The 66,959-nt window shown below is 44.6% G+C and overlaps 1 protein-coding gene, 2 long non-coding RNA genes and 1 pseudogene across 4 annotated transcripts; 2 read left to right on the forward strand and 2 right to left on the reverse strand.

The window, feature by feature from the left end:
- Positions 1–31,338: 31,338 nt before the first annotated feature.
- LOC125555466 (thaumatin-like protein) lies at positions 31,339–32,079 on the forward strand. Its single transcript, XM_048718413.1, has one exon. The coding sequence runs from the start codon at positions 31,378–31,380 to the stop codon at positions 31,906–31,908; it is 531 nt and encodes a 176-aa protein (XP_048574370.1). The 5' UTR covers positions 31,339–31,377; the 3' UTR covers positions 31,909–32,079.
- A 19,535-nt stretch (positions 32,080–51,614) lies between these two features.
- LOC125555467 lies at positions 51,615–56,663 on the reverse strand. The gene is made up of 4 exons (XR_007304717.1): positions 56,391–56,663; positions 55,325–55,476; positions 53,985–54,104; positions 51,615–51,890 (listed from the first exon to the last, which is right to left on the reverse strand). It is a non-coding gene; the product is annotated as an uncharacterized LOC125555467 (long non-coding RNA).
- Positions 56,664–57,124: 461 nt separating this feature from the next.
- Positions 57,125–57,661, forward strand: LOC125555468 (annotated as a pseudogene).
- A 771-nt stretch (positions 57,662–58,432) lies between these two features.
- LOC125555469 lies at positions 58,433–60,704 on the reverse strand. 2 transcript variants are annotated; one of them, XR_007304719.1, is made up of 3 exons: positions 60,017–60,704; positions 58,829–58,951; positions 58,433–58,735 (listed from the first exon to the last, which is right to left on the reverse strand). It is a non-coding gene; the product is annotated as an uncharacterized LOC125555469 (long non-coding RNA). The 2 variants fall into 2 exon arrangements; XR_007304718.1 differs by having other exon boundaries at positions 58,841–58,951; positions 60,017–60,703.
- Between the last annotated feature and the right edge of the window lie 6,255 nt (positions 60,705–66,959).

Consider the following 66,959-nt stretch of genomic DNA (forward strand, 5'->3'; position numbering starts at 1 on the left):
TGAGTTTCGTAACTTGCGCCAAGGAGGACGGACAGTTGGCCAATATATGGAGGAATTTAGTAAGTTAGCACGTTATGCCCCAGATGACGTCGCTACGGATGCAGCTAAGCAGGAGAAGTTTCTAGAAGGACTGAATGATGAGTGTGTTGGGGAACGTAGCATAAATTCAAAATTTTCCTACGTGTCACCAAGATCTATCTATGGAGTCATGTAGCAACGAGGGAGGAGTGGATCTACATACCCTTGTAGATCGCACGCGGAAGCGTTCAAGAGAACGGGGTTGATGGAGTCGTACTCGTCGTGATCCAAATCACCGATGATCCTAGCGCCGAACGGACGGCACCTCCGCGTTCAACACACGTACGGAGCAGCGACGTCTCCTCCTTCTTGATCCAGCAAGGGGGGAGGAGAGGTTAATGGAGATCCAGCAGCACAACGGCGTGGTGGTGGAAGTAGCGGGATTCCAACAGGGCTTCGCTAAGCGCTGCGGGAGGAGGGAGATGTGTCACGGGAGGGAGAGGGAGGCGCTAGGCCTTAGGTATTTTTGCCCTCCCTTCCCCCCACTATATATAGGGCCAAGGGAGAGGGGGAGGGCGCAGCCTTGCCCCTTCCTCCAAGGAAGGGTGCGACCAAGGGGGGGAGGAGTCCATCCTCCCCAAGGCACCTCGGAGGTGCCTTCCCCCTTTAGGACTCTCCCCTCCTCTTGTCCCTTTGGCGCATGGGCCTCTAGGGGCTGGTGCCCTTGGCCCATGTAGGCCAAGGCGCACCCCCTACAGCCCATGTGGCCCCCCGGGGCAGGTGGCCCCACCCGGTGGACCCCCGGGACCCTTCCGGTGGTCCCGGTACAATACCGGTGACCCCGAAACTTGTCCCGATGGCCGAAATAGCACTTCCTATATATAATTCTTTACCTCCGGACCATTCCGGAACTCCTCGTGACGTCCGGGATCTCATCCGGGACTCCGAACAAACTTTCGGGTTACCGCATACTAATATCTCTATAACCCTAGCGTCACCGAACCTTAAGTGTGTAGACCCTACGGGTTCGGGAGACATGCAGACATGACCGAGACGTTCTCCGGTCAATAACCAACAGCGGGATCTGGATACCCATGTTGGCTCCCACATGTTCCACGATGATCTCATCGGATGAACCACGATGTCAAGGACTTAATCAATCCCGTATACAATTCCCTTTGTCTATCGGTACGATACTTGCCCGAGATTCGATCGTCGGTATCCCGATACCTTGTTCAATCTCGTTACCGGCAAGTCTCCTTACTCGTTTCGTAACACATCATCCCGTGATCAACTCCTTGATCACATTGTGCACATTATGATGATGTCCTATCGAGTGGGCCCAGAGACACTTCTCCGTCACACGGAGTGACAAATCCCAGTCTCAATTCGTGCCAACCCAACAGACACTTTCGGAGATACCTGTAGTGTACCTTTATAGCCACCCAGTTACGTTGTGACGTTTGGCACACCCAAAGCACTCCTACGGTATCCGGGAGTTGCACAATCTCATGGTCTAAGGAAATGATACTTGACATTAGAAAAGCTTTAGCATACGAACTACACGATCTTTGTGCTATGCTTAGGATTGGGTCTTGTCCATCACATCATTCTCCTAATGATGTGATCCCGTTATCAATGACATCCAATGTCCATGGTCAGGAAACCGTAACCATCTATTGATCAACGAGCTAGTCAACTAGAGGCTTACTAGGGACATGGTGTTGTCTATGTATCCACACATGTATCTCAGTTTCCTATCAATACAATTCTAGCATGGATAATAAACGATTATCATGAACAAGGAAATATAATAATAATCAATTTATTATTGCCTCTAGGGCATATTTCCAACAGTCTCCCACTTGCACTAGAGTCAATAATCTAGTTCACATCGCCATGTGATTAACACTCACAGGTCAGATCGCCATGTGACTAACATCCAAAGAGTTTACTAGAGTTCATAATCTAGTTCACATCACTATGTGATTAACGCTCAATGAGTTCTGGGTTTGATCATGTTGCTTGTGAGAGAGGTTTTAGTCAACGGGTCTGAATCTTTCAGATCCGTATGTACTTCACAAATCTCTGTGTCATCTCCTAGATGCAGCTACCAGGTTCTATTTGGAGCTATTCCAAATAACTGTTCTACTTGGAGCTATTCTAAATTGTTGCTCTATTATACGTATCCGGTATCTCTACTCAGAGCTATCCGGATAGGTGTTAAGCTTGCATCTACGTAACCCTTTACAACGAACTCTTTTACCACCTCCATAATCGAGAAAAATTCCTTAGTCCACTAGTTACTAAGGATAACTTTGACCATTGTCCTGTGATCCACTCTTGGATCACTCTTGTACCCCTTGACTGACTCATGGCAAGGCACACTTCAGGTGCGGTACACAACATAGCATACTGTAGAGCCTACGTCTTAAGCATAGGGGACGACCTTCGTCCTTTCTCTCTATTCTGCCATGGTCGAGCTTTAAGTCTTAACTTCATACCTTACAACTCAGGCAAGAACTCCTTCTTTGACTGATCCATCTTGAACACCTTCAAGATCATGTCAAGGTATGTGCTCATTTGAAAGTTCCATTAAGCGTTTTGATCTATCCTTATAGATCTTGATGCTCAATGCTCAAGCAGCTTAATCCAGGCTTTCCATTGAAAACACTTTCCAAATAACCCTATATGCTTTCCAGAAATTCTACGTCATTTCTGATCAACAATATGTCAACAACATATATTTATCAGAAATTCTATAGTGCTCCCACTCACTTCTTTGGAAATACAAATTTCTCATAAACTTTGTATACACCCAAAATCTTTGATCATCTCATCAAAGCATACATTCCAACTCCGAGATGCTTACTCCAGTCCTCAGAAGGATTGCTGGAGCTTTGCATACTTATTAGCATCTTTCAGGATTGACAAAACCTTCCGGTTGTATCACATACTACCTTCCCTCAAAATCGTCGAGGAAACAATGTTTTGACATCCTATCTGCAAGATTTCATAAATAATGCAGTAATCGCTAATATAATTCCAACAGACTCTTAGCATCGCTACGAGTGACAAAGTCTCATCATAGTCAACTCCTTGAACTTGTCGGAAAACATCTTAATGACAAGTCGAGCTTTTTAATGGTGACATTTACCATCATTGTCCGTCTTCCTTTTAAAATCCATCTGTACTCAATAGCCTCACGACCATCGAGCTGTTCTGTCAAAGTCTACACTTTGTTTTCATACATGGATCCTCTCTCGGATTTTATGGCCTCGAGCCATTTATCGGAATCCGGGCCCACCATCGCTTCTCCATAGCTCGTAGGTTCATTGTTGTCTAGCAACATGACTTCCAAGACAGGATTACGTACCACTCTGAAGTAGTACGCATCCTTGTCATCCCACGAGGTTTGGTAGTGACTTGATCTGAAGTTTCATGATCACTATCATAAGCTTCCACTTCAATTGGTGTAGGTGCCACAGGAACAACTCCTTGTGCCCTGTCACACACTAGTTGAAGAGACGGTTCAATAACCTCATCAAGTCTCCACCATCCTCCCACTCAGTTCTTTCGAGAGAAACTTTTCCTCGGGAAAGGACCCGATTCTAGAAACAATCCCTTATTGCTTTCGGATCTGAGACAGGAGGTATACCCAACTGTTTTGGGTGTCCTATGAAGATGCATTTATCCGCTTTGGGTTCGAGCTTATCAGCCTAAAAATTTTCCACATAAGCGTCGCAGCCCCAAACTTTAAAGAAATGACAGCTTAGGTTTCTCTAAACCATAGTTCATACGGTGTCATCTCATCGGAATTACGTGGTGCCCTATTTAAAGTGAATGTGGTTGTCTTTAATGCCTAACCCATAAACTATCGTGGTAATTCGGTGAGAGACATCATGGTATGCATCATATCCAATAGGGTGCAGTTATCATGTTCGGACACACCATCACACTATGGTGTTCCAGGCTGTATTAGTTGTGAAACAATTTCCACAATATCTTAATTCTGTGCCAAACTCGTAATTCAGATATTCATCTCTATGATCATATCATAGATCTTTTATCCTCTTGTCACGATGATCTTTCAACTTCACCTTGAAATTACTTGAACCTTTCAATAATTCAGACTCGTGATTCATCAAGTAAATATACTCAACATCTACTCAAATCATCTGTGAAGTAAGACCATAACGATATCCACTACATGACTCAGCACTCATTGGACTGTACACATCAAAATGTATTACTTCCAACAAGTTGCTTTCTAGTTCCATTTTACTGAAAACGAGGATTTCAGTCATCTTGCCCATGTGGTATGATTTGCATGTCTCAAGTGATTCAAAATCAAGTGAGTCCAAACGGTCCATCTGTATAGAGTTTCTTCATGCATATCTACCAACAAACATGGTTCGCATGTCTCAATCCTTTCAAAAATGAGTGAGTCCAAAGATCCATCAACATGGAGCTTCTTCATGCGTTTTATACCGATATGACTTAAGTGGCAGTGCCACAAGTAGGTGGTACTATCATTACTATATTATATCTTTTGGCATGAACATGTGTATCACTACGATCGAGATTCAATAAACCATTCATTTTAGGTGCAAGACCATTGAAGGTATTATTCAAATAAACAGAGTAACCGTTATTCTCCTTAAATGAATAACCGTATTGCGATAGACATAATCCAATCGTGTCTATGCTCAACGCAAACACCAATCTCGATGGTAGAGGGAGCGTGCGATGCTTGATCATATCAACATTGGAAACACTTCCAACACATATCGTCAGCTCACCTTTAGCTAGTCTCCGTTTATTCCATAGCCTTTATTTCGAGTTACTAACACTTAGCAACCGAACCGGTATCTAATACCCTGGTGCTACTAGGAGTACTAGTAAAGTACACATTAACACAATGTATATCCAATATACTTCTATCGACTTTGCCAGCCTTCTCATCTACCAAGTATCTAGGGTAATTCTTCTCCAGTGGCTGTTCCCCTTATTACAGAAGCACTTAGTCTCGGGTTTGGGTTCAACCTTGGGTTTCTTCACTAGAGCAGCAGCTGATTTGCCGTTTCATGAAGTATCCCTTATTGCCCTTACCCTTCTTGAAACTAGTGGTTTCACCAACCATCAACAATTGATGCTCCTTGATTTCTACTTTTGTGGTGTCAAACATCGCGAATATCTCAAGGATCATCATATATGTCCCTGATATATTATAGTTCATCACGAAGCTCTAGCAGCTTGGTGGTAATGACTTCGGAGAAACATCACTATCTCATCTGGAAGATCAACTCCCACTCGATTCAAGCGATTGTTGTACTCAGACAATCTGATCACAAGCACAACAATTGAGCTTTTCTCCTTAGTTTGCAGGCTAAGAAAATCGTCGGAGGTCTTATACCTCTTGACGTGGGCACAAGCCTGAAATCCCAATTTCATCCCTCGAAACATCTCATATGTTCCGCGACGTTTCAAAAACATCTTTGGTGCCTCAATTCTAAACCATTTAGCATTACGCACTGAACTATCATGTAGTCATCAAGACGTGTATGTCAGATGTTCGCAACATCCACAGACAACGTTCGAGGTTCAGCACACTGAGCGGTGCATTAAGGACATAAGCCTTCTATGAAGCAATGAGGACAATCCTCCGTTTACGGACCTAGTCCGCATAATTTCTACTATCAACTTTCAACTAAATTTTCTCTAGGAACATATCTAAACAGTAGAACTGAAGCGCGAGCTACGACATAATTTGCGAAGACCTTTTGACTATGTTCAGGATAATTAAGTTCATCTTATGAACTCCCACTCAGATAGACATCCCTCCAGTCATCTAAGTGATTACATGATCCGAGTCGACTAGGCCGTGTCCGATCATCACGTGAGACGGACTAGTCAACATCGATGAACATCTTCATGTTGATTGTATCTACCATACGACTCATGCTCGACCTTTCGGTCTTCTGTGTTCCGAGGCCATGTCTGTACACATGCTAGGCTCGTCAAGTCAACCTAAGTGTTTCGCGTGTGTAAATCTATCTTACACCCGTTGTATGTGAACGTTAGAATCTAACACCCGATCATCATGTGGTGCTTCGAAACAACGAACTGTCGCAACGGTGCACAGTTAGGGGGAACACCTTCTTGAAATTTTAGTGAGGGATCATCTAATTTACTACCGTCGTTCTAAGTAAACAAGATGTATAAACATGATAAACATCACATGCAATCAAATAATAGTGACATGATATGGCCAATATCATATAGCTCGTTTGATCTCCATCTTGGGGCTCCATGATCATCTTGTCACCGGCATGACACCATGATCTCCATCATCATGATCTCCATCATCGTGTCTCCATGAAGTTGTCACGTCATCTATTACTTCTACTACTACAGCTAACGGTTAGCAATAAAGTAAAGTAATTACATGACGTTTATGTTGACACGCAGGTCATAAATAAATTAAGACAACTCCTATGGCTCCTGCGGTTGTCATACTCATCGACATGCAAGTCGTGATTCCTATTACAAGAACATGATCAATCTCATACATCACATATATCATTCATCACATCCTTTTGGCCATATCACATCACATAGCATACCCTGCAAAAACAAGTTAGACGTCCTCTAATTGTTGTTTGCATGTTTTACGTGGCTGCTATGGGTTTCTAGCAAGAACGTTTCTTACCTACGCAAAAACCACAACGTGATATGCCAATTGCTATTTACCCTTCATAAGGACCCTTTTCATCAAATCCGATCCGACTAAAGTGGGAGAGACAGACACCCGCTAGCCACCTTATGCAACTAGTGCATGTCAGTCGGTGGAACCAGTCTCACGTAAGAGTACGTGTAAGGTCGGTCCGGGCCGCTTCATCCCACGATGCCGCCGAATCAAGATAAGACTAGTAACGGCAAACATATTGAACAAAATCAACGCCCACAACTACTTTGTGTTCTACTCGTGCATAGAAACTACGCATAGACCTAGCTCATGATGCCACTGTTGGGGAACGTAGCATAAAATCAAAATTTTCCTACGTGTCACCAAGATCTATCTATGGAGTCATCTAGCAACGAGGGAGGAGTGGATCTACATACCCTTGTAGATCGCGCGCGGAAGCGTTCAAGAGAACGGGGTTGATGGAGTCGTACTCGTCGTGATCCAAATCACCGATGATCCTAGCGCCGAACGGACGGCAGCTCCGCATTCAACACACGTACGGAGCAGCGACGTCTCCTCCTTCTTGATCCAGCAAGGGGGGAGGAGAGGTTAATGGAGATCCAGCAGCACAACGGCGTGGTGGTGGAAGTAGCGGGATTCCAACAGGGCTTCGCTAAGCGCTGCGGGAGGAGGGAGATGTGTCACGGGAGGGAGAGGGAGGCGCCAGGCCTTAGGTATTTTTGCCCTCCCTTCCCCCCACTATATATAGGGCCAAGGGAGAGGGGGAGGGCGCAGCCTTGCCCCTTCCTCCTAGGAAGGGTGCGGCCAAGGGGGGGAGGAGTCCATCCTCCCCAAGGCACCTCGGAGGTGCCTTCCCCCTTTAGGACTCTCCCCTCCTCTTGTCCCTTTGGCGCATGGGCCTCTAGGGGCTGGTGCCCTTGGCCCATGTAGGCCAAGGCGCACCCCCTACAGCCCATGTGGCCCCCCGGGGTAGGTGGCCCCACCCGGTGGACCCCCGGGACCCTTCCGGTTGTCCCGGTACAATACCGGTGACCCCGAAACTTGTCCCGATGGCCGAAATAGCACTTCCTATATATAATTCTTTACCTCCGGACCATTCCAGAACTCCTCGTGATGTCCGGGATCTCATCCGGGACTCCGAACAACTTTCGGGTTACCGCATACTAATATCTCTATAACCCTAGCGTCACCGAACCTTAAGTGTGTAGACCCTACGGGTTCGGGAGACATGCAGACATGACCGAGACGTTCTCCGGTCAATAACCAACAGCGGGATCTGGATACCCATGTTGGCTCCCACATGTTCCACGATGATCTCATCGGATGAACCACGATGTCAAGGACTTAATCAATCCCGTATACAATTCCCTTTGTCTATCGGTACGATACTTGCCCGAGATTCGATCGTCGGTATCCCGATAACTTGTTCAATCTCGTTACCGGCAAGTCTCTTTACTCGTTCCGTAACACATCATCCCGTGATCAACTCCTTGATCACATTGTGCACATTATGATGATGTCCTACCGAGTGGGCCCAGAGACACCTCTCTGTCACATGGAGTGACAAATCCCAGTCTCGAGATTCGTGCCAACCCAACAGACACTTTCGGAGATACCTGTAGTGTACCTTTATAGACACCCAGTTACGTTGTGACGTTTGGCACACCCAAAGCACTCCTACGGTATCCGGGAGTTGCACAATCTCATGGTCTAAGGAAATGATACTTGACATTAGAAAAGCTTTAGCATACGAACTACACGATCTTGTGCTATTAGGATTGGGTCTTGTCCATCACATCATTCTCCTAATGATGTGATCCCGTTATCAATGACATCCAATGTCCATGGTCAGGAAACCGTAACCATCTATTGATCAACGAGCTAGTCAACTAGAGGCTTACTAGGGACATGGTGTTGTCTATGTATCCACACATGTATCTGAGTTTCCTATCAATACAATTCTAGCATGGATAATAAACGATTATCATGAACAAGGAAATATAATAATAATCAATTTATCATTGCCTCTTGGGCATATTTCCTCCAACAGAGTGGAGCATGCAGTTGATGGTAGCCACCTTCAACAACTACCAGGAATTGGTAGATCGTGCTCTTATGATTGAAGGGAAGCAGCAGCAAATTGAGAATCGCAAGAGGAAGTATGGACAAGGAAAGTATAATTCAGGAGCTCAGCAGAAGCCACGTTTTACCCCTAGACCAGGAGGACATTTTCAGCATACCCATGGAGGAGGTAGCTCGCACAATCACAATGGCACCAGGAATGGTAATGGCAATGGAGGAAGCAACGGCCAGAACCGCACCAACCCCTCAACCCCAACCAAGAAGGACCTAAGCCAAGTCACTTGCTATAAGTGTTCGAAGACCGGACATTATGCCAATGAATGTCCTGAAAGACAAAATGGCAATGGAAGTTCTGGGAAGAAGCCGAACCCTTTCAACAGGGGACAGGTGAACCACGTTAGCGTGGAGGAGGTTGAAGCTCAGCCCGATGCAGTAATAGGTAAGTTTTTGGTTAAGTCATTTACTGCACTAGTTCTTTTTTATACTGGTGCATCGCATTCATACATCTCAAGGGGATTTGTGGATAAGTATAACCTATCAACCCAAGCCCTTAGGTCACCCATGTTAGTAACCTCGCCCGGAGCACAGTATGTGGCTAGTCTATGGTGTGATTGGTTACCATTGAGGATTGGTAACTATGTTTTTTCCTCAGACCTAATAGTATTGGAATCTCAAGGATTGGATGTGATATTAGGCATGGATTGGTTATCAAAGTATGAAGGGAATATTGAGTGTGCTAGTAAGTCAATTTTGATTACCACCCCAGAAGGGAGAAGGATCAAGTATGTATCCCAGCATGTGCCAAATAGGACTCAAGTAAATTGCCTAACAGGAGTTGTGCAGGAGGAAGTACCAGTGGTAAGAGATTTCCCTGATGTATTTCCAGAAGAGTTGCCAGGCATGCCACCGGATAGAGATATTGAGTTTTTGATTGAGCTATTGCCAGACACAGGGCCAATATCAAAGAGACCATATAGGATGCCAGCAAAGGATTTGGTGGAAATTAAGAAGCAGATTAAGGAGTTACTGGATAAGGGATATATTCGCCCAAGTTCTTCACCTTGGGGATCGCCAGTACTTCTAGTGGGGAAGAAGGATGGGTCGTTAAGGATGGTTGTTGATTATCGAGGATTGAATGAAGTAACGATCAAGAACAAGTACCCACTACCAATGATCAACGATCTGTTTGATCGATTGCAAGGAGCTAAGGTATTTTCCAAGATCGATCTGTGATCAGGATACCACCAGTTGAAGATTCGAGAACAGGATATTCCGAAGATAGCTTTTACTACCAGGTATGGGCTGTATGAGTATACTGTTATGTCATTTGGTCTGACTAACGCACCTGCCTATTTTATGAACATGATGAACAAAGTGTTTATGGAGTTTTTGGATAAGTTCGTCGTAGTGTTCATTGATGATATCCTGGTTTATTCGAAGAATGAAGAGGAACATAAGGAGCATTTGCGTTTGGTACTTGGAAAACTCAGAGAACTTCAACTATATGCCAAGTTCAGCAAATGCGAGTTTTGGTTAAAGGAAGTGGGATTCCTCGGACATGTTATATCTGGTGAAGGTATAGCAGTAGACCCCGCTAAAGTTGAAACCGTGACCACGTGGGAAGCCCGAACAACCGTTGGAGAGATCCGAAGTTTTCTTGGACTCGCAGGATACTACCGGAGATTTATTGAGAATTTCTCAAAGATTGCGAAGCCTATGACTGAGTTGTTGAAGAAGGACACAAAGTTCATATGGACAGAGGAGTGTGAGGCTAGTTTCCAGGAGTTGAAGAAACGTTTGGTTACCTCACCAGTGTTGATTTTGCCAGACCAGACCAAAGATTATGAGGTGTACTACGACGCTTCACGTTGAGGACTTGGAGCAGTGCTTATGCAGGAAGGGAGAGTTGTTTCATATGCCTCAAGACAACTGAAGCCTCATGAGTTGAATTATGCCACACATGATTTGGAGTTAGCAGCCGTAGTGCATGCGTTGAAAACATGGAGACATTTTCTCATTGGTAATCATTGTGAGGTGTACACGGATCATAAGAGTTTGAAGTACATTTTCACCCAGAAGGAGTTGAATCTCAGACAAAGGAGATGGCTGGAGCTTATCAAGGATTATGATATGAAATTGCATTATCACCCCAGAAAGGCTAATGTAGTAGCTGACGCATTAAGCCGCAAGAGCCATGTCAATACATTAATGACGGGAGAAATACCCAAGGAGTTAGCAGAAAATCTTCGTGAACTATGTTTGGAAATAGTTCCGAGAGGCTATGTAGCAGCATTGGAGATTCAGTCAACTTTGATGGATAGAATCAGAGAAGCTCAGAAAGCTAACAAAGAGATTGCCGCTATAAAAGAGAAACTGAGCAAAGGAAAAGCTAAAGGGTTTCGTGAGGATGAGCACGACACCCTATGGTTTGAAGACTGTGTTTACGTGCCCAATGACCCGGAGATCAGGAAGTTGATTTTGCAAGAGGCACACGATTCACCATATTCAATTCATCCAGGAAATACCAAGATGTATCTGGATTTGAAGGATATTTTCTGGTGGACCGGAATGAAGAAGGATATAGCGGAGTATGTAGCCGTTTGTGATGTATGTCAGAGAGTAAAGGTAGAGCATCAGAAGCCAGCAGGATTGTTACAACCATTGCCGATACCCGAATGGAAGTGGGATAAGCTAGGCATGGATTTTATCACGGGATTGCCCAGGACTCGTTCAGGCTATGACTCAATTTGGGTTGTAGTTGATCGATTGACGAAAGTAGCTCATTTCATCCCAGTAAAGACCACTTACACCAGTGCTAAGTTGGCAAAGATATACATGACCAGGATTGTATGTCTGGATGGAGTTCCAAGGAGTATCGTATCAGATAGAGGAACCCAGTTTACCTCAAAGTTCTGGAAGCAGTTGCATGAAACTTTGGGTACCAGGCTAGAATTCAGCACAGCTTTTCATCCACAGACAGATGGACAGACCGAGAGGGTAAATCAGATTTTGGAGGATATGCTTAGAGCTTGTGCGCTAGATTATGGATCTAGTTGGGACGACAATTTGCCATATGCAGAGTTCTCTTACAACAACAGTTACCAAACCAGTTTAAAGAGTCTAAACAGAAGGTGAAGTTGATTCGCGATAGGCTCAAGGTAGCCCAGTCCAGACAGAAGAGTTATGCGGATTCTAAACGCAAGGAGACAGTTTACGAAGTTGGAGATAGAGCTTATCTTCGAGTATCCCCACTTCGGGGAACAAAGCGTTTTGGAGTCAAAGGGAAGTTAGCACCACGACTTGTAGGACCATATCGAGTATTGGAACGTATGGGGGAAGTAGCCTACAAGTTGGAATTGCCCGAAGGATTATCAGGAGTTCATGATGTGTTCCACGTTTCTCAGCTGAAGAAATGTCACGCGGAGATGGCTGACATACCGTTGAGAGATACAGTTCCTTTGGAAACTATTCAGTTGGATAACGATTTGACCTACGAGGAGAAGCCTGTTAAGATCCTCGAGTTTGCCAACCGAGTTACTCGCAGCAAGGTTATCAAGTTTTGCAAAGTCCAGTGGAGCCGCCACTCAGAGGATGAAGCCACCTGGGAGCGAGAGGAAGAATTGTTCAAGGACCACCCTCACCTATTTTCTAGCCAACCCGAATCTCGAGGACGAGATTCATCTTAAGGCGGGTAGGTTTGTAACATCCCAAATTTTCAATTTGAAATGTTATACATTAGATCATCAATGCATATCATATTTCTTTTGCATTTTGGTTGATCCTAGAAATTCTACGCAACTCAATGACCCATGGAGAGAGTTGGGGATTTCGATATTTTCATATTTGAGTTCTCTCAAATTTTGAGAATAGGATCATTTGATTTTATTTATTTTATCATCAAATATTTCTATTACAAAAATATCAGAGAGGGAATAAAATGACTTTCCCAAAATAAAGAAATATTGAGGATTTAATAATAAAATCAAATAGGATTTTTATTTCGGAGTTTTTCGGTGTTTTATTTGAATTAGGAAAAAATGCGTTTTTTTAAAACTGCATTTAGGTCCCAAATAAATGTTCACTTTGCCGGGCTTGATTATAGAAGCCCGGGAAAATTTATTTCCGGAAATTTGGAGTCCGTTTAGTATTTATTTTTATTTTTTCTTCTGCGCGTAATGTTTTTTTTTTAAAAAAAACGCGCCGCGCGTTGACTAGGCCAAGGCCCAGCCGACGGCCCACTCCCCGCCGCCTGCCGTCTCCTTCCAGGAGACGAGCGCGCCGCCGCCGCCGAGTCCGGCTCGGACACGCCGCCCCCGCCGCCTTGCCCCCTCCCCAAGGCAGCACCCCCCTTCTCTTAAATACCGAGCCGCCCCGCCGCCCCTCACCTCAACCCGCCCCACTGCCCGCCAGCCGCAGCCGCCCCGCCGCCTGCGCTGCTGCCGCCGTAGCCGCGCGCCGCATGCCGCCGCCGCTGCCGAGCCGCCCCACCGCCCCACATAGCCGCCGCCGCCGCCGGAGCCCCGCCCCGCCCGCCGGAGTACCTCGCCGGAGGTATAGCCGCCGCTGTTCGCCGTTCGTTTTTTTAAAAGAAACCGCCTCGGTTTTTTTTCGAAACCCTAGATCGGTTTATTTCTCTGGTTTACTTAATTAGTGAACGTTCACCGATTCGTTCATTTTAACGAACGCGTTCATCGTTTAGTTTCGGATAACGAACGTTCGTTCGTTAATCTGTTCTTCGTTTTTCTTTTCTCGGATTAAATCCACGATTTTTCTGATCAAATTTCTGATCTGATTTTCGTTTTAGTTTAACTTTTCGCTCGTTTATCGGAATCAGGCGATTCAAGCGCCTAGGGATTCGTCTCGAAACCCTCTATCCGTTTAACCAACCTAAACAAGATTTTGCTACTGTAAAAATTGCCCTAGATCCAGATTGCTAGAACGAAGTTGTTTTCTTTCGCCGTTTGATTTTCGTTGCTTCGTTCGATTTGCTTCTTTTTCCAACCGGAGTTCTTAAGTTGAACCTTCTGGTTAGATCTCTTATTTGAGTTTTACCTGTGCATTAGATGAGTACTTATTGTATGCTCGTTTTTTTGTTTGCGATAGAATATCCGGAGTGCGCCGCCTGTTACTTCGAATCGCTAGGTTTCCCGGATCATCAGCAAGGCAAGTAACACTTTGATCATACCTTCTCTACTACCCAGTTTTATTGCATTAGATCAATCCAGACACATTGCATGATTAGGATCTAATTAAATTGTGGGATGGGAAGTAGATGAGGTAGTACCTATTACCAGTCTATTTTCAAACCTTTGAGAGTTACTTCTACGTTTGCGTATCATGCCATGCTATGCTAGTAGACGTGGATTGGGTGAGTGAAATCCATTGACAGATGTGAGATTGTTAATTAATGGTTTATCTAAGGTGGCAACTTAAACACACATCTGGGTGGATTGAGGCATCTGGGTATTCCAGGACTTGCCTGTTTTCTTTTGGACCGCCACCCAGGCTCAAAGGGATCATAAGACTATTCATACTAGAAACTTCTGTGTGCAGCCACAAGCTATTATGGGCTCTAGCATAGCTGACTAAGTTGTGCGAACTCTTACAGTGGTAGACTAGCATATGTAGGGGATGTAGGTGGTACGGTCTATCCGATCGTAAGGTGCTAGCGCTTCTGAAAGACTATGTCTCGGTTATCCGTCTTCTCAAACACCCTGTAGTGCGAGAAACCAAACGGAGGCGGTCGAGTCTTGTGGGGAAAAGTGCGCAAACCTCTGCAGAGTGTAACAAACTAATCATGATTAGCCGTGTCCCCGGTTATGGACATCTTGAGTATCTAGTACTTGGATTATCATGTGAATCTCAACATGTTACTCTAAATTAATTTTGTTGGGTTATGTTTAATGATGATGCTTAATTGGGATTGAGAATGCTGTCAACCATTCTCAATGTTTAACAACTACCATGATAGTTAAATAAATTTTATTCCTTTGAAGTAGGGAAAAATTGGCTTTACGCAAAAACTGTAACCATAGAGCTTTCCACCAGCCAAATATGCATATAGTATAGTTGTTACATTCCATTACTCTCTATGTGTTACCTTGCCAGCATATTCCATGTGCTGACCCGTTTTCGGGCTGCAACGTTAATGTTGCAGACTTTTCAAACGACGATTAAGGAGTTTTAGGTCGTGGTTCTATACTCAATGATGCCGTTGGAGTTGATGGACTCACTTATCTTCCAAGCCTTCCGGTGTTATCGTTATTAGATGGCCATAAGCCATATTTATTGTAATAAGTTCTCTTTTGAGACACTCGATGTAATAAGTGTGTGATTGCTACTCTTCTATAAATCCTCCGAGTACTGTGTGGTGTCAGCATTACTGATCCAGGGATGACACCGGAGCACAGAGATCAGACTGTTTGAGGTCTGGTCGCTACAGAATGGCTTTGGTGTGATGAGAAGGACGACCAGACACGGAGAAGATAACATGGTTATTTATTTAACTCTCGCTTTTAGCAGACGAGAAAGACTCAATGCTCACTAGTAGAAAAAGGGTCAAATGTGAAGCACATTAGTGCCGGTTTGAATTTGAGCCGGCTCGAATGTGTCCATTAGTGCCGGTTCCAACGGCTAGGCGGGCGGACATCAGTAGTACCGGTTCATGGCGAACCTTTAGCACCGGTTCGTGCCACGAACCGGTACTAAAGTGAGTGGTGGCAGGATGTTGTCAGTCCGGGGCCCCTCCAGCACCTTTAGTACCGGGTCGTATCATGAACCGGTACTAAAGGTTGTCCTACATACACCCTTCGTCCACCCGAGCTCGCTCTATTCTTCCCCTTTCCCCTCTCCTCTCTGTTCTTTCCCTCTTCCTCTCAAGCTCATCACACATTTTGTCCAAAATTTGTCAAGATTTGAAGGCCCCCCTCCATTCAAATGATCATAAAGGTTAGCAACTTTGTCCTTTCATCTCTCATTGCTAGATTAGCTCATGCAATGCTTTATATAGTAATTGATTTTTGAGTTTAGTAATTTGGGAGGAATTATATATATGTGCTAGTATTTGATTTATATGCAATTTGAGTTCAAAAATAACACTTAGTTTGCATGTGTAGGTGTGGTTTACTTAGTGCCTTCTAAATCTCCGTCATAACTACCGTCGATCGCCCGCAACGTCCCGTCGCCGGCACCACCTTGTGGTGAGCCTCTTGTTCATGAATGTTTTATATAAAAAATTGATGTTTGTGTGACTTGGATATATAGTTACTCGTATAATTATCTTACCCACACGTTGTTTGTTATACATAGTGCCATGGTTTTGATATCCGTCCCCATCAGCCCTCGTCCAGGTTATGATTCGGATGTGGTATATTCTCTTTTAAAACTATTTGTTGCATTTCGTGTTTATGACAAATTATGCCCATCAAGTTGACATAGATATTTGTATGTAGGAGGTAGTTGAACCAGAAATTCCAACCGACCCTATTGTCGAGAGGTTAAATTTAGTTGAAAGAGAAAACGAGGATTTGAAGGAAAAATTGAAAAGAATTGCGGGGGAGAAGATGGAATTGGAGTTGCATGTTACCGATGTCGTCGTTGATCACAAGATTAAGATGGAGAAAATGAGTTTGAAGATTAGAAAGATTAGAAAATATGCCATTCATAGTGAGGCTTGGTATCATTATGCTGTTGGATCAATTGTTACCTTAGTTGCGAGCTTGATCGCATTTGTTGTTGCCTTTAAATTCTTTAGCTAGAGAGTTATTTGTTTGTTGCATTTAAGTGTTGTATGAACTTTATGTATGAACTTTATGTATTGTATTAATTTGGCGTTTTCGATGCTGTGTATTGAAGATGAGCCGGCAATGGATGTACGATGACCGATGCTCTCCCGAGTTCATTAATGGCGTGCATACTTTTCTGCTTGCGACTGAGGCAAACAAGCGGGTGGATGGTTTTATGCCTTGTCCATGTGCTGGCTGTAAGAATGGTCACAATTACTCTACGTCAAGAACCATTCACGTCCACCTGTTTGAGTCCGGTTTCATGCCCCACTATAATGTTTGGACCAAGCACGGAGAAAGAGGGGTTATGATGGAAGACAATGAAGAAGAAGAGGACGACGACGGCTATCCTAGCCATGGGTTCCCTGAATACGATGATACAACACTGATGGAAGAAGCTGAGCCAGCAATGCGGGAAGAAGCTAAAGAAGAGGCATCGGATGAGCCCGTTGATGATCTAGGTCGGGCGATTGCCGATGCAAAGAGAAACTGCGCAAGTGATTTGGAGAAGAAGAAGTTGCAGCGCATGTTAGAGGATCACAAAAAATTGTTGTACCGGGATTGCGTATGTGACAAGAAAAAGCTGGGCACCACACTGGAATTGCTGCAATGGAAGGCAGAGAATGGTGTATCTGACAAGGGATTTGGAAAGTTGCTGGTAATGATAAAGAATATGCTTCCAAAGGACAACGAATTGCCCGAGAGTATGTACGAAGCAAAGAAAGTTGTCTGCCCTCTAGGGCTAGAGGTGCAGAAGATACATGCATGCCCTATTGATTGCATCCTCTACCGCGGTGAGTACGAGGATTTGAACGCTTGCCCGGTATGTGGTGCATTGCGCTATAAGATCAGCCGCGATGACCCTGGTGATGTCGAGGGCGAGCGCCCAAGGAAGAAAATTCCTGCCAAGGTGATGTGGTACGCTCCTATAATACCACGGTTTAAACGTTTATTCCAAAACAAAGAGCATGCCAAGGCGATGCGATGGCACAGAGAAGACCGTAAGAAAGACAGAAAGTTGAGAGTACTCGCTGACGGGTCGCAGTGGAGAAAAATCGAGAGAAAGTACGGGAAGGAGTTTGCAGATGACGCAAGGAACGTATGGTTTGGTCTAAGCGCAGATGGCATTAATCCTTTAGAGGAGCTGAGCAGCAACCATAACACCTGGCCTGTGACTCTATGTTTGTATAACCTTCCTCCTTGGTTATGCATGAAGCGGAAGTTCATTATGATGCCAGTGCTCATCCAAGGCCCTAAGCAACCCAGCAACGATATTGACGTGTACCTAAGGCCATTAGTTGAAGAACTCTTACAGCTATGGAATGGAACAGGTGTACGTGCGTGGGATGAGCACATGGGGGACGAATTTGACCTAAAGGCATTGCTGTTCGTGACCATCAATGATTGGCCTGCTCTCAGTAACCTTTCAGGACAGACAAACAAGGGATAACGTGCATGCACGCATTGTTTGGACGATACCGACAGTATATATTTGGCTAATTGTAAGAAGAATGTGTACTTGGGACATCGTCGATTTCTTCTGAGCAGGCATGCCATAAGAAAGAAAGGCAAGCATTTCAAAGGTGAGGCGGATCACCGAACGAAGCCTCACCACCGTACTGGTGCTGATGTACATGATATGGTCAAGGATTTGAAGGTAGTCTTTGGAAAGGGTCCTGGCGGACAACCTGTTCCGAATGATGCTAACGGACGCGCACCCATGTGGAAGAAGAAATCTATATTTTGGGACCTGCCCTATTGGAAAGACCTAGAGGTCCGCTACGCAATCGACGTGATGCATGTGACGAAAAATCTTTGCGTGACCCTGCTTGGCTTCTTGGGCGTGTATGGGAAGAAAAAAGATACACCTGAGGCAAGGGAGGACCAGCAACGTATGCACAGAAAATACGGCATACATCAGGGTCATGCCAGCTACGCTCTTACCAAAGAAGAGAAGGAAATCTTTTTTGAATGCTTGCTCAGTATTAAGGTACCGTCTGGCTTCTCGTCGAAAATAAAGGGAATAATAAACATGGCAGAGAAAAAGTTCCAGACCTAAAGTCTCATGACTGCCACGTGATTATGACGCAACTGCTTCCGGTTGCATTGAGGGGGCTTCTACCGGAAAACGTTCGATTAGCCATTGTGAAGCTATGTGCATTCGTCAATGCAATCTCTCAGAAGGTAATCGATCCAGAAATCATACCAAGGTTAGAGAATGATTTGGTGCAATGTCTTGTCAGTTTTGAGTTGGTGTTCCCACTATCCTTCTTCAACATCATGACGCATGTCCTAGTTCACCTATGCGAAGAGATCAACGTTTTGGGTCCTGTATTTCTACACAATATGTTCCCCTTTGAGAGGTTCATGGGAGTCTTAAAGAAATATGTTCATAACCGTGCTAGGCCAGAAGGAAGCATCTCCAAGGGCCATGAAAATGAGGAGGTCATTGAGTTTTGTGTTGACTTTATTCCTGACCTTAAGCCGATTGGTGTTCCTGAATCGTGGCATAAGGGCAGACTGGATGGAAAAGGCACGCTAGGAGGGGATCAAATAATATGTATGGACGGACATTCTCTAACTGAAGCACACTACACAGTTCTACAGAATTCTGCCTTGGTGGCTCCGTATATGTACGAACACAAGAATTTTCTACGCTCCAAACACCCGGAGCGGTCTGATGACTGGATTACATGTGAACAAATCAGGAGTTTTGCCGGCTGGTTGCAGACACGTACCATGCAGGACGCCTCTATTGAAGATGACCTGTACTCGCTGTCCCAGTTACCATCTTTGAATATAATGACTTTCAAAGGGTACGAGATAAATGGTAATACATTTTACACGATCGCCCAAGATAAGAAGAGCACCAACCAAAACAGTGGTGTCCTCTTTGATGCAACAACCAAGATGGGAAAGGAAACATATTATGGTTACATAGAGGAGATATGGGAACTTGACTATGGATGTGGTTTGAAGGTCCCTTTGTTTCGGTGCAAATGGGACAATATGACACGAGACGGGGTACCGGAAGACCGGCAGTATGGAATGGCAACAGTGGATCTCAACAATCTTGCGTATGCAGACGAACCATTCGTCCTAGCTAATGATGTGGCACAAGTTTTCTATGTGAAGGATATGTCTACCAAGCCGAGAAAAAGAAAAGATAAGGAAGCGAATGCATCATACGATGAGCCAAAGCGCCACATAGTTGTTTCTAGGAAGAGAAACATCATGGGAGTGGATGACAAGATAGACATACAGAAGATTATGAAAATTTTGATGAAATTGCTCCATTCACAGTGAATATTAGCCCGAGCATCCAGTTAAATGATTAAGATTTTCCATGGCTACGGCACAAAGGGACACACGCGAAGAAAAAGTTTCACACCCAAAGATGTGGGATGTGATCGGCTTCACTATCATCACTTTCTTCTGTGTTTCACACCCAGGAAGGAATCTCTGTAATAGTTAGGGTAGTTATGTGTTTTGGCATTTGAAATGCGAAGAAATTTTATGTGCAAACAAATTCTTTCATGCATTTACTGATTGTTTCAGCTAAATGACCCTGAAATTGAAAACCATTTCAAATTAACTCAGAAAAGGTTAAAAGTTGGCATGGTATCATAATTTCACCCACATAGCATGTGCAAAAAAGTAGAGAGGGTTACCGCAAAAACTGGATGCACTTTGTGTACAAAATGGACAATCTCTTTCGAAGTATCAGGGGTTCAGACGAAAACTCATCCGTTACAAAGGCATTTCATTTTTCAAATAACCTAAGCATTACCAAATTGAATATAATGATAAAACACACTAATATTAAACATAAGAAAAAAGAATCACTGAAAAATCTATTTTCAAAGTTAAGTTATTCACAAACTAGTGATTCACACAAATTTCAAATAATTGAAAATTTAAACTATTCAAATTTGTAAACTACCGGTACTAACAGAAAGTTTGTAATTTTTTGTACCTAAAGCAAAAATATTCACAAAGAAACTCTAAATACAGCAAAAACAACTCAAAAATAAATAAAACAAAAATAAATAAAGAAAAAAGCCCGCCTACTACGCCACAATGGCCTGCATATGACTAGAAACCCAACCTGTTGTTGGGCCAGGATGCAGGCCCGCAAAGGCCCAGTAGGCCCACAGGGAAGCACAGAACATTTAGGCCCAGTAGGCCTGCTTTGGAGAGGAGCTCAAGAGAGCTACTGCACTGGGGCTTATAAACCAGTGCGGACGCCCCTCGGCTAGCGAGGTGGGACTAAACATGACGCACCGCATCTGCGCTAGCGCACCCCCTTTAGTACCGGGTGGTGGCTCAAACCGGTACTAAAGGGGGGTCTTTAGTACCGGTTGGAGCCACCACCCAGTACTAAAGGGGTGCCGTTCCCGCCGCTTGGCCTGGCCAAAACAAACCTTTAGTACCCGTTGGTGGCTTCAAACGGTACTAAAGGTTGTTCTATATAAGAAAACACTTCAAAAAAATTATCAGTTTCTCATCTCTCCCTCTGCTTCTTTCTCCTCTGCCCCGTCGCCGCCGCCCCTCGTCGCCGCCCCGTCGCCGTCCCCGTCGCCGTCCATCGCCGTCGCCGTCCCCGTCCACGTCGCCGCGCCACGCCCCGCCCCGTATGTCCTCCCGTCGTCCCCGCCCGGCCCGTCCCCGTCCCCGCACTAGTAGAAAACAGGGCTTTGGTCACGGGGCAGTTTTCACATTAGTCCCGGTTCAGTCAAGAACCGGGACTATCGTGAGCATTTATCCCGGTTCGTGCGGCTAAGGCATTAGTCCCGGTTCACCTGGGTCCTTTAGTCCCGGTTCGTGCCACGAACTGGGACTAAAGGGTGTGATGCCCATTAGTCCCGGTTGGTGGCACCAACCGGGACTAAAGGTTAGACCTTTAGTACCGGTTGGTGCCACCAACCGGTACTAATGGGTTTTGAGGCATTAGTACCGGTTCATGGCATGAACCGATACTAAAGGTCCCATTTTCAAACTCTCCCCCCCCCCCCCCCCCCCCCCCCCCCCGTGGACCGCCTTTTCAGTTTTAGAAAAAACAAAAGAAAATGATGGAAATGTCAAAAAAATAAAATAAAATAAGTTTCCCATGTGATATGTGGTCTACTTGTTGGGAAAATTTACAAATATGAATTTCGACTTTATTTGCAAAATCTCTCTGGAATTTGTAAAATGGGCATAACTTTTGCATACGAACTCGGATTAAAAAAATTTATATGAAAAATCATCTACTCGAAAAGTTACATCCGAATTTAACCTGGGTAACCCCGTTAAACATTTTCAAAATCCTCAAAAACCTAACAGAAAAAAAAGTTACGGGGCTTTTAAGATCTAGAGGGGAAAAATCGAAAAAATTACTAGTCAAATCTAGTCAAACAGTGGTCAAACTGTCGTCAAACAATGGTCAAACTAATTAATCTAGAATATTAGTGTTACTAAATAATTATTTTAGTTATTTTGAATTTTGGTCAAATCTGGTCAAACTGTGGTCAAACTGTGGTCAAACTAATTATTCAAGAAATATTAGTGTTACTAAATAATTATTGTTTTTTAAAACAACAGTTTCAAACTCAAACAATGAAATGTGTCACTTCATGCTCAAGCAAAATTCATGAAGGTTAATAGGATTGACATCTTACTATTGTCAGGAAAACAACAAGTGCAGACTTGGAAACGAGAGAGAATAGAACCCGGAAGTTAAGCGTGCTCAGGCTGGGGGAATGGGAGGATGGGCGACCGTTTGGGAAGTTAGATGATTTGGAATGATGAGGGGTGATTAGAGGATAAATTGAGCAGTGATGAGGGGTGGTGATTACACACTAGAGGTTAAAATAATTCAGAAATTTGAAAATAAAAAAATTTCAAAAAAATTTCAAAAAAAAATCATAAAAATTTTCTTTAGTCCCGGTTGGTGGAGCTCCACGTGGCCGCGCCCTTTAGTCCCGGTTCATGTAAGAACCGTGACTAAAGGGGAGAGGCATTAGTACCGACCCTTTAGTCCTGGTTCGAAAACCGAGACTAAAGGGGCCTTACCAACCGGGACAAAAGCCCCTTTTTCTACTAGTGTCGTCGTCGCCGCCCCGTCCCCATCCCCGTCGTCACCGCCCGTCTCCGTCCCCGTCGCCGCCCCCGTCGTCGCGCCTCGCCGGTGAGCTCCTGCCCCGGCCGCGCACACACACACACACTGTGTTATAGAAATATTAGAAATGTTAGTTATATAGAAATGTTTTTTAGTTATAGAAATATTAGAAATGTTAGTTATATAGAAATATTAGAAATGTTAGTTATATAGAAATGTTAGTTATATTAGAAATGTTAGTTATATAGAAATGTTTTTTAGTTATAGAAATATTAGAAATGTTAGTTTTAGTTATAGAAATATTAGTTTTAGTTATAAAATTTAGATTTTGCATATATGAAATCACAATCCATCATTTAAAAATTGTTACTTTACTTTTGCGGCATATAGTATTTGTTGTCGACGATGCCCGGCCCGCATCGTCGTCGTCGACCTGTTCGCGACGACGTCCTGCTTCAGAGGACCCATGTCCAGGACTGGGCTCCGCCGGGCTGGCACTGGGAGGTGCTACCTTCAGGGGCGCGACGCTTGGTGAGGAACCCGGCCCCGGGTCCCGTCGTCGACCCCGATCTCCTTTGGTGGCGTTCGCGTGGGCCACTTTCGGTGCGGAGGGAGCCGGCCCCGCCGGAGGTGGTACGTCGTCGTGTCAGGGAGGAGGACGAGCACGTCCATCGCTACATGGCTGCTATGGACGTCAGGTTCTCCAATACCTGGCAGGTTCTTTGGGGAGATCACCCAAGCTATGATCCAGTGATGGTTCCTTCACTTTGGTTGTCCACCGCCTAGATTACTCTCTAGTATTCGATCTTTGTTAGCTAGCTAGCTAGCTAGTGATGTATTCGATATATAATATTCGAGATGATTTATTTGAGATTATACATATTATTCGAGATGATGTATTCGAGATTATATCTATTATTCGAGACGACGTATTTGAGATTATATTCGATGATGCTTATTATGTATTATGATTGATTCAGTTTTTCCTTATTAATTGATTGCATCCATGCATTGTAATTTGAATATATTTATTTTGGATTAGTTAAGTAAAACCTATGGCGGGCAATACCGGCAGAGAGGGAGAAGAGGCCCTGCTCAATATCATACGCAATCCTTGCGGGCCAGCTGATGATCAGAATGAAGAAGATTATGACGGCTCCGAATATCTAAACAACACCGGGGAGGGTGATATAATATTCGATCGCGACGACCGAATTGATGAAGTCATGAACTATGAACATGATGAAGAAAATGTTGATCTTGAAACAACAAAGACCGGCGAGGTATATTTATAAGCAGGCATCTGGTGATCATCACATGTTTTAAATGACTTGAAGATATATATTAACGAATCGATCTTTCTTATTTCAGCCATCCGGATCGGGAAAATCTTCAGGCAGTAGGACAGTACGAGGCCCGAACAAAAAGTTGAAGGATGGCGTAAAGTACAATATCGAGGCCATCAAACCTAATGGCGAACCATTAGCGCCTAAGAAGATTGCGGACAAGTTCATTCATCAGTGCGGAATTCTTGTGAAGGACCAACTCCCGATCTCCCTTCAAGAATGGAGAGAGCCAGCAAAGCCACGTCCAGATCTTACTTTTGTCGACGATAAACAAAAACTTCTTCTTTGGAAAACGCTCATGGAACAATTCACCCTACTAGATCATTTCACAGATGCAGATGTGGAGAAAGTCAAGGACGCTGCTCTTAGGAAGATGGCGGTTGCATTCAACAACCACAAGAATCGTGTATGGGACCAGTACGTCAAGAGAGGAAAGAAGACTCCAGTATTCAAGGGAACACTAGGGAAGCAAAGTGCTCATTGGGACGATTTCCTGAAATTCAAGGAATCGGAATTATCTAAGGAACGGTCGAGAATAAATAAGGCCAATGCCGCAAAAAAGGATAAGTTCCATAAGCTGGGGTCAGGTGGCTACGCGGTGGGAATGCCTAAGTGGGATAAGTCTGAGAAAGAGATGGAGGATGCAGGTGTTACTCCAGAAACATTGAGCTGGCCCCCTAGGTGCAGGACTTGGTTCTATGCGCATGGGGGGAGTTGGACCCAAAGACAGGCAAAGTTTCAAAGAAGGCATGTCTATACGGAGCCGAAGATAAGCTACTTGTTGCAATAGAAGAGGCTCGATCGGGGGTGTTCGAGCCCAATAGAGAGAGCGACCAGCTTATGCGTGCCCTGCGAAATCCTGAACACCCGGGAAGAACACGAGGCAAGGGCGTTATTCCGTGGTATGAGGGGTTTTCAGACTGGAACGCCAACTACAGAACCCGTGCGAGAAAGAAGATTGCGGAGGAGAAGAAGAGGAAGATGGAGGAGGAGCAGAGGAAGCTGGACTATGAACGCCTTCAAGGCCTAGAATCAGCGCACTCGGACTTGGCAGTCAAATTCCAGCGGCAGCAGGAGCAGATCGACTCACTTAGCCAGCAAAGGGGGTCTCAGCAGCTGCAGCAGCTAGCGGATGATCCAACATTGGATAGCACCGTCCCATCCATGCCGAGAAGCAGCGTGGGTTCCGCCCCGGGCGACGCATTGCTGGATAGCTACCTAGTGGATGACATCATGGAAAACAGTAACTGCGAGCTACACTTCAAAATGAAGAACATATCCATGAAGGTGGCGGACGTCGTTGCTTTTACAAATCCCCCCGAGGCAACATTCCATTGCAACCCGATTCCAGCGGGCTATGCCCGTGTCTTGGTTGATGAGGTGGTGGACCAATATTCGGGGCTAGAGCTTGACATTCCTGGAGGTGACGAGGAGCAAACACTGGGAGAGGCCAACCATCATATCATCCTGTGGAGAAAGAATTGCATCATCTTTCGAAGGCCACCGACACCGCGTCATCCGACTCCTCGTCAAAGTCCGCCACCGAGTCAGCAGACTCCTGCTCCTCCAAGTCCACCAACGCGTCAGGCCACTCCTCCTCCAAGTCTGGCACAGTTTCAGGCCACTCCTCCTCCTCCAAGTCCGGCAAAGCGTCAGACCACTCCTCCAAGTCCGGCATAGTTTCAGGCCACTCCTCCTCCTTCAACTCAGCCACGTCAGCCGTCTTCGCCGCCTCAGCAATCACGGAAGAGAGCCGCCTCAGCTATGGTGCGTAGCGGTACAAGTCGAGGTAGTACTGGAGGTATAGGCGGAGGCAAGCGATTTCAATATGGTCCAAGCAGCCTCGCGCCTCTTCCGTAGAGGCCTTACGACAAGTCCGAGGAGGAAAACGCAGCCATATCGAAGGCCGAGGTGGAAGCCCATTTTGCACCGAAACCGCCACCGCCTCCAAGAGAGAAAGTGCCTGAGGAAAAGATTGACCACTTCATTCGTATGGCTAGAGCACCAGCTCCCAAGCCTGTTGACACAGACTATGAGCGCCACCTCAGGAAGTTAAATCGAGCACGTCTACAGAAAGAGGCGAGTTTGAGCTCGAGCAAATCAGCTGGCAAAAGGAGCTGTAAAACCGTTCCCCATCTGGGAGAACAGGCGACGCAATCAATCCCCCCGCTTGTTGTGCCAACAACACATGAGAGTACGCGCGCCCAATATTATTGTGGGCAAACCGTTAACGTTCCCGGGCTGGGCGATGTGATAATAACCGAGGAGCATAATGAGCGGGCTAAAAGGCTCATGATCACTATTGGACAACTCCTCGATATCGAGCCCATGTCTCTGATTAGAGAGGAGGAAATAAAACGGAAATATGTCCGGGACCAACCTGTGGTCGAGCCAGACGAGGTCAAGAAGCTCCCAACGAGAATGTATGAATTGCATCAATGGTACATGGACATTATCAAGATTTCCAATCGAGAGTCCCTCATGGTGATTGTCAAGAAGGATCATTACTACCATGAGAAAGCTGTGTCCGTTGAGTATTCAGAACCATTTCAGTTATATAATCAAGACGCACTCGACAAATCTATCGTCAGTTGCTATTGTCTGTAAGTGATTTCTTTCTGTAATTTAAGTCTCAAGCTAGCTGTAGTGATCATTTTGATCAATCATTACCTGTAATTATCCTCACTATATTCTTTTCTGTGGTATTATGCAGGATGAAGATTTATGAAATGAAAAAAGGTGGACGCTATGGCATTGGGTTCATTGACCCAAATACCATTAATGAATACACATGGAAATTAGATCCATATTATGAAAAAAAGTGTAGAGGAAAGCTTGCTAGAGTTCTTCAAGTGCCTCAATACCAATGAAGATATACTAGTTCCTTACAACTTCGAGTGAGTCACACTGTCTTGTACTACAAATTCTGTTTTTGCCTACTAGCTAGCTACATGTTTTTGCTTACATATGCCCGCTTAATTAAGACATGCAAACGTGTGTGCATGCAGATTTCACTGGATCTTGTTAATCATTAAAGTTGAAATACTGGACTCACTACTTAAAAAAGCAAGTGACTACACCATCTTGTTTGGGATAGTCAACAACTAATTTCAATCATTATTAACTATATCTTGGCCTATTTAGTTCGTCATTTCCTGATATGAACTATTTAATAACCCCTTTATTCATTTTCTTTGTCGGCGGGCAGGGCTTGGGCAAAATTCATCAGCGTCACTCCAGGCCAATGGAAACGAAAGCTGAAATGGTATCGACCCAAGGTAAGTAATTAAGTAGTACTAGCTAGCTAGCTGCCATCTCTTTAATTATCATGCTTGATTAATTATTATCTGATCAAATTCCATTCTCGTAAAGGCCCTGAAGCAGGCGCCGGGGAATAATCTGTGTGCATACTACGTTTGCGAGAACATTCGCATGATGTTGTCCGAAAAGAGCAGATCTCAAAGACAGGAGTGGGTACGTTTGTTAGAATACTATTCACAATTTGACACAGTTATCGATATCTAGTCACACAACTAATACACATGCATATTGATCTCCTTCTTAACAGTTCAAAGAGGTGCGGGAGCAGCTCCTAGCAGAGGACCGCATAGAAGCAATTCAAGAGGAAATAGCGGGATTTTTGCTCGACCAGGTCATAGATCCCAAAGGAGAATACTATTACCCACTACCGCCCCCATGAACCACTTCTAATTGTCATCGTGCTCCGAAGGCACCAATTAGGCTAATGCCACTGGCTCCAAATGCGCCAATTTAGAGAAATTGTATATAGCTAGCTAATTGTATATATATATATATAAATGTGTGTATATATGTGTGAATTAATTAATGATGGTTGTGAGACATTCGATGATATATATATATATATATATATATATATATATATATATATATATATATATATATATATATATATATAACCGGTTCTACTAGAAATTCTATTTATATATATGCATAACGTGTATAATATGTAGTATCATAAAATACCAGCAAACGAAAAATAATTAAATGGAAAACACAAAATTAAATGAAAAAGAAATCATAAACCCAAAACCCCCCAACCTTTTAATACCGGTTGATGTCACCAACCGGTACTAAAGGGCTCCCTGCCCCCGAAGCTGGCTTGTGCCACGTGGTTGCCCTTTAGCACCGGTTCGTGCTGAACCGGTACTAAAGGGGGGCCTTTAATGCCCACACTTTAGTGCCGGTTACCGAACCGGCAATAAAGGGCCTTACGAACCGGCGCTATTGCCCGGTTCTGCACTAGTGGCTTAGCAAAGAACTCATTTAAGCATAATCCATCGACAAGGATGCAATGCCCAGCTAAGTGTAATTTCTACCGTCGTGAGGAGAAATTATGTATTACGTCTCTTACGTTTGACCACAATCATCCTATAAGTCCAAGCAAATCCAGATTTCTGATATGCCACAAGAAGTTGGACTTGCATTCCAAGAGAAAGCTAGAATTGAATGATCAACAGGAATCCGTTTGAACAAGAATCTTGGTTCTCTTGTTATGGAAGTTGGCAGATATGGAAATCTTGAGTTTGCTAAAAAGGAATGTAGGAACTATTTGCAAGAGAAAACAAGGCTGCAACTTGGTGCTGGGGATGCACATGCTATTTATCAATATTTTCTTTGTATGCAATCAAAAGATCTAGACTTTTTCCATGGTATGGGTGTGGCTGAGGATGGACATCTGGGAAATGTCTTTTGGGCAGATGCAAGAAGCAGGCTTGCATATGAGTCTTATTGGATTGCCATCACATTTGACACTATGTACTTAACAAACAAGTATAAAATGCCTTTCTCTCCTTTCATTGGCGTAAATCATCATGGAGAATCTTCTCTATTAGGTCGTGGTCTTCTATCCAATGAAGACACCGAGACTTCTGTTTCATTCTTTAAGTCTTGGCTCTATTGTATGCCATACAAACCACCAAATGCTATCATCATTGACCATTGCAAACCAATGCAAAATGCTATTGTAGAGGTTTTTCCTCAAAGTTGTCATAGATGGTGTATATGGCACATCATGAAGAAGATTCCTGAAATGCTTAGTGGTTATGAAAAGCATGAAAACATTACACACACTTTGTCAAATGTGGTGTATGACTCCTTGACCAAACATGATTTTGAGAAAGCTTGGGCAGAGATGATCAATAAATATGATCTTCAGGACAATGAATGGCTTGCTAAATTATATGATAATAAAAATCAATGGGTACCAGCATATGTAAAAGATACATTTTGGGCAGGAATGTCTTCAACGTAAAGGAGTGAGAGTATGAATTCTTTCTCTACACGTATGAATGCACGTGCATGCGAGTTTCCAATAAAGTTGCCATGTGTCATGTGCCTTTGATATTTTGTTCTTTTTTTGCAAATGCCTTTGATATATTGTTTACGAGAATTTACACACAAAAGAAGGTGAATTTGAACAGAACCTACAAATATGTATGTTCTTCCCCGCAGAAAAGTATACTCCCTCCATTCCTAAATATAAGGGCCTGTTTGGGACTGCTTCGCTTCACAAAAATCGGTTTCGCTTCACTAAATTCACTTTGGAGCAGTTTCATCTAGAAGTTGTAATACTACCAAAGAGAATGTTTGGCTGCCATCTAGCTCCAACTTCAAGAATGAGAAAATTGGCGGAAAGGATTTATTTGATTGGTTAAGGGGAAAGAAACGAAGGGGTATCCACTTACTAGTGGCAGTAGTGGGTAATTTCCACCTAACTCCAGCTTCTAGAGTTTTTTGGAGCACCCCCTGAAGAGCTTCATAAAAAACTGAGAGTTGTACCCCAGATTCTAGTTTTTTTTAGGAGTGGCATATCGTGGAGCTACCCCGTTTGGCTTGTGTTTTTGGAGCGGAGCTGAATTTTAAAGAGCAGAGCAGTCCCAAACAGGCTCTAAGTCTTTGTAGACCACATATAGATGTATATAGATGCATTTTAGAGTGTAGATTCACTCATTTTGCTCCGTATATATGTGGCTCATAGTGAAATCTCTACAAAGACTTATGTTTAGGAACGGAGGGAGTACTATGCTATTATTTGGACCCCTTTTTTTTTTGCGAATGGCTAACAATGGGACCCGGCTTGATTTTTTTTTGAGGGGTGGGACTCAGGTTGATGTTGAGGGTTTCAAATGCATGGCCAGGATATGTTTTTTAGAGAGGTTTGGCCAAGATATATGAGATGGAAATATTTGCTCCATTTGGTAATAGGTTGATGGTGGTCAATCGCACGACTGAATCGATTTCCTTCATGTGGAAACTCACCAATTCTTGTATTTTCCGGTTAAGCCAATATATTGAGATCTCATTCATATTGGCGTCCATTTTAACATGCTTTAATTTGGAAACTTAAAGTGCCTGTAAAATAAAGATTTTTATGTGGTATCTAGCTATGAGAGGGTGATAAGAAAAGATCAATCCACATCGATCTTCTACTCAAGAATGTAAAGTTGCCAAGTTATAAGAAAAGAGCAATCCACAATGAACCAGCTATTCCGAATAAACCAACAGGCAACTTCGTAAGTGTATGCTTTTTCGCAAAAAAAAAGAATACAACTTTGTAAGTGTAGGCCATTGTGCCTGCTCCGCCGTCGGCGCGTCACTATTGATACCACCAGGGCCTCAATGAACACATATTTTTAGGGCGTCAAGATAAACTTTTTCTTTCTCCGGGCCATCATTATCTGATGGAGTCGTGTGGCACCACAGCACAGACGGTGAGAATTGTCATCGATCTTCAACGGACGAAAGGGAAATGCGGCCAATCTTGGCAACATTGGCGTACAAGTAGGTAGGTACATAGTAGCCAAATCTTGGCGCCATCTTTGACTTCTTTTTTTTTCCGCATCCATCATAAACTTCAATGGTCCCACCCAACTACTTGTAGTCTAGTTTCCTTGGACCTTCTTCAATGCAAAGGTGTTTAGATGAGATGCTAAGCACATTAAATACCTTAGCAACCCAGCTCCTCAATGTATAGGTGCTTAACTTGTTGTTGCTAAGCACACCATATTTAATAAGTTAACACCTAAAGCCTTTCATTCATTGGTCAAGTTGCTTCATTTAAGTGGTTTGCCTAGGTTCACGCGCTTGGCATTGGTTCTTTCTGGGTCTCCAAAGTGTTCTCTCTCCTCCTTAATTGTTGTGCCATGTCATTTTTTCGCTTACGTGGCATGCTTAGCACCTATCCACCGTGGAGCACTGGGAAGGGCCTTACACATGTTGAGCACGACAGATAAATAAGCATGCAGGCCTATCTAGACTCCGGCCTCATCACTACTCCCACCGCACACACTGCACACAATGGCGTCTCCCGCGGGAAGCCGATGCACGAGCGCCTCTCTCCTCTTTGTCATCCTCGCCGCCGGGGCAAGCGCGGCACCGCTCACCATCACGAACCGGTGCCACTTCACGATGTGGCCGGTAGTCGCGCTCGTGCTCCACCAGGGCGGCGGCGGCACCGAACTCCACCCAGGGGCCAGCTGGACCCTTGACACGCCGGTAATCGGCTCCCAGTACATATGGGGGCGCACGGGCTGCTCCTTTGACGGGGCCGGCAGGGGGCGGTGCCAGACCGGCGACTGCGGTGGCAGCTCGCTGACCTGCGGGGGCAACCCGGCGGCGCCGGTGACCATGGCGGAGGTGTCCGTGCTGGAAGGCAATTACACCTATGGCGTCACGTCGACGCTCAAGGGGTTCAACCTGCCCATGGACGTGACGTGCAGCTCCGGCGAGGCGCTGTGGTGCCGGAAGGCTGGGTGCGATGTGGTGCACCCGTACGCGACGCACTGCAGCGCCGCTGGAAGCCGGCTCCAGGTCGTCTTCTGCCCATGAGGAGCGGCAGAACATAGCACGTATATGCATGTAATAACCGCACCCACTGGTAGTAGTACGTCCGTACACCGTAAACGTGTCGTGTATTCCCAACCGCAGTACGTACACTCGAGCGAGGTTCAAATAAAGTTGCCAGTACCTTTGATATTTAGTTCACGGGAATTTTTACACAGAAAAAAAAAGTGAATTTGAACAACAGAATCTAGAAAAAAAAATTGAGAATGAATCTACAAATATGTAAATGTCCTAATATCTGGGACTAAGATTTAGGAGGTGTTTGGTTGCAAGGGACTAGACTTTTTTTAGTCCCAAGGAATAAGGAAAAAAGACCTTCCAATAGTTTTTTTCTAGTCCCTTAAGAAAAAATCCCTCTTGTTTGGTTACATAGGGACTATAAATGACTTTTTCTAGTCTAGTCTCTGTAACAAACAAGGCCTTATTCACACAAAGAAAAATCTTGGACTATGATTAATACTGTGGATCTTATAAATACTACATACTACTTCTTAGACTGGTCGTAATGGAAGTATCATAACTGGTACTCCCTTCAGTCTATTTTAGTCTGCATATATATTTTGTCCGAAGTCAGTATCTCTACTTTGACCAAACTTATAAGAAAATGTATCAACACTCACAATGCCAAATCAATATTTTTAGATTTATTATAAAATGTAGTTTCATGGAATATATATTTGGTATTGTATATGTTGATATATTTTAATATATATTTGGTCAAACTTTGTATAGTTTGACATAACACAAATCTAATGCGCGGACTAAAAAGGACCGAAGAGAATATCATGCATGCCAACTAGGCAATTTGGATGAGGTGGCATTAAATTAAATGAAAAATGAAAAAGGTTGAGTATCATAATAAATACAATGCTACTATGTATCATGCATGACAATAAATAAAGTAATGCATAATACTAATATATGATACTATGCATTAAGAAGATAGTATCATACACTAGTATCATATGCATGATACTAGTATATGACACTCCCCATTCCCATTACGAGTAGCCTTAAACTACACAAACGTCTTAGTCTTACATTTATTTTGATACGGAAAGAGTATGTGATTGATGCACGATACGAGCTGTCAAACGGTGGGCATGACCGGGATGTCGTTACCGTTGCCGATAGGGCCACACGTGGGACAGGCAGCACACTATCATTGCCAGCTAGCTAGACTGGATAGAGGAGTTGCTAGCCCCGAATGGTCGGACAACTTAAAAAAAGCTACTGTGGAGCATATATGTTCTTCCAGGTCGGACCACTTGCCACTTCTTATCCGGCTCGGTAAAAGAAAAGAATGGAGACCGAAGGGAGAAGGAAATCAGAAGGTGTTTAGGTATGAACAGATGTGGGAGCGCGCTAGCTCGCTACAGGCCACGATTGATTGCACCTGGTCGAAAGGAGGCCCTGCGGCGAACCTTCAGTCTGTCACAGAGAAGTTAGCGAGTATGCAAGAAGAGCTGAAGCGTTGGGCTGAGAGGGATTTTGGTTCAGTCCTAAAACAGACAGCACTTATGAGAAATAAGCTTAGCATGCTTTGGAACTCGCCGTACTCTGCAGAACAACAGATTTCCATCAAGAAATGCTCGGCTGAGCTGGATGAGTTACTGCTTCGGGAAGAACTCATGTGGAGACAGAGATCTAAAGCCACTTACTTGAGGGAAGGAGATCGGAATACCAAGTGGTTCCAGAGGAAAGCCACCTGGAGGAAGAAGAAAAACGACATAACCAAACTGAAAGACAGCTCTGGTGTGTGGAAGGAAGGCGAGAAAGAGATCAAGGAGATGGCAAGAGGTTTTTTCCGAGCGTTGTATGAAAAAGAAGATGAGGTTTTCCCACATGAAATCTTGGACCATATTGAGAAGAAAATCACGGATGATGTTAACACGGAACTTACTAAACCGTTTTCTGCGAAGGAGGTGAGTGATGCTTTGTTTCAAATTGGCCCGCTCAAAGCCCCGGGTGCCGATGGATTCCCAGCTCGTTTCTTTCAGCGGAATTGGGAGGTGTTGAGGGACGACATTGTGAAAGGGGTTCTGGGTTTCTTCGACACTAGAGTTCTCCCGGACGGCCTGAATGATACGGTAATAGTTCTAATCCCGAAAAGCAAGGACCCTCAGACCCTCAAAGACTACCGGCCAATCAGCCTGTGCAACGTCCTCTACAAAGTAATCTCCAAGTGCCTGGTTAATCGGTTGAGGCCTCATTTAGATGGAATCATTTCTGAGACACAAAGTGCTTTCGTCCCGGGAAGATTGATCACGGACAATGCTGCCATTGCTTTTGAGTGTTTTCACAAGATCCAACACAGCAAGCATCCGCATAACACACATTGCGCGTACAAGCTTGACCTAGCTAAGGCCTATGATAGGGTGGATTGGGAGTTCCTAGAAGGCGTGCTACTGAAAACGGGATTCAGTCAAAAGTGGACAGGTTGGCTAATGCAATGCGTTAGGTCGGTCAGATACTCGGTGCGGTGCAATGGAGAGTTGCTTGAACCTTTTGTCCCATCTAGAGGTTTGCGTCAGGGAGACCCACATAGCCCGTATCTCTTCCTGTTTATTGCGGATGGGTTGGTTAAGCTCATCAATCTGGAAATCTCTCAAGGCAATTTGTCACCGCTTAAGATAGCAAGAAGCAGTCCCGGGATCTCTAACCTGCTCTTTGCAGACGACAGCTTACTCTTCTTCAAAGCGACGCCCGAGCAAGCCCATACCGTGAAAAGAATCCTCTCATCCTTCCAGAGGGCCACCGGACAGTTGCTCAGCGAGAGTAAGTGTTCGATTCTTTTCAGCGAGGTGTGCCCCTTGAGTACAAGAGAGGACATAAAAGCAATTCTGGGGGTGGTATCCACGGCTTTTGAAGGGAAGTACCTAGGTCTTCCGACACCGGAGGGTAGAATGAAGGACGAGTGCTTCCAGCCCATCATGGACAGGCTAAAGAAGAGGTGTACAGATTGGTCGGAGAAAACCATGTCATATGCGGCCAAAGATGTCCAAGTGAAGCCAATTGTACAAGCACTGCCATGCTACACTATGGGAGTGTTCCTACTCTCGATGGGTTTCTGTGAGAAGTACGAGAAGATGATCCGGGATTTCTGGTGGGGGGATGAAACAGGACGCCGCAAAGTTCACTGGATGTCATGGGAGCGTATGACGAGGCCAAAGAGAGCGGGCGGTATTGGTTTTAGAGACATGCACCTGTTCAACATAGCCCTTCTCGCCAAACAAGGATGGAGGCTGATTCAGAACCCAGAGAGCCTATGTGCCCGGGTGCTCAAGTCTAAATATTACCCAAACGGCAACCTGTTGAGCACCGTCTTTGCGTCGGATGCTTCGCCTGTGTGGAGAGGTATTGAAGCAGGGCTGGAGCTGCTGAAAAAGGGCGTCATCTGGAGAGTGGGCAATGGAAGAGATATTCAGATCCAACGGGACCAGTGGTTACCAAGGAAAGAGGGTCTGATGACCGCGGCATTCATAAGAAGATCGCGTCTTCGGTGGGTGAACCAACTCATGCTCCCAGATATGAAGGAATGGAATGTTCCACTTATCAAACAAATTTTCTACCCTTTCGATGCTGATGATATATGTAGAATCCCAATCCCTAAATCGGATGTGAGGGACTGCATTGCCTGGCACCCTGAGAAGAATGGGATATTCACAGTGAGGAGCGCATATAAGTTGGCGGCGGCGGCAAAGAATAACGCGGCTTTGGAGGCCTCGAGCTCGACAAACAATTCGGAGGACCGTAGCATATGGGATTTGATTTGGAAAGCTGAGGTTCCCCCGAAGGTGAGAGTCTTCGGCTGGAGGGTTGCAACCAATACTTTAGCCACGAAAAGGAACAAGTTCAGGCGTACGATCACGTTCGATGCGACGTGCGATATATGCGGCTGTGGGGATGAGGATGAACACCACGCAGTTGTGGGATGCACCAAGAGTAGGGCACCAAGGCACAAAATGAGGGAGGAGTGGGATATCCCATCGGAAAAGCAGTTTCAGAATACTGGCGAAGATTGGCTACAGATCCTACTGAGCTCCGTTCCGAAAGATGTTCGCGTAAAAATCTTGTTGTTGCTATGGAGATGCTGGCACCTCCGTGAAAATTGCATACATGGGGATGGCAAGGAGCCGGTTTTAGTATCCGCCGCATATCTGTCGAAGATGCATGAGGAATGGAAGAACGTGGGTGTAGCCGGACAGGTGCTGGCCGGAAAGGACTGTGGGTCTCAGACACAATCATGCCCAAGTACTCATACATCTCAAAGATATCAGTGGACTGCACCACCGAGAGGCATAGCAAAACTGAACACCGATGCTTCTTTTCTCCCAAACACCAATCAGTGTTGGGGAGGCGCCGTCGCTCGAGATCACAAAGGACATGTCTACCTGTCGGTTGGAAGAGTGTTGGGCGAAGCCAATGATGCCCAGGAGGCGGAGGGGAAGGCGATCTTGATGGGTTTGCAAGCATTGGCACCTCGCTATAATGGGAACATTCTGATAGAGACTGACTGCAAATCTCTAGCGGATGATCTCCAAGGAAACGGCCAAGTCAGGTCAGCAAGTTATGGTTTGATTATGGATATCAGATCGCTGCTTGGAGGTTTTCGGAGCATTCAGATCACTCATGTTGATCGCCAGCGGAACTCCATTGCACATGAGCTGGCAGCAGAAGCTAGAAGATCTGGGGACTTTTTTCTGATTGCTGATGTCCCTAATGGGTTGCGTAACTTGATAGTCTCTGTATGTAACCCCCCATTGGAGTAAGCTTGTTTACTCTAGTCCTCAAAAAAAAAAAAAAAAAAAAACTATCATTGCCAGCTCCTCCTCCACAGCCTTTCCTCGTGCGACCCTGGGAACGCCTGGGAGACGGTCGTTGAGTAAAATGCATATATGGTCTTTGAATTTGGAGGTGATGTCCACAATGGCCCGTAAATATTCAGTTTAGAAGGACGTTAGTTGGCAATCGTTGGGAAGAATGGCTCCATCTAGTAAGTAGACTGATGGAGATTCAGCTATCTCAACAACCTGATAAATTACGCTGGAAGCTTATTAGGTCTGGAGAGTTTACAGTTAAATCAATGTATGTTGATGTTATCAATTCAAGCTCGATTCCTAGTTTCAAACATATTTGGGCTGTCAAAGTTCCTTTGAAAATCAAAGTGTTTATGTGGTTTGTCCATAAACAAGTAATATTAACCAATGACAATTTGGCAAAGCGTAATTGGACATGACCTAGTAGGTGTAGTTTCTGTGATCAGGATGAAACTATCAAACATCTTTTTCTTGATTGCCCGTTAGCCAAAGTCCTATGGCGGACAGTCCATATTGCATTTAATATTACTCCACTTAGGTCTGTCAACACGTTATTTGGAACGTGGCTTCACGGGATAGAGCCCGAAACAGCGAGACATATTCGCGTAGGAGTTTGTACTTTATTGTGGGCAGTCTGGAACTGTAGAAATGATTTGGTTTTTAACAGAACAACAAATATTCATTTTTTGCAGGTTATTTTCCGAGCCACTGCGTTGATCCGTATGTGGTCGCTACTCACTCCGACGGAGGCCAGGGAGCGTTTGGTTACTGGATCTATCCGCTGGGAGATGGTAGCACGAGATATCTTCAATCGGTTTGGATGGCGGTCATATAATAGGATAGGCAATTAGTTTACCTATCTCTCTTATGTCATCCAGTTGTGGCTTTTTATGGCCAGCTTGTTTTTGGCCCTTTTGGCTCTTTGTGAACTCTACTTTATTTTCGTTTTGAGACTCGAAGACCTTGTTGAACCTATTTATTTATTTTATAAGTTGGCCGTATGCATCGTTCTGATGCAGAGGCCGGGGAGTCTCCCTTTTCAAAAAAAAAATTAGTTAGTGGGTTTACAATGTAATTCTTAGTGCATTTCGAAATGCATCTTCGGTTGATTCCTAGTGTATTTTTCAGTGTAAATCCCAGTGTAGTCACACCTAATTCTTTTGTAGTTTTACTGTGTAAATCTTAGTGCCATGGCACTGTATTTTCCTTATCTTATTAGTGGCTTTTTTGGTGGGTCTAGCTCGCCTTTGTGGCTCTGAAATAAGTTGGTGACTGATAGAAGCCTGTGTCTACATGCTCAGACCTTTGCCAATGGGTGTGTGAAGTGTGGTTTGCATCCACCTGGCCGCTTTTTTTTTTTTTTTTGCATTTTTGTGTGGATCGATGTGTGTTTGCAATCGTTTTTTGAAACACTTGTAATACTAAATAAGCAGTTTTTTTTATCTATGTGGCTGCAGTGTAAATGTGATCCTCTCTCATCTTAAGAAGCAGCTTTTGTCTCTGGTTTTTTGTAATATCTTTTAGTTTAACTCTCAAAGTATTTTTGTGGATTTTTTACACTGTCATTATCTTGTTTTGATGCAGTGTAATTCTCAGTATTTTACACTGTAATTATCTTTGTTTTACAGTGTAATTCTCAAAGGATTTGCACTGGATTTTACAGTGTAATTCTCAAAGTATTTTCATTGTAATATCTTTTGGTGTTCCTCTCACAGTATTTGTAGTGGATTTTTGCACTGTAATTATCTTGTTTTCATATATATATATAGTGTAATTCTCAAAGTATTTACATTGTAATTTTTTAGTGTAACTCTCAAATGATTTTACACTGTAATCGTCTTGTTTGATGTAGTGTAATTATCTTGTTTTGATATAGTGTAAATCTCAAAGTATTTGCACTGTAATATCTTACTGTATTTTACAGTGTAATTCTCAAAGGATTTACACTGTAACTCTCTTAGTGGATTTACAGTGTAATTCTCAAAGTGTTTTCACTGTAATATCTTTTAGTGTTCCTCTCACGGTATTTGTTGTGGATTTTTTGTTGGGGAACGTAGTAATTTTAAAATTTTCCTACGCACACGCAAGATCATGGTGATGCATAGCAACGAAAGGGAAGAGTGTGATCTACGTACCCTTGTAGACCGACAGTGGAAGCGTTAGCACAACGCGGTTGATGTAGTTGTACGTCTTCACGGCCCGGCCGATCAAGCACCAAAACTACGGCACCTCCGAGTTTTAGCACACGTTCAGCTCGATGACGATCCCCGGACTCTGATCCAGCAAAGTGTCGGGGAAGAGTTCCGTCAGCACGACGGCGTGGTGACGATCTTGATGTACTACCGTCGCAGAGCTTCGCCTAAGCACCGCTACAATATTATCGAGGATTATGGTGGAAGGGGGCACCGCACACGGTTAAGAATATGATCACGTGGATCAACTTGTGTGTCCAAGGGTGCCCCCTGCCCCTGTATATAAAGGAGCAAGGGGAGGAGGCCGGCCGGCCCCTATTGGCGCGCCAGGAGGAGTCCTCCTCCTAGTAGGAGTAGGACTCCTACTAGGAGGGGGAAGGAAGTGGGGAGGGAGAAGGAAAGGGGGGCGCCGCCCCCTCTCGGATCCTAGTCCAATTCGGACCAGGGGGGAGGAGGCGCGCGGCCCACCCTGGCTGCCCCTCTCTCTCTCTCCACTAAGGCCCATATGGCCCATTACTTCTCCTGGTAGGGTTCCGGTAACCATCCGGCTCTCCGGTTTTCTTCGAAATCACCCGGAACATTTCTGGTGTCCGAATATAGCCGTCCAATATATCAATCTTTATGTCTCGACCATTTCGAGACTCCTCGTTATGTCCGTGATCACATCCAGGACTCCGAACTAACTTCGGTACATCAAAACTCATAAACTCATATTATAACTGTCATCGAAACCTTAAGCATGCGGACCCTACGAATTCGAGAACAATGTAGACATGACCGAGACACATCTCCGGTCAATAACCAATAGCGGAACCTGGATGCTCATATTGGCTCCTACATATTCTACGTAGATCTTCATCGGTCAGACCGCATAACAACATACGTTGTTCCCTTTGTCATCGGTATTTTACTTGCCCGAGATTCGATCGTCGGTATCTCAATACCTAGTTCAATCTCGTTACCGGCAAATCTCTTTACTCGTTTCGTAATACATCATCTCGCAACTAACTCATTAGTTGTAATTCTTGCAAGGCTTATGTGATGTGCATTACCGAGAGGGCCCAGAGATACCTCTCCGACAATCGGAGTGACAAATCCTAATCTCGAAATACGCCAACCCAACATGTACCTTTGGAGACACCTGTAGAGCTCCTTTATAATCACCCAGTTACGTTGTGACGTTTGGTAGCACACAAAGTGTTCCTCCGGCAAATGGGAGTTGCATAATCTCATAGTCATAGGAACATGTATAAGTCATAAAGAATGCAATAGGAACATACTAAACGATCGGGTGCTAAGCTAATGGAATGGGTCATGTCAATCACATCATTCTCCTAATAATGTGATCTTGTTAATCAAATGACAACACATGTCTATTGTTAGGAAACATAACCATCTTTGATTAATGAGCTAGTCAAGTAGAGGCATACTGGTGACGTTTGGTTTGTCTATGTATTCACACAAGTATTATGTTTCCGGATAATACAATTCTAGCATGAATAATAAACATTTATCATGATATAAAATAATAACATTATTATTGCCTCTAGGGCATATTTCCTTCAGTCTCCCACTTGCACTAGAGTCAATAATCTAGATTACACAGTAATGATTCTAACACCCATGGGAGCTTTGTGTTGATCATGTTTTGCTCGTGGAAGAGGCTTAGTCAATGGGTCTGCTACATTCAGATCCGTATGTATCTTGCAAATCTCTATGTCTCCCACCTGGACTAGATCCTGGATGGAATTGAAGCGTCTCTTGATGTGCTTGGTTCTCTTGTGAAATCCGGATTCCTTTGCCAAGGCAATTGCACCAGTATTGTCACAAAATATTTTCATTAGACCCGATGCACTAGGTATGACTCCTAGATCGGATATGAACTCCTTTATCCAGACTCCTTTGTTTGCTGCTTCCGAAGCAGCTATGTACTCCGCTTCACATGTAGATCCCGCCACAACGCTTTGTTTAGAACTGCACCAACTGACAGCTCCACCGTTTAATGTAAACACGTATCCGGTTTGCGATTTAGAATCGTCCGGATCAGTGTCAAAGCTTGCATCAACGTAACCATTTACGATGAGCTCTTTGTCACCTCCATATATGAGAAACATATCCTTAGTCCTTTTCAGGTATTTCAGGATGTTCTTGACCGCTGTCCAGTGATCCACTCCTGGATTACTTTGGTACCTGCCTGCTAGACTTATAGCAAGACACACATCAGGTCTGGTACACAGCATTGCATACATGATAGAGCCTATGGCTGAAGCATAGGGAACATCTTTCATTTTCTCTCTATCTTCTGCATTGGTCGGGCATTGAGTCTTACTCAATTTCACACCTTGTAACACAGCCAAGAATCCTTTCTTTGCTTGATCAATTTTGAACTTTTTCAAAACTTTGTCAAGGTATGTGCTTTGTGAAAGTCCAATTAAGCGTCTTGATCTGTCTCTATAGATCTTAATGCCCAATATGTAAGCAGCTTCACCGAGGTCTTTCATTAAAAAACTCTTATTCAAGTATCCCTTTATGCTATCCAGAAATTTTATATCATTTCTAATTAGTAATATGTCATCTACATATAATATCAGAAATTCTACAGAGCTCCCACTCACTTTCTTATAAATACAGGCTTCTCCAAAAGTCTGTACAAAACCAAATGCTTTGATCACACTATCAAAGCACTTATTCCAACTCCGAGAGGCTTGCACCAGTCCATAAATGGATCGCTGGAGCTTGCACACTTTGTTAGCTCCCTTTGGATCGACAAAACCTTCCGGTTGCATCATATACAACTCTTCTTGCAGAAATCCATTCAGGAATGCAGTTTTGACATCCATCTGCCAAATTTCATAATCATAAAATGCGGCAATTGCTAACATGATTCGAACAGACTTAAGTATCGCTACGGGTGAGAAGGTCTCATCGTAGTCAATCCCTTGAACTTGTCGAAAACCTTTTGCGACAAGTCGAGCTTTGTAGACAGTAACAGTACTGTCAGCGTCAGTCTTCTTCTTAAAAATCCATTTATTCTCAATTGCTTGCCGATCATTGGGCAAGTCAACCAAAGTCCATACTTTGTTCTCATACATGGATCCCATCTCAGATTTCATGGCTTCAAACCATTTTGCGGAATCTGGGCTCACCATCGCTTCTCCATAGTTCGTAGGTTCATCATGATCTAGTAGCATGACTTCCAGAATAGGATTACCGTACCACTCTGGTGCGGATCTTACTCTGGTTGATCTACGAGGTTCAGTAGTATCTTGTTCTGAAGCTTCATGATCATCATCATTAGCTTCCTCACTAATTGGTGTAGGTGTCACAGAAACTGGTTTCTGTGATGTACTACTTTCCAATAATGGAGTAGGTACAGTTACCTCATCAAGTTCTACTTTTCTCCCACTCACTTCTTTCGAGAGAAACTCCTTCTCTAGAAAGTTTCCGAATTTAGCAACAAAAGTTTTGCCTTCGGATCTGTGATAGAAGGTGTATCCAATAGTTTCCTTTGGATATCCTATGAAGACACATTTCTCCGATTTGGGTTCGAGCTTATCAGGTTGAAGCTTTTTCACATAAGCATCACAACCCCAAACTTTCAGAAACGACAACTTTGGTTTCTTGCCAAACCATAGTTCATAAGGCATTGTCTCAACGGATTTTGATGGTGCTCTATTTAACGTGAATGCGGCCGTCTCTAGAGCATAACCCCAAAACGATAGTGGTAAATCAGTAAGAGACATCATAGATCGCACCATATCTAGTAAAGTACGATTACGATGTTCGGACACACCATTACGCTGTGGTGTTCCGGGTGGCGTGAGTTGAGAAACTATTCCGCATTGTTTCAAATGTACACCAAACTCGTAACTCAAATATTCTCCTCCACGATCAGATCGCAATAATTTTATTTTCTTGTTACGATGATTTTCAACTTCACTCTGAAATTCTTTGAACTTTTCAAATGTTTCAGACTTATGTTTCATTAAGTAGATATACCCATATCTGCTTAAGTCATCTGTGAAGGTGAGAAAATAACGATATCCGCCACGGGCCTCAACATTCATCGGACCACATACATCTGTATGTATGATTTCCAACAAATCTGTTGCTCTCTCCATAGTACCGGAGAACGGTATTTTTGTCATCTTACCCATAAGGCACGGTTCGCAAGTATCAAGTGATTCATAATCAAGTGGTTCCAAAAGCCCATCAGTATGGAGTTTCTTCATGCGCTTTACACCGATATGACCCAAACGGCAGTGCCACAAATAAGTTGCACTATCATTATCAACTCTACATCTTTTGGTTTCAACATTATGAATATGTGTGTCACTACTATCGATATTTAATAAGAATAGACCACTTTTTAAGGGTGCATGACCATAAAAGATATTACTCATATAAATAGAACAACCATTATTCTCTGATTTAAATGAATAACCGTCTTGCATCAAACAAGATCCAGATATAATGTTCATGCTTAACGCTGGCACCAAATAACAATTATTTAGGTCTAATACTAATCCCGAAGGTAGATGTAGAGGTAGCGTGCCGACCGCCGATCACATCGACTTTGGAACCATTTCCCACGCGCATCGTCACCTCGTCCTTAGTCAATCTTCGCTTAATCCGTAGTCCCTGTTTCGAGTTGCAAATGTTAGCAACAGAACCAGTATCAAATACCCAGGTGCTACCGCGAGCATTAGTAAGGTACACATCAATAACATGTATATCACATATACCTTTGTTCATCTTGCCATCCTTCTTATCCGCCAAATACTTGGGACAGTTCCGCTTCCAGTGACCAGTCTGCTTGCAGTAGAAGCACTCAGTTTCAGGCTTAGGTCCAGGTTTGGGTTTCTTCTCTTGAGTAGCAACTTGCTTGCTGTTCTTTTTGAAGTTCCCCTTCTTCTTTCCTTTGCCCTTTTTCTTGAAACTAGTTGTCTTATTGACCATCAACACTTGATGCTCCTTCTTAATTTCTACCTCCGCAGCTTTCAGCATTGCGAAGAGCTCGGGAATAGTCTTATTCATCCCTTGCATATTATAGTTCATCACGAAGCTCTTGTAGCTTGATGGCAGTGATTGGAGAATTCTGTCAATGACGCAATCATCTGGAAGATTAACTCCCAATTGAATCAAGTGATTATTATACCCAGACATTTTGAGTATATGCTCACTGACAGAACTGTTCTCCTCCATCTTGCAGCTATAGAACTTATTGGAGACTTCATATCTCTCAATTCGGGCATTTGCTTGAAATATTAACTTCAACTCCTGGAACATCTCATATGCTCCATGACGTTCAAAACATCGTTGAAGTCCCGATTCTAAGCCGTAAAGCATGGCACACTGAACTATCGAGTAGTCATCAGCTTTGCTCTGCCAGACGTTCATAACATCTGGTGTTGCTCCAGCAGCAGGCCTGGCACCCAGCGGTGCTTCCAAGACGTAATTTTTCTGTGCAGCAATGAGGATAATCCTCAAGTTACGGACCCAGTCCGTGTAATTGCTACCATCATCTTTCAACTTTGCTTTCTCAAGGAACGCATTAAAATTCAACGGAACAATAACACGGGCCATCTATCTACAATCAAACATAAACAAGCAAGATACTATCAGGTACTAAGTTCATGATAAATTTAGGTTCAATTAATCATATTATTAAAGAACTCCCACTTAGATAGACATCCCTCTAATCCTCTAAGTGATTACGTGATCCAAATCAACTAAACCATGTCCGATCATCACGTGGGATGGAGTAGTTTCATTGGTGAACATCGCTATGTTGATCATATCTACTATATGATTCACGCTCGACCTTTCGGTCTCCGTGTTCCGAGGCCATATCTGTATATGCTTGGCTCGTCAAGTATAACCTGAGTATTCTGCGTGTGCAACTGTTTTGCACCCGTTGTATTTGAACGTAGAGCCTATCACACCCGATCATCACGTGGTGTCTCAGCACGAAGAACTTTCTCAACGGTGCATACTCAGGGAGAACACTTCTTGATAATTAGTGAGAGATCATCTTAAAATGCTACCGTCAATCAAAGCAAGATAAGATGCATAAAAGATAAACATCACATGCAATCAATATAAGTGATCTGATATGGCCATCATCATCTTGTGCTTGTGATCTCCATCTTCGAAGCACCTTCGTGATCACCATCGTCACCGGCGCGACACCTTGATCACCATTGTAGCATCGTTGTCGTCTCGCCAATCTTATGCTTCCACGACTATCGCTACCGCTTAGTGATAAAGTAAAGCATTACAGCGCAATTGCATTGCATACAATAAAGCGACAACCATATGGCTCCTGCCAGTTGCCGATAACTTGGTTACAAAACATGATCATCTCATACAATAAAATTTCGCATCATGTCTTGACCATATCACATCACAACATGCCCTGCAAAAACAAGTTAGACGTCCTCTACTTTGTTGTTGCAAGTTTTACGTGGCTGCTACGGGCTTAAGCAAGAACCAATCTTACCTACGCATCAAAACCACAATGATAGTTTGTCAAGTTGGTGTTGTTTTAACCTTCGCAACGACCAGGCGTAGCCACACTCGGTTCAACTAAAGTTGGAGAAACTGTCACCCGCTAGCCACCTTTGTGCAAAGCACGTCGGGAGAACCGGTCTCGCGTAAGCGTACGCGTAATGTCGGTCCGGGCCGCTTCGTCCAACAATACCGCCGAACCAAAGTATGACATGCTGGTAAGTAGTATGACTTATATCACCCACAACTCACTTGTGTTCTACTCGTGCATATAACATCAACACATAAAACCTAGGCTCTGATACCACTATTGGGGAACGTAGTAATTTCAAAATTTTCCTACGCACACGCAAGATCATGGTGATGCATAGCAAAGAGAGGGAAGAGTGTGATCTACGTACCCTTGTAGACCGACAGCGGAAGCGTTAGCACAACGCGGTTGATGTAGTTGTACGTCTTCACGGCCCGGCCGATCAAGCACCGAAACTACGGCACCTCCGAGTTTTAGCACACGTTCAGCTCGATGACGATGGCCGGACTCTGATCCAGCAAAGTGTCGGGGAAAAGTTCCATCAGCACGACGGCGTGGTGACGATCTTGATGTACTACCGTTGCAGGGCTTCGCCTAAGCACCGCTACAATATTATCGAGGATTATGGTGGAAGGGAGCACCGCACACGGCTAAGAATATGATCACGTGGATCAACTTGTGTGTCTAGGGGTGCCCCCTGCCCCCGCATATAAAGGAGCAAGGGGAGGAGGCCGGCCGGCCCCTATTGGCGCACCAGCAGGAGTCCTCCTCCTAGTAGGAGTAGGACTCCTACTAGGAGGGGGAAGGAAGTGGGGAGGGAGAAGGAAAGGGGGGGGGCGCCCCCTCTCTCGGATCCTAGTCCAATTCGGACCAGGGGGGAGGAGGCGCGCGGCCCACCCTGGCTGCCCGTCTCTCTCTCCACTAAGGCCCATATGGCCCATTACTTCTCCCGGTAGGGTTCCGGTAACCCTCCGGCTCTCCAGTTTTCTCCGAAATCACCCGGAACACTTCCGGTGTCCGAATATAGCCGTCCAATATATCAATCTTTATGTCTCGACCATTTCGAGACTCCTCGTTATGTCCGTGATCACATCCGGGACTCCAAACTAACTTCGGTACATCAAAACTCATAAACTCATAATATAACTGTCATCGAAACCTTAAGCGTGCGGACCCTACGGGTTCGAGAACAATGTAGACATGACCGAGACACGTCTCCGGTCAATAACCAATAGCGGAACCTGGATGCTCATATTGGCTCCTACATATTCTACGAAGATCTTTATCGGTCAGACCGCATAACAACATACGTTGTTCCCTTTGTCATCGGTATTTTACTTGCCCGAGATTCGATCGTCGGTATCTCAATACCTAGTTCAATCTCCTTACCGGCAAGTATCTTTACTCGTTTCGTAATACATCATCTCGCAACTAACTCATTAGTTGTAATGCTTGCAAGGCTTATGTGATGTGCAGTACCGAGAGGGCCCAGAGATACCTCTCCGACAATCGGAGTGACAAATCCTAATCTCTAAATACGCCAACCCAACATGTACCTTTGGAGACACCTGTAGAGCTCCTTTATAATCACCCAGTTACGTTGTGACGTTTGGTAGCACACAAAGTGTTCCTCCGGCAAACGGGAGTTGCATAATCTCATAGTCATAGAATCATGTATAAGTCATGAAAAAAGCAATAGCAATATACTAAACGATCGGGTGCTAAGCTAATGGAATGGCTCATGTCAATCACATCATTCTCCTAATAATGTGATCCCGTTAATCAAATGACAACACATGTCTATGGTTAGGAAACATAACCATTTTTGATTAATGAGATAGTCAAGTAGAGGCATACTTGTGACATTTGGTTTGTCTATGTATTCACACAAGTATTATGTTTCCGGATAATACAATTTTAGCATGAATAATAAACATTTATCATGATATAAAATAATAACATTATTATTGCCTCTAGGGCATATTTCCTTCATTTTACGCATTGTAATTGTCTTGTTTGATTACAATGTAATTCTCATAGTATTTACACTGTAGCGGATTTTTCGCACTATAATTACAGTGTAATTCTCATAGTATTTGCATTGTAATTTTTTAGTGTAACTCTCAAATGATTTTACACTGTAATCATCTTGTTTGATCTAGTGTAATTATCTTGTTTTGATAGTGTAACTCTCAAAGTATTTACACTATAATATTAGTGGATTTACAGTGTAATTCTCATTTTTGGATTTACACTATAATTTTTTATTTTATTTTTTGCATTTTTACTGTATAACTATCATTGGATTTACACTCTAACTATTTACTGGCTTTGTTAGTGGGTTTTACACCGCAATTCTTAGTGGTTTTACTTGTAAATCTTAGCACCATTTGTACTAGTATCCATTTGCTTTGCTCTAATGCATTTTAGTCTTATTTTCTTAAGTGTAACAAAGCACTTTAATTCTACCGATAGCACTTTATTTTCTTTCTAACATGAAAAGGATTAACTTCGAAGAGTTTCATGTGTTGTACCCAGCGGTCCCTAAGCAAGATAATCAGTATTTAAGTTTTTATGCCTTTTCATGTTCTTGTTTAATTTTTATATAGATTTGTATGAAAGATTTATTTTTCTTATTTGTGTTCTTTTTTATCTTCACATTTACATATATGGAGATATTCACACCAAGAACTCAGATGGCAGACTGTTTCTGCAGTGCAGACATTCCAAATCCTAGGATCAGATATGCGAATGACATGTTTTTCAGTCCCATGAACAGCTGCGACAAGTCTTTCGTAACTGATTTCTATCGCGATGTATGTTCTTTACTTTCCTTGTCATTTGTTTCATTTTTCTTATTCTCCTTTTTAGCTTCTTGTTTCTTTTACTAACATTCTGGGTCTCTTTGAATTTTTGTGTGTAGGGAGAGGCAATGCCAGGTGAGGTTAAACATGTGCGCGGTCCTAGCACAAATGGTGGCTGAGTTCTTTTTTTAGTAGCATGTGATCTAAACAAAGTAGCATGCAATCTGAGCATATCAGTATTTTTGATTTAGTAGTGGTCTGTATGTTTTTTTCATTTTGATTGTAATGTCATGTCTTTATGCCTGTAACTCCGCAATACGTATTTCGAGCAGATTTTTGATTCTATGTCAGGGGTCCTTTTTTGTTAATGATCATTTGTTCCTTGTATCTCAATTTATCCCTTCTTCACCTTCTTCACCTTTTTGCTAGAGCTGCTTTTTTGACTGACTTTGGTAAAGTTTGGGAGTGTCATTTTAGTGGATTTTACAGTGTCTTTTTCATTGCATTTTACACTGTAATTCTTAGTGGGGCATTGTAGAAATTGGTATCTATTTAGTGGTTTTACACTCATTTTCTAGGTGGTAATATCATTGTAATTTTACCTCTTCTTTGTCAATGTATTTTTGTACGTGACCTCATCCTGGTCCTTTAACCTCCTCCGTTTGTTTTGCTTTTTAGCTGCTTTTTCTGTTTGTTCCGGGTTGAAAAAGTGGGCATGTGGACCCGTTAGTCTATTTAAAAGTTGGGGCAGAAAAGAAAATAGAAAAAAGACAAACAGGGGAACCGGGACAGTTGGCATCCCGCAGTTGGATAGAAAATATGGATGAGAACGAATTGTATTTCATCCGGATGTAAAATAGACAGTCCTAAGTTTTAAGGGCACATTTTGGTGGGAGTTTGTGCTTTACGTTGGGAGATATGGGATTGTTGCAATGACTGTATTTTTAACCAGGACGAAAGTTTCCCACCTTTTGTAGGTCATGTACATAGCCACTTTCTGAATCCATATGTTATCCTATCTTCGCTAGAGGGAAGACCGGGAATCCATGGTCAACTTATGGAAGATGATCGCTCGGGGTATGTTCAACCTAGCTTGTTATCCTTCTGGGTTTATTTTCGCTTTTCAGATTTGTTGGATACTTATAAACCATACAATTATCAATTGGGAGTTGTGTGTATCGATCGATGTAGAGAATGAGGCTGTTACCCTCTCTTTTTTTAAATAGAGCAATACTACTGCCATCGAAGTCAAATGTTGCGTACTACTAATCAAAATGTGCAACCTGTTGATGAAAAAAGTGTCAATGCCATTTACTCATGAATGTAAAGTTGCGAAGTCATAAGAAAAGGACGCGCCTAGCCAGCGCCGCTGCGCTCGATCGTTTTTCCGAGCGCACCCTCCATGTACGGCCTGAATAGAATAGCTAGATCACTTCTCCGCGCGCGATGCATGCGTCGATAGCAATCACTAGCAATCACATCCAGCGTTCTCACCCATCACACATCCATCCATCAGCAGCAGCTAAGCCAACACGTACGCGTGGATTGCAAAGTTGCTCATGTCTAGCACTTAGCATGTGCTAGTTTGCTGCTTTCTACTTTGCTTCTTGAACGTGTGTGACTGCTCATGATGCCTATCTCGCTGTCCGCCCGTCATCAAATACCTTGTCGACCGATCCGATCCGTCCGCGTACAGTGCCGAGCCCTACCTCACCGACCGATTTGTCCGCGTACAGTGCCGAGCGCTACCTCGTCGTCTAATCCGTCCGCATACAGTGCCGCGTTACCTCGCCGTCCGATCTGTCCGCGTACAGTGCCGAGTGCTACCTTGCCGTCCGATCCGTCCGCATACGGTGCCGAGCGTTACCTGACCGCCCGATCCGTCCACATACAGTGCCAAGCGCTACCTCAACGTCAGATCCGTCTACTAATAGTTCACTGGCACCGTTGTCTGAAACCGGGGTGACCGATCTAACGGCGCCGAGACAGACTACGTCCCCCGAGTCCGTTCTGTTTGAGGTGTGTACAGAATCATGTCTCTCGCGACCACCTCTATAATGAACACTATTGCAAGCGATATGTGCCTCTTGCGACGACCACTACTACTACCTCAAAATGAAACGGAGCCATACCCCTAGAACCAAGGCATCACCTTATTGTGTATCGTTGTGTGACCCTCATATATATCAAGCAAGTTTGTTAGAATGGAATGCCTCCTCCATCGTTCGGTCCGCGTTGCTGACCTACGACAAGCTTGCCGACAAGTCAGCCTCAGCCTTTCACGCACATCGGTCTCAAAGTTAACTCCTTGGCCTCGGAAACAAAGGTCTGCACATCCCACTATGAGGTTGCCTATCCCGTATCAAACTTTGTCCACACAAGCTTAGAAACTATTTTGGTTCTAAAATCAAAAAACGAGGAAAAAAATAAAGAAATTGTTTATGTCCTATTGTTTAAAAAGGAGCAAGTTCCTCCCAGTTTTGTTGGTGCATGTGATCTTGATGATGTCTAGCGAGCAACTATGTGGAGTTTTCTGAACAACTACTGTTTTCCTCGAGCAACTAGGTAGTAGTATAGCAGAAAAACACACACGGTAAAGGGGACCCAACGCAGCCCCCCCCCCCCCCAGTTTTGTGGGTGCCTGTGATTCTGATGAGACGTGATTAACGGGCAACTCAGTGCGGTTTTCTGAACAACTTCATTGTTTTCCTTGGGCAACTAGGTAGTAGCAGAGGAGAAAATACACACACACACAGTCATGTGCCTCATATCTCCAGCTAGGAAACCTGACCAATTTCACCCCCTCCACTCTATGGCCGCACCAATGGATCCCACCTAAAATCTTGACTCCACCTCTTTGATACAAACTTTATTGCAGGTATCTAAAACCTTTAGATATTTACCAAATAATGGTCTTGGTAATGTTTCTGTTCATGAGGATTGGGCAACTGGATACATCGTTTTAGGCAAACTGTATGGTTGATTGTGGGCAACTGAATACATGGTTTTAGACAACTGTATGATTGATTGTAGGCAACTATGACACCTGAAAAAGGGATAAAGAACATACACATGTTCATTTTTGGAGGGTTGACATATAAATTTAATCCCCTAAAAACACTTCATGGTTTTAGTTATGCCCCCATGACCAACTCCACCCTGCTCCCCCTCTACGATCTTTAGCCAGGTATTTACGATCATACCAAGGGATCCCATCCCAAGGAGATAAACTCTTGACGCATCTCTATGACATAAACTTGAAAGGTAACTAAAACCGTTGCATATTATCGAAATTATGATCTTGGTAATGTTTCTATTCGTTAGGATTGGACAACTGGATACATGATTTTAGACAACTGGATGGTTGATTATGGGCAACTGGATACATGGTTTTAGACAACTATATGATTGATTGTGAGCAAATGGATATATGGTTTTGGGCAATAGCATGGTTGATTGTAGGCAACATAAGAAAAACATTACACAACTTGATAGTCATATTAGCGAACTTACAAAGATCATTAGTCGAACTGGCGTCATGGAAGGGGGACATAGCTGGGAGTTGCTTCTCGTAGCACGAAAGTTGCTCCACATAGCACAAAAGTTGCTCCTGGTGGCATGGACACTTCTTTAAAAAAAGTTCATTGAAATATACTGTATGTAATATGGCAAAAAAATCATTGAAATATGAATTTTGCTAACATTATCCTAACTTGCCTATCATGGATTATTGTTGATGTTCGGTTTCCTACAATTGATGCTCAGTTGCCTACAAATACGATGAAATTGCCTACCATTGATGCCCAGTTGCCTGCTATTGGTAATTAGTCGCCTGCAATTGCTACTTAGTTGCCTAACTTTTGAAATCAGTTCCCTACAATATTATGAAGTTGCTGACATTGTTTTTTTAGTTGCGTACAAACACTATGAAGTTGCCTACCGATGTTTCTTAGTTGCCTGCCATTACAATTTCAGTTGCCTACAATACATTGAAAGTATTGTAGCAACTTAGGATGATATTAGACTACTCACTGGCCAGCCAGGCAACTTAGGATAATGTTAGGCTACCTCAGAAACTAAGTTACCTACGGTACTATCAACTTGGGGGTGAAACTAGTTATGATAGCAAACTCAGTGGTGAATTTAGTTAACTTGGTAGTCATGGTAGCCAACTTCGAAGGGATTTTCGATGATAGGGAGGTTTACGATGCAAACTAACCAGAAGTTGCTTTACTATAGCAGCAAAGTTCCTCCATAGCACCAAACGTTGTTCGTGGCAAAAAGTTAGTCGAAACATCACAACTCCAGTGCACTCATCAGGCAACTCATGTGTACACTCAACCTAACTTATATCTAGACAAAGAAACCACATATGGAAAAGCCTAAGTTCACATTGATGGGGCTATTGGAAGCAAAACAAAGACAAGAAACTTTGGGTCAATATGCAATCAAGTAGCACACAAAAAAGGTCAGCAACTTTTGGGGTGTTTTTATGCAACTCTAGTGCATTCATCAGGCAACTCTTGTGTGCTTTCCATCATTATATCTGGAGATTTCAATCATTTTTGCGGTCAATTCGTGCAAAACAATGAACAACTTACGTACATTTTTGTGCAACTGTTTGATCTCCCCCCTATGAAACTTCTCATGTGCCCCCTAGTGACCCATCCTCACACTGTGAGCAACTCCTGCTCGTCGTGTGAGCAAATCCTACTCATCCTATTAGCAAATCCTACATTTTTCAACCTCACGCTACCTCTCCTCTCCAACCCCGTTCATCACATGCGCGATAGTTGATTTTTTTTTCTTTAAAAAGAAGTGAAAGAACTCTAGCATTACTACTTTAGGAGGAAAAGTGATGAAACATCATATCACCCAAAGAGTGAAAAATGGATCACAAAAAACATAGGGTTCTCCAACTTATGCTATTTTGCAGGCAACTTCGTGAAAAAAAACATGAGCAACTTGCATGGATTTGTGAGCAAACTGTCTGATATGCCCCCTATGCAACTTCTGACCCCTCTAGCAACTCGATCTCACACTGTGAGCAACTCCTACTCATCTTGTGGCTATGCAACTATACATATATGCAAAGAGCGATTGCGCTAGCAAAATTGAATGCAACTGCCCCTAGCAAACTTCACAAAATTGTTTCTAGCAAGATCCAAAAGGTTTCGAGCAAGATCCGAAAGCAAATGTCCCGAAGAAAATATCCAAAGCAACTGGCCTAGAAAATGAAAGCAACTGTATTACTAAAAACAAAATGCAAAACTATTCTACAAAACCAAGCAATTATCCTAGCAAAACCAAACAACTCTCCTAGCAAATCCAAGAAACTGCATTACCAAGAAACACAATGCAAAATTGTCCTAACAAATCCAAGCAACTATCCTAACCAAATCAAGCATCTGCATTATGATACAATGCAACTCTTCTAGCAAACCCAAGCAACTGCTTTGTCCCCATAATTCACATAATTGCCTATCTATTGTCCGCAAAAAATTGTCCCAGTGATTTAAATAAAAATGTCCTTGGTTGCCTCTCGATCCTCCCTATAATCCCCATAATGGCCTAGAATGTTGCGTACATAATTTCCCAACGAATTTGATGGGGAAAATTCCTCCCATGTACCAATCCCTCTTACTCTCCGACGAATTTGTACGGATTTGATTGGGAAAAATGGGAATCATCCATGCATGCTCACCTTCACTTAGGGAGTCCCCCTTGAGATGCAACATCCTCTCCACCTTTTCTCTTAGAGACACTCACCGCCAGCATGCTCTTTCGGTAGTTGCACATGGGCCGCCGCCTGACAACCTGCACCCTGGCATGAGAACGCCCCCACGATTAGTAGCCGGCAACAATGCATCGAATTTGAAAGGCAAAATCATATGAGGTTTATACAAAATTGTTTCAATAGTTTTGCATCTTCACAAGTTTCCGGATGGGTTATAATCCCTCCATCTCAAAATAAGTGTCTCAACTTTAGTCAAAATATATGAGGTTTCTCAATTCTCCTTTGCATACTAGTAGTAGTATGCAATTGTAGACATAAGAGCAGTAGCATAGCAAGTTGCACATATGACATGCATCTGGACAAGGCCCCTTATTTGAACCATAGAGACAATTGATCAAGCATATGGTGTGCTCTCATAAAAAGTTACAAGGAATAGCCGTGCTCACACCTTGGAAATGAACCAGGATTGTAGAAGGTTTTTGCTCACAGCACACGATGTGCACTAGATTGAATGGGGGATGCCATCATGTCGATGAAGGTGTTCTTCGCTGCCGGCTCGTTGTGCGACCCCGCCGGCAGGCGAGCTCCGGCCCTACCAACACATGCAATCCAAGGCTGCTATCTAAAACCTAATTCCAGGTATGACATCAACTTAATTGCAGGCATCTAAACCCTTTAGAAATTGGTCAAACTATGGTCTTGTTAATGTTTCTACTCACGACAATTGGGCAATTGGATAATGTTTTTAGGAAATTGTATGATTGATCAGGTGCAACTATGTTATCTTTTTATTATGTACAAAAAAGATCCAAATTGTGTAAGGAAACCATGGTACCTTATTTTTTGCGTTTTATTGCTTTTGTTGCGTGGTAGTTCTTCCCAAATCACATCGTGTTTTATTTATGGTGCTTTGTATTTTATGGCCTGGAGTTGCTCTATTCTACTTCAAAGTTGCTCCATTCCTAACTAACCCCTTTTCACAAGTAGGATGATGCGGATGCTGTCTTCGTTCTACAGGAAAGAACCAATCACGTCGTACAACTATGCAACTTCTGATCCATTACCGGGGAACTCTTTACAATATCATATGCAACTGCGATGGCACCCCCCCCCCCCCCCCCCCCCCCCCCCCCCCCGCCCCCAACACACCTCGTATCTCATACCTTGCCGCCCTCCACCTACGTCTCGCCCCCACACGCACACCTTCGCAAAATAATTATCTATATTTTTAGGCAACTACAGTTGTGGACTGAGCAAATCCCTCTATCATGCAATGCAACTCCAGTCGCTTGTACTTTTAGAATTACCTCGTTTGTGCCTTTCTTCGTCCGTTTTGCTTGCCTTTCTTCTTTAACTTCATCAACTTCGTCTCTTGTGCGCTCTTCTACGCCTGTGCCACGGTTCGAATTTCGATTCATTCGACCATGCTTACGCCTGGCGGTGTTGGTCGATGGAGCCGCTGTTTTTTTTAATAACAATGTGTTAGAAAGCATGCATGATATGTGAATGAAACGAACAAACGAAAACATCTTATCGAAAAGGATATCTAAAATAACAGGGTACCTCCTATTGTGTGGGATATGTCAAAAGCAAAAACTGTCTGAAAAATAGCGGCGATTTATGTGGTGAGGACTAATTTATCTATCCACCAAGCATCAAGCAAATAGTATGTACAAATCTCTCTCCCTAATTAATTTATCCACTTGCTAGTTAATACCTTTTGTGCCGCATTACGCTTGCACAATTTTAAATCCGAGATCTAGTTTCTACCAATAACCTGCAGCTGCAGCAAATGAATTGTTCCGAACTTCTAAGCCTGCCTATTTCTGATGAATTTTTATCACTCTTTGTTTCAGGAAACAAGTGGATTTCAGACATTATTGTTTGGAACTACATAACACGGTCAGAACATCAAAATGATTTGTCACAATTGTAGAACAGAGTGACAGACTGATGACAGAGACTGTTGTTCCGCCAATCCCAGTTGGAAGATGAAGGTATGGAAACAAGTAGCTAGCCTATTATCGTTTGGAACAATTCTCTCCGTTGCTGGCTGAGGAATAGCAGTGAGGAAGCTCCTTCCAGCCACGACGCTCGTCGCGAAGGAGCCCAGCTCCAACAGTACCACCATGGACCCATGGCCTCTTCACGACCATCCACGCCCCCAATTTCGGCACACATCTTACACACGGGCCACTCGTCCAGCGTGGAGGCCGCGTGGGTCAACCTGCCACCTCCCGTGCCCGTGTGCATCACCGGCGACAACACCGGAACCCTCCATGTCGAAAACAAAGGTCCCTATTGCCCCGCTCCGAGCCGCGAAATACAGTCGAAATCGAATGCGAAAAAGGTAGCCGGCGGTGCGGTGGTTACCTCCGTGGTCGCCGGCGAGATGCGCCCATGGTTGGCCTTCCCGTGACGGTGAATCGGCGCAGAAATTGCCCCGCCTCTCCCGTCGCCTGCAAACAGAATAGGGAGGAGGAAGGGGAGCGGTGGTGCGGGGTGATTTTCCCATGGAATTACTGTTCACGGGCCCCACCAAAACCGCTGTCGGATGTCTTCCTGGCGCTTCGATCCATCGCGACAATCGACGGGTCTCTCGCGTGCGCTCGAGACAGCGATCCAGCGTAGCTGCGCGATTGAGAATTCGGGATAAGAAAATATCAATCCACAGTGAACTAGAGATTCCGAATAAACCAACAGGCAACTTCGGAAGTGTACGCTTTTTCAAAAAAGAAAGCTTTGTAAGTGTACGCTATTGTGCCCGCTCCACCGTCGGCACGTCGCGGTTGATACCACCAGCGCCTCAATGGACAGGTGTATTTTAGGGCGTCAAGATAAACTTTTTCTTTCTTTGGCCCATCATTATCTGATGGAGTCGTGTGGCACTACAGGCGGTGGGAATTGTCATCGATCTTCAACGGACTAAAGGGAAAAGCGGCCAATCTTGGCTATATTGGCGTCCAAGTAGGTAGGTACGTAGTAGCCAAATCTTGGCGCCATCTTTGACTTCAATGCTCCCACCCAACTGCTTGTAGTCTAACTCGCTTACACATATTGAGCAGGACAGATAAAAAAGCATGCAGCCTCTCTAGGCACCACACACACACTGCAGACAATGGCGTCTCCAGCCAGAAGCGCGAGCGCCTCTCCAGTCCTCCTCTTGCTCGTCGTCCTCGCTGCCGGGGCAAGCGCGGCACCGCTCACCATCACGAACCGGTGCCACTTCACGGTGTGGCCGGTAGTCGCGCTCGTGCTCCACCAGGGCGGCGGCGGCACCGAACTCCACCTAGGGGCCAGCTGGACCCTTGAGGCCTTGACACGCCGGTAATCGGCTCCCAGTACATATGGGGGCGCACGGGCTGCTCCTTTGACGGGGCCGGCAGGGGGCGGTGCCAGACCGGCGACTGCGGTGGCAACCCGGCGGCGCCGGTGCCCATGGCGGAGGTGTCCGTGCTGGAAGGCAACTACACCTATGGCGTCAAGTCAACGCTCAAGGGGTTCAACCTGCCCATGGACGTGACGTGCAGCTCCGGCGAGGCGCTGTGGTGCCGGAAGGCTGGGTGCGAATGCGATGTGGTGCACCCGTACGCGAAGCACAGCAGCGCCGCTGGAGCCGGCTCCAGGTCGTCTTCTGCCCATGAGGAGCGGCAGAACATAGCACGTAGAAACCACCACACGTACGGCTAGTAGTACCTCCGTACACCGTACACGCGTCGTGTATTCCCAGCGGCAGTACGTACACATACTATGCTTGTGGGAGGCTCTAATAAGGTTGCCATTACCTTTGATATTTAGTTCACGGAGAAAGAAAAAATTATATGAGACCAGGTCTTATGGTTAGCAGTTGAGACCCGTTTTGATGGATGACACGTGACATTCACAAATCAAAAAACATTTAATCTCTCTCCCCCTCCTCCTTGATTTTAAGTGGGGGTGAGGGATACTTTGTGATTCGTGAATGACACGTGTCACCCATCAGGATGGGTCTCACGTGAGACCTGGTCTCATAGAATTCTTTTCCACCGAAACTTTTACACACAAAAGAAAGTGAATTTGAACAACGAAATCTACAAATATGTAATTCCTCCGTTTCAAAATAAGTGTCCTAACGTCTGGGACTAGGATTAATACTCAGGATCTCATAAATACTACTCCATAGGTGTCTTACCTTTGTATTAATTTTAGTATAAAGTTGTAGTAAAGTTGAAACACCTATTTTAGGATATGGGCGCACTCCCTAAGTCCGGGTTTATTAATCCTTCTTTTATTTTGAGCCCAAGCTTGATCATGAATTTAACTAATAAAATATAAACAATATGTCATGAAAACTATACTATAGAAAACCTCTTTCAAACTAGTAAGCTTGCACATGCAACACACATCTAAATTCAGACGATAAGTACATCCTTTTGTAAAATATTCATGTGATTCCTAACTTAATTATTTGAAGTGCATTGTTTGACAATTTATGATGGTTTGAACAGTGGGCAAAAAGGGATCTTCAGACACGAAACAAGATCTCTGAGTCGACCAAAACAGAATCGACAAACTAAGATAACATCATCCATAAGCTGCCATAAACATCTCATCGCTTCTCCTTTTTCTCCCATCGGCAGCCTTCTTCATCTGGGCTCCCAACTGGTGCTTGTTCGTCATGTCGACACGGAGCTTATCATATGCATCTGCATTCCCCGCGTATGTAATCGCCCTGGACCCTGGATGGCCATAGCAAGCTCCTCTTTTAGAATTGGATAACCAACCCTCGAGCAAGGGAGGCGTAAACATGGAGAAAAAGAAACATAGCATACTTGCGAGCACACCTTGGGAAGATGTCTCTTCCAGCTATGCCTTGTATCTTGAGCCTCCAGTGACATGTTCTTGCGGCGCTGGTCTTTGAAGATTCCAATGGTCAGAACAAGCATAGAAGAAACCTTGTAAAACAATGGACGTGTAGACTAATGAAACTGATTGATTTCTGATGTAACCATTTTTAAAGGGGACATGGTAACACAAAACACATGGTTCCAAAGATCAAAAGGAGTCAAAAATTATATAGCGGTGTCTTCATAGGTTTTGCCGGTGTGATAGCGATGAAAAATTTGTCTTCTTGAAATACGTGCATATGACATCTTCCAAGAAAGAAATTATTTATGAACTTGCATTTCACATGCCGACCAAACCGTCATCTAGCTTAACTTGAAGCGGCAGCACTGTTCGACACACGAAAGACTGTTGGCACATAAGGGTAGTTCTATGTCATACTAAACCACAGTTTAAGCATAATATTGATATGTTGGTTTGCCTAAGAAAAAGAAGTCAATGCATGTCTTTGATATAAAATTCACAATTTTATTAATCTTGCATGTACAATTTATGTTTTTGATTGATATGCACTCCGTAAAAGAATACAAGCTCACTAATAATAGTCTGATCGTATCTCTTATGCAGAAGCTGAAACTAATGTTTGGCCCTAGCATTACACCATTAAGCACCTGAAGTCATTCTTATTCCAAATAAAAGCACCGTAACTGAAGCAACCAACAAACTAAACTCTAGAACATCAACGGATAATCAGATCAATCCTTCTCTAAAGCTCGCAAGACAGAAATGTCAAATCTAACCTAGTTGAAAAATACTGTATAGGGTACATGGTCCACCCACCTAATAAATATAATAGATCGGCATCATTACGTCTAATATGCAATAAATTATGCACCAAATAGAATTCGATAAAATCCAGTAAATCTAATTTTTCTCGTTCCATATATTAATTTTTTAGATATAAGAGGAGAAATATTTCATGGACAGTTAAAGTCCTCACTCAGGCTTAGAATTACAAGAAACAAACATTAGAACTGCATTTGCTCGACCCTTGAGTGAAACCTTGGTTGTTACCTCTCCCAAGAAAAGAAAAAGAGAAGATAGCAATAATCTGGATGCGGCATCAATAGCACGGCTGGAAAGTATATATAGATGTAGTTTCAAGACTAACTAACCATTTTGCATTGAAGTTTGCAAATAAATCATTTCCATGTTTGAACAAAGGGAACTTGTAAACATCTGAACCAGGAACAGATGTTTCTTTAAGATTTAACAATAGCAGCAGAAACCCTGCAGCAAAGAAATAATTCTGATGCACTGGGATAAAAAATTCTGATGTACTTCAGTACCTTTTCATATTTAGATGAGTGAGTAGAGAGACTAACACACAACTATAAGCACACGTCTCCTCATTCCGCAATTCAGAGCCTAGTTACTTTATGAGCCAATATATGCATCAATTCACGATCCTCCAGTGTATAAACTGGTACTTTCAAATCACATTGCAGCTTTTTGTTGAAGAAACAATTTGCACATTCAGTTACATCGGCATGAGTGTCGGTGCAGCTGACATCGTGCTCTCCTAGTAGCCATTTATGCAGGGCAAAAGGTTGCATTACAAAAAGAAATAGACATCGAAGAAAGTATCATGGGTTGAATCAAGATGTCAACATGTGGCTGCAAACTTGCAATTCCTATAGGATTTAAACAAAAAATAACATATATTGCCTAATCGGGCCAGGCGTCGCAGCGGCATTAGTCCATGATATGGAATCCGCATGGAGTAGGCCCAGGGAGCGGTGGTGGCTGCGAGACGGGGCGACGGCGTCGGTCTGCTTGCCTCGGTATATATAATTTGGTATAATTGTACCGTCATCCTGAACATAGGCTCCTACAGTACATCTGTAACGCCCGGATAATCTTGCTACAGTAATCCCACGTTAATCATGCCACATCATCCCAATTACTGTTGCTAAACGTCCGTTAGTTCAAACCGCGTCAAATTCAAATTTAAAATTAATGTCGGCAATGAAAGTTTTCAAAAATTGAAAAAAAAATGTTCGGTGGTTGCCATATATTACAAAGGTAATTATGATGCAACAAACACATTTTTATAAAATGGCTAAATGGTTTAATATGATTTAAATAGAAAAGAAAGAAATAATAAAAGAAAACAGAAAACAAACAAACAAAAAATGGAAGGAGAGAAAGGCCCCACTGGGCTTCGGCCCAGCAGGCCGGCCCTTCCGGCCGCAGGCCCAACCGGCCTCCCCCCACTTCTTCATATCCCCCCACGAACCCGAACCCTAACCTAACCACTCCCCCACTCGCTCCCCCCACTCCCCCACTCGCTCCCCCCACTCCCATCGCCTGGATCTGGATCGGGGAATCACGATCCCCTCGGCCCTCTACCTCGCGCGTCCGTCGCCGCCTGGACGCGCCGGCGACCGGAGCTCCCTCGCTGGCCTGCTTCCCCTTCCCCACCGGTCTGCACCCGCTCCGCGGTATCGTCCCCGACTACCTCCTCGTCCCCCATTGCCGCGTGCCCTACTCCCCCTTGTGAGCGCCTCCCTCCTCTCCCTTTCTCCTCGCCGCGGTCACCGGCGGCCCGTCGCGCCTATCATCGCGTGCGCCCGCGCCTCCCCGCGCACCGCGGCCGCAGCCCCCCTGATCCCGCAGCCCTCCCCGCTCCGGCCGTCCTCGCCGACCACGCCCGCGGCCCCTGCTTGCCGGCCAGCGCGAGTTCGCCGCCGGCCCAGCGCACGCGGCCACCCCTGCCGACCGCACCCTGGGCGTGCACCCGCGGCCCTCCTCGCCTCGCTCCCGCGCCGTGGCCACCCCCTTGCCGCGCCTCTGCTTCTGCCGCCCCGCCGCGGCCTCGTCCCCTCGCCACTCGCCCCACTCACCCCTGCCGGCGCCTGCTTCTTGCGCCGGCCGCCTTTGCCTTGCCGCGTCGCCCGCTCGCCGGTGCACCGGCGCCCGCGCCCGCCAGCCGCCCCATCGGGTGCGCCCCTCCGAGGGCCATCGCCCGTTCGGGCTGCACCCGATACCCGCACGCCCGCAAAGGCCCCTAGGGCCTATGACGAACGGGGCCCACGCCCAGAACAAAATTGTAAAAATAATAATAAAATAATAATAATAATTAACTAATTAACTAATTAATTAATTAATTAAAGAATTAATTAACTTAATTAATTGTGTTTAACTAACCTAATCAATTAACTAAACTAATTAAACCTGTTTAGTTAGTCATAGACAATGACAGTAGGACCCACATGTCAGTTTGACTAGGTCAACTGACTAGTTGACCGCTGACACAATAATGACGTCATGCTAACATCACAAGTCACTGTTTTGGATAATTCGGATTTAAAAAAATAAATTAATTCTAGAAAATAGATAAATCTTTAAAAAATAATATAAAATAAACCGTAACTCGGATTAAATTATTTTCAACATGAAAGTTGCTTAGAACGACGAGACGAATCCGAATACGCAACCCGTTCGTCCGCCACGCATCCCTAGCATAGCGAACACGCAACTTTTCCCCTCCGACTCCTTTGCCCGAAAACGCGAAACACTGGGGATAATTTCCCGGATGTTCCTTCCCTTCACCGGTACCACCTCGTACCGCGTTAGGGCACACCTAGCATCACGCTTTGTCATGTCATGCATCGTCATGCTTTTGTTTGCATTATATTTATTGTTTCTTCCCCCTCTTCTCTCGCTAGACATCGAGACCGACGCCGCTGCTACCCAGTACGACTACGGTGTTGACGACCCCACTCTCTTGCCAGAGCAACCAGGCAAGCCCCCCCTTTGATCACCAGATATCGCCTACTCTTTTCTCTACTGCTTGCATTAGAGTAGTGTAGCATGTTACTGCTTTCCGTTAATCCTATTCTGATGCATAGCCTGTCCTTGCTACTACTGTTGTTACCTTTACCTGCAATCCTAATGCTTAGTATAGGATGCTAGTTTATCATCAGTGGCCATATATTCTTGTCCGTCTGCCATGCTATATTATCGGGTCGTGATCACTCGGGAGGTGATCACAGGTATATACTATATACTTTATACATGATACATGTGGTGACTAAAGACGGGTCGGCTTGTGGAGCACCCGCGAGTGATTCACGGATTGGGGGCTGAAAGGACCTTTGTCCCAACGGCCCTCTGTGTGGATTTTTGTGGCGAAGCGACAGGGCAGGTTGTGACCACCTAGGAGAGAGGTGGGCCTGGCCCTAGTCAGTGTTCGCGGATACTTAACACGTTTAACGAGATCTTGGTATTTGATCTGAGTCTGGCTACTGGCCTATACGCACTAACCATCTACGCAGGGACAGTTATGGGCACTCGACGTCGTGGTATCAGCCGAAGCCTTCGTGATGTCAGCGACTGAGTGGCGCGCGCCGGATTGGACCGTAAGCCTGCTCTTGTATTAAGGGGGCTAGTTCTGCTTCCGGCCGCGTACGCAACGTGCAGGTGTGCAATGGGCGATGGGCCCAGACCCCTGCGCCATAGGATTTAGACCGGCGTCCTGACCTCTCTGTTGTGCCTAGGTAGGGCTGCGACGTGTTGATCTTCCGAGGCCGGGCATGACCCAGGAAAGTGTGTCCAGCCAAATGGGATCGAGCGTGTTGGGTTATGTGGTGCACCCCTGCAGGGAAGTTAATCTAATGGAATAGCCATGATCTTCGGTAACAGGACGACTTGGAGTTGTACCTTGACCTTATGATAACTAGAACCGGATACTTAATAAAACACACCCTTCCAAGTGCCAGATCCAACCGGTGATCGCTCTCTAACAGGGCGACGAGGGGAGGATCATCGGTTAGGATTATGCTATGTGATGATACTTGGAGGACTTCAGTCTACTCTCTTCTACATGCTGCAAGACGGAGGCTGCCAGAAGCGTAGTCTTCGAAAGGACTAGTTATCCCCCCTTATCCCTGCTTTCTGCAGTTCTGTCCACATATAATAGCCTTATTCCAGTTGATACCAATGCATACATATGTAGTGTAGCTCCTTGCTTGCGAGTACTTTGGATGAGTACTCATGGTTGCTTTCTCCCCCTTTTTCCCCCTTTCCTTTCTTTCTGGTTGTCGCAACCAGATGCTGGAGTCCAGGAGCCAGACGCCACCGTTGATGACGACTACTACTACTCAGGAGGTGCCTACAACTACGTGCAGCCCGTTGACGGCGACCGGGAGTAGTTTAGGAGGATCTCAGGCAGGAGGCCTGCGCCTCTTTCGATCTGTATCCCAGTTTGTGCTAGCCTTCATAAGGCAAACTTGTTTATCTTATGTCTGTACTCAGACATTGTTGCTTCCGCTTACTCGTCTATGATCGAGCTCTTGTATTCGAGCCCTCGAGGCCCCTGGCTTGTAATATGATGCTTGTATGACTTATTTTATTTATAGAGTTGTGTTGTGATACCTTCCCGTGAGTCCTTGATCTTGATCATACACATTTGCGTGCATGATTAGTGTATGATTGAATCGGGGGCGTCACAAGTTGGTATCAGAGCCGACTGCCTGTAGGAATCCCCCTTCCACACTCCTTGGCTGAAGTTGAGTCTAGGCATTACAAAAACTTTTATTAACATGGCTGTGTGCCTTACGGGCCCACATCGCCATCTGGGTGGTATTAGGCTCTTTTTCTCCTCGATCCTTACTCTAAGACACTGAACTCTCTCCTACTTGGGTTAAACGATTTTACTAACTCTAACACTAGGATCCCGTGACCACGTTCACCCCAAAGTTGGATAAGCCCTAGTTATTCTTTAGAGTAGTATTTGAACATTATCCACATTGTCATTTGACTCCTGTGAAAACATCTTTGTTTTTAGATGGAACCCACGAGGCAGGTCGTGCGCCACACGACGCCCATTGGTGCCTCAGGATCACCTGCTGTGTTGGTTGAGATGATGACCTATCTGGGTTATCGCTGGCACCCTGAGTACACCGTCTATGAGGAGTATCAGGACTTCAACCAGGAGCAGTACCGTGCCATCGTCCACCTCTACTCTCGGGAGTATGACTCCACTACCGTGCTGCACACTGCTCATGGTGTTGGAGTGACTATCGATATGGCGGTCCACGATGCTTCTTATGCTGCTCTGACACATCTTCGTGGAGAGTATCAGGAGTTGAATACCTCCCCCTTCAGGCACATTGCTATCGCATCCGATGTTGGTGCGGATGGATACTACACTGCTGCCTACTCCACTATCACCCGAGAGCCCTTCTACCATCAGAACCTGGTTCTGCATGCTGATGGGCTGGATAGAGCTAACCGAGCTCTTCGCCACGAGTTGTACACCACCCGTCAGCACCTGTATCGAGCTCTGACGCTATTGCACCCCTCTGTCCGCTCTGGTGATCTGTCGCATTCTGCGATCTACCCTGCCCGGACTGTGATGCCCCAGGGCGTCGGTTGGCCAGATGTGGGAGGCTACTCTCCTGCACTGGGTCCTCTCCTGCCACCTGCGCATCGGGTTCCGCGCCAGAGTATCCGTGGACCCCAGGCTACTCACGTCGAGGTCTTCCCTTCGCGTCACTACCAGCTGTCGGGCTACACCTACCTCCGCAGTACCGCATAGGACTGATGTAGACTTGCTTGTTAGTGTTAGATGCATTCGCCGCGAGCCTATGTGCCGCCTATGATGTCTTAGCCTGTGTACCGAACTCTGTGTAACGAACTCTATGCATGATCTCTTTTGTAAGATATGCTGACTACTATGTAGTATCTATCGTGCTGCTTTCGTTGTGCATGTTTCATCATGAATGATTCTTGTCTTTGAAAATTTCTCAATGCTAAACTACCCCTATTATATATTAGCAGGATGGTTAGACCAGGTGGTCGTGGTCGCAACGCCCCACCACCGCCTGAGTACATGGCTGGGATGATGCAACAGTTTGAGCTGAATTGTCAGTTCATGGAGAATATTATGGCTCAGTTTCCTCGCCCCAATATGAACCAGCAGCCAACCCAAGTGACTCTGCAGGATTTCATGCGCCTCAACCCAATCGTGTACCGCAGCTCAACTCAGCCTCTGGATGCTGACGACTGGCTCTGTGACATCACCTATGAGATGGAGTCTGCTGATGTAGCCCCTGCCAGCTATGTCACCTTTGCTTCCTTCTTCCTGAAAGGACCCGCAGCTCAATGGTGGGACAGCCACAGGCGTACTCTGCCAGCTGGAACAATCATCACCTGGCCAGACTTCCAAGCTGCCTTCCGTGCTCGCTTCATTCCTCAGGGAGTCATGGACCGGAAGAAGCGTGAGTTCCGCAACCTCACCCAAGGCAACAAAACTGTGGAAGCTTACCAGCGGGAGTTTCTAGACTTGTCCCGCTATGCTGAAGAGGACATTGCAACTGATACACGCAGACAAGAGAAGTTTCGTGATGTCCTTCAAGCTGACATCAAGCTCGCACTTCTAGTGCATGACTTTGCTGATTTCGCCACTCTGGTGAACAAAGCCATCAATGTCGAAACTGGTCTGCAGGAATACCAGAGCTCTCACAGGCGCAACCGTGACACGGGCTCATCTTCGGGCCCGTCTTCGCAGAAGCGCAAGATATGGATTCCCAACAGCATGTACCAGCCGAATGCACCTGCCCCAAGGCAGACCTATGCTGCACCTCGTCTGCCTGCTCCTCCAACTAGGCAGCCAAGACTTCCAGCTCCACCACCACAAGCTCCTGTTCCCACTCCCAATAATGGTCTCTGCTACAAGTGTGGTCAGCCAGGTCACCGTGCTAGGGATTGCAATCAGAACCAGAATCAACTGGCCCTCCCCACAACTGGCCGTGGAAGCAACCAGCCTCACAACAACAATGCCAAGTCTTATGGTCGTGTGCATGCCAACCACGTTGATCTCAATGAAGTTCTAGACCAGCCTGCTACCGTGATGGGTACACTCCTCGTAAACTCAGTACCTGCATCTGTTTTATTTGATTTAGGAGCATCGCATTCATTCATGTCAGAAGATTTTGCATACAAGCATGACGTTAAATGTGAGGAGATGAACACTTCGGTATTGGTAAAAACCCCCGTGGGACAATGTCAAACCTCACTGGTTGGCATCGATGTCCCCGTGGGAATCGAAGG

Source organism: Triticum urartu, chromosome 5 (assembly GCF_003073215.2).
Source record: "Triticum urartu cultivar G1812 chromosome 5, Tu2.1, whole genome shotgun sequence".
In the NCBI taxonomy this organism is placed as follows: domain Eukaryota; kingdom Viridiplantae; phylum Streptophyta; class Magnoliopsida; order Poales; family Poaceae; genus Triticum; species Triticum urartu.

Excerpts from the sequence above, each read along its gene's own strand:
- LOC125555466 (XM_048718413.1), top strand. The coding sequence starts at position 31,378 with ATGGCGTCTCCCGCGGGAAGCCGATGCACGAGCGCCTCTCTCCTCTTT.